This window comes from Chelonia mydas, chromosome 3 (genome assembly GCF_015237465.2).
Source record: "Chelonia mydas isolate rCheMyd1 chromosome 3, rCheMyd1.pri.v2, whole genome shotgun sequence".
Classification (NCBI taxonomy): domain Eukaryota; kingdom Metazoa; phylum Chordata; order Testudines; family Cheloniidae; genus Chelonia; species Chelonia mydas.
Window position 1 is genome coordinate 10,238,177 of NC_057851.1, and position 72,089 is coordinate 10,310,265.

General features: G+C 45.0%; 2 long non-coding RNA genes across 3 annotated transcripts; both read left to right on the plus strand.

Annotated features, from left to right (window-relative positions):
* Positions 1–5,631: 5,631 nt before the first annotated feature.
* On the plus strand, positions 5,632–8,353 carry LOC114021470. The gene is made up of 3 exons (XR_006289308.1): positions 5,632–5,737; positions 7,162–7,298; positions 8,189–8,353. It is a non-coding gene; the product is annotated as an uncharacterized LOC114021470 (long non-coding RNA).
* A 22,866-nt stretch (positions 8,354–31,219) lies between these two features.
* LOC122464896 lies at positions 31,220–57,346 on the plus strand. 2 transcript variants are annotated; one of them, XR_006289309.1, is made up of 3 exons: positions 31,220–31,324; positions 56,167–56,303; positions 57,192–57,346. It is a non-coding gene; the product is annotated as an uncharacterized LOC122464896 (long non-coding RNA). The 2 variants fall into 2 exon arrangements; XR_006289310.1 differs by lacking the exon at positions 31,220–31,324 and adding an exon at positions 54,358–54,461.
* The last annotated feature ends 14,743 nt before the right edge of the window (positions 57,347–72,089 follow it).

A 72,089-nucleotide genomic window follows, 5' to 3' on the forward strand; every position in this document is an offset into this window, starting at 1 on the left:
GGGAATTTGCTGTGTCAGAGACCGCTGGTTTTTTCAGTGGAATTTGGAGTGACATGGGAACAGAAAAAACTGCCATCAAAGGCTCAAAGGACAGCAGTGGGATTGCAGGACTGACAAAAAATAAGTCACCCCTTGTCAGATGCATCCTCACAAGACATGTCTGCAGTAAATGTGCAAAAATTATGAGAGAAAGAAGTGGTCTAACAAGAAGTAATGAAGACAAATTCCACAAACAAGTCCTTGCCTCTACGCTGAAGAGTATGTTACAGCTCTTACCAACCATGTCATAAACAACGTGACTAATCCATTTGACCCTCAACAACAACCAGAGGTACTTATCCACATATCTAGTGAATGTAATATCAAGGTACAAGAGTCTCTACTGAAAACAGCAGACCGTCCATGAGTCCTGCTATCTCCTCCATGGCCATAGCCCCCATACATGTGCAAGTTTCACAGGGGCAGAGCCCCCACAATATTGAAATCTCTCCCTTCTCCTTGCAGTTTTGTGGTGGTAGCAATCATCAGCCAAAACAATAGGAGTGGAAAGTGCACATGTAACCCACACACCTTCTGGGGGTGGTGTTCTGTCCCATCTAGTGGCACTGAGACCACTTAGAGAGAGATATAAAATGAGTCTGTTCTACAGCCTTAGCTAAGAGCCAGTTAGCTCTTAGCTCATGCTATAGAGACTCATACACAGAGGTCCCAGGTTCGATCCTGCCTGGCAACAACCAGGGTCCGTCAGCATTACACAGACACAAAATGTTGATTTGTCGGGTTTGTGAGAGCCAAAGGGCCCTGCAGATGCTAAGCACCTTTTCGGGATTTCTCTCATTCACACAGTTGAGAGAAAGGAGGATGAGACATGATTGGGCTACAGCTGCAGCCAGGAAAATTTAAGACAATTTCTAAGACTTCTTTCTAAAGGAGTTGGGCCTCTCAGTGCAACTGAGACCCTACGTGCTCACTGGGGCGGCAAGTGGAATCATTGAGGTAAAGCCCCAATGCCCCTTACAACAGCTAATTTTTCCCATAGGAAAGGAGAATAGCTGGTTTTGGCACCCTAGCTGGCACACTTACATTTACACAGCAAGAGGTACTGCTGTACACCTTCAGTGCTTCAGCTGTGCCACTGTAGCATTGTACTGTAAACACTTACTACAGTGACAAAAGGAGTTTTTCTGTTGCTGGAGTAAACCCATCCCCTCAAGTGGTAGTAGATAGGTTGATAGAAGACCTCTTCCATTGACTCATAGATTCATAGATTCATAGATATTAAGGTCAGAAGGGACCATTATGATCATCTAGTCTGATCTCCTGCACAAGGCAGGCCACAGAATCTCACCCACCCACTCCTGCGAAAAACCTCTCACCTAGCAGTGTCTACACTGGGGCTTAGGTTGGCTTAACTTTGTTTCTCAGGGGTGTGAGCTTTTCACACCCTTGAGTGATGTAGCTAGGTCAACCTATGTTGTACATGTAGACCTGGCCTTACATTGTGCCATGCCATGGTCCACATGGAGCTCCATTGGTTCCAATGTCACAGTTCACAGAGCAAGAACTACTCCCTGAAGTGAGCTGTAGCTCACAAAAGCTTATGCTCAAATAAATTTGTTAGTCTCTAAGGTGCCACGAGTCCTCCTTTTCTTTTTTCTCCCTGTGAAGGATGGTGGCAGAATCTGCCTCCATATCTAGTCATTGTGCCCCGTGCATTTCTTGCGCTGCTGTTGGTGCTGTGGAAGCAATCCTACCAAATCCCAGGCTCTCCCAAGCAGGGTGAGTGCTGGTGTTCATTTTCTCCATGCCACAGCTTAGTATTGCATATGCCTGCAGTGACACTGCCTGGTGCAGTAATATGGGCCAGTGGGCTCTTATACATTCTGATATCTTCAGTAAATAGACATTCTCATACAATGGGACCCGATCGATACAGACAACTCGGGGGGGGGGGGGGGGGACAGACGGGAAGAAGAGAGAGAGCGAGAGAGATAACCGGTAAGGTCTAGACATGACATCTACTAAGGAAGAGTTTAAAACTCTTTGTTGATTGTTTTTTTATAATTAACAAGTGTTTCATTCAAATGTTTTTTAAGCATTTAGAAGAAAAACTTTTAAAAAAAAGATTCAAGAACTCCACCATTTCAGCTCAGGGTTAATGAACCGCACAGATATTTCCCTGAGGACTCCAAAGATATCTCCAGCAATAGAGGGAAGACCAGACTTGATTTTTTTAAAAAAAATATTTCTAAGCTAAATAACATGTAGAGGGCAAAAAAAAAAAAAAAAAAAAAAAAAAAAAACCATAAACCCTTTAGATACTTAACACTTTATAAAGAGGCCAAAAAGAGCATGGACCCAATGGTATTTCCTTCTTTGTGCTTAGTTTGAAACAACCTGGGTTAAATATCACAGTGCATTTGAATATTAGGACATGCCTGACCTGGTGCACGAAGAAGAATTACCATCTCCTGCTAGAAAAGGATGAGGGAGGGCATCTCTTCCTCAGAAGATATTGGTAGCTTCTATCTGTGAGGGGGGATAGGAGAGGAGGAGTGGGCCACCAACCACCCTCTGGAAAGTTAATAGGGTGATGGGACATCTCCATAAGATGCTGAGGGGAAGAGGTCAGAGATGGATGGGTTTCTCCTCTGGAACAGAGGACCAGCAAAGGGAAAGGGTGGAGCTATTCAGAGGTAGGTTCCACTGTGAGGGGTCTACAGGAGAGGATGTTTGTTATTTGATGAGGCATAGGGAGAATATTGATCCCCCAAATCTCCCTGAGGGATGGAGATTTAGGTGCAGGGTGCATGGGCACTACTGAGAAAGTGAATCTTTCTCAAACTTCAGCAAAGTTTTGCTCCATTTTCCAGTTGGCTGTGAAAAGTAGCTAAGGTGGAGTTTGTAGGCAGTGGAAGGGCAAGAGGAGGAGCTGTTTGTTATTTTTTGTGCAGGGACTGAATGTTATTTTATCTAGAACAGTCTTGCCCATCCCTACCTCTGACACCCACATCCTGCAGCCTCTCCCAAAGCCAGGTGTGGTCACCGTGTGGCAGCCAGTGCCAATTAAGGGCAAATGTGTGGTTTCCAGTCAGCAGATGAAGGGGACCCAATGGAGCATCTGCCCCTGTGGGGAAAGTGTGGTGTACTGAAAACTGCATTAAAATTGTAAACTAAAACTTTAAACAAAAACTCAAGGTTTTGTCCTGGTCCGGGTTGCAGCCAAAGGGACTTTGCAGGGAAGCATGCCCTCTAGGCTCACCAGAGTCATTCAGCAGCCAGAGAGCCTAGAACAGGATGTGATTAATTGTGCCTCTCTGGTTTAGGAAGAAGCCTGCTCTCTCTCTCGCTCTCTCTCACTCTCTCTCTCTCATTACGTTTTGGGGGTTGTGTGTGTTATCGTTCTGAATTCTAAGAAATGAAGAAGTGTAATGTTGCAACTTTCCAGAAAGAGTATTTTTATTCTATATAACTTCTCTGTGTGTATGGCATGGAAATAACAGGGAAAGAAGGGGAGTGAACTGGCCAGACAAGCTGACGTGACCACTCCTTGTGACCCCTCTGGGCAGGGAAACATCTAGGATCCCTGTTCTGTGTCTGCAGAGAAAGTGGTAGGTGAGGAGACTAGCACCCTCCCCAGAGAGTGAACTGAAATAGAGGGCAATGACTGGGAGACTAAAGGGTCAGGTCTCTTGCAACTCCTCACCGCCCTGTGGATGTCACCCTCTTCCCCCACCGCTTGACTGCAGAACCCTACCTTCAACTTTTTATATCTGATGCTTCCTGCTGAGTGGAAATGGGGAAAAGAGAAAGCTGATGATGGGGAGGGAGATTTTCAACGGTGTTTTCATAGATTCATAGATATTTAGGTCAGAAGGGACCATTATGATCATCTAGTCTGACCTCCTGCACAACGCAGGCCACAGAATTTCACCCACCACTCCCACAAAAAAACCTCACACCTATATCTGTGCTATTGAAGTCCTCAAATTGTAGTTTAAAGACCTCAAGGAGCAGAGAATCCTCCAGCAAGTGATCCGTGCCCCATGCTACAGAGGAAGGCGAAAAACCTCCAGGGCCTTCCAATCTGCCCAGGAGGAAAATTCCTTCCCGACCCCAAATATGGCGATCAGCTAAACCCTGAGCATATGGGCAAGATTCATCAGCCAGATACTACAGAAAATTCTTTCCCGGGTAACTTGGATCTTACCCCATCTAAAACCCATCACAGGCCATTGGGCCTATTTACCATGAATATTTAATTACCAAAGCCATGTTATCCCATCATACCATCATACACTCCCATTGACTTCGCTGGGCGGTTGGAGTGGGGCTCTAAATGAGAGGTCGCATGAGAAATCGTCAGACCCATCTCTGGGCCTCGCCAGTGCTAACGCTAGGAGCAGACTCCCAGATTTCCATGGCAGCAGCTCCTCGTTCGCTGATCCTCTTGGTTTTTCATCTGCGGTTGAGCCTTCCCACTGCCTGAACTACTCTGACCAAGGCCTGGCAACGGCCTGTCTCTGTGATGGCAGTGGGGGAGACTGGACACGGTTAATTAGAAAAATAAGACACCTGGACCCTGCCAAGTCACCGTTAATGAAGTTAAGATTTAATATTCATTAGCTCTGCCGTGCTTGTTCATCATGAAGATGACTCCTTGATTTGTAACCTCACTTCAGGAGGGTGCTAAAACATGACCACGTAATCCTACTGCCGCCATAAACAAGTGTTGGGAAGATTCATAAGGGTTCATATATTGTCAGTTCTGGGCCCTGTGTAGAATGAATCCCCCAGAGAACGCTGAGGTGTCAAACTGCTCTAAAGATCCCTTAGAAATGGTCCTAAATATTTTGACTGCAGTTTAAGCCCAGTCATGTTTTGTTCCCTCCTCCCTAAACAATTTGACAAATCCTGAGAGGTGCTTAGCGCTGGGGAATACCATTGGCTTTCCACTTGTTGGATACATCAACACTTTATGTCTGTACTTTAGACTGTTAGCATTAAGGCTGATACTTGTTATGGGGGATTCAAAAGGAAAACTCATCTTTTTCCTGCACCACTAATTTTCAAATTCCTCAGTTTAGATTTACAAGGGAAAAAACCCATAACCATACATTCCTGGCACACAGTATTTTCAATGTGATCCACTTTATTTTCACTTAAAAGAGGATTTTAACACTTTTAATGGGTTTTGATAAATGAAATTAGGAAAATTCCAAAATTCCAAATAAAATATTGAGGAAAACTGTACAAAACAACTACAAAAACCCATCCAGTTGCTTGCCAGGACTGTGTTTTTGAATTGTATTGTACACTAGGACCCTCATCTGACATCAATGGAAGGCTTTGCACTGACTTCAAAGGGCTTTAGACCAGGCAGTAGGTATTTCCGAGGTGTAAATATTCATATTGTAACTTCCTGAAGGCAGGGACTTGTCAATTGTATTTCCCTGAAGTCCTCCAGGAAATGTTATGGTGCTGTACAGATATATATCTTCATAATTAACAGAGTGCAGTACACACCTTGTAAATGTCACTTGTATCAAAACAAGGTTTCAACAGATCAGCATATCACAATCCCCAGCACCCTATAAAAGGACAGAGTGTCCCTCTCCTGTCTATCTGAGAGTCTCTTCTCCCAAGTGACATTCAGCTCCCCGCCAAACTACAGCCATGAAGATACTTTACCTTCTATTTGCCCTCTTCTTCTTGGTGGCACAAAGTAGTGCACAAGGTAAGGTTTTAATGAAATGTCGAGAGACTAGAGAAGGATATTTGTGAGCATGTACTAAGTTTGCCTAAAACTTTATGTCATTTTTTTTCCAAATTGTTTTTGAAAGAGATTCAGGGCTTGCTTGGCTTACAGCAGACACGTGAAATTTGGCTGTGAAATAGTGCTGCGGTCAAAAAAGTGCCTTTGCTGGGTCCATGAAAATCCATTCAGAGTGCTGGAATTGTGACCTCGAAAAATATCCCCACATTCTATCTAGTGGGGTTCCTTCGGGTTTGGTTCTTGGTCCTACAGTATATATCATTTATATCAGTGACCTGGAAGAAAACATAAACTCTCCGCTAAAGTTTTCAGATGACATAGAAATTGGGGGAGTGGTAAATATTGAAGAAGACAGAGCACTGACACAGAGTGATGTGGGTCACTTGGTAAACGGGGTGCAAGCAAACCATATGCATTTTAATGAGGCTTAATATAAATGTCCACATCAAAGAACAAAGAGTGTAGGCTTTACTTGCAGCAGGAGGGCCTCTATCCTTGGAAGCTGTGACTCGGAAAAGGATTTTGGGGAAAATGCTGGATAATGAGTTGAACAGGAGTTCCCAGTTCGACACTTTGGCTAATGGGGCAAATGGGAACTTTGGTTGCATAAACAGGGGAATCCCAAGTAGGAGTAGAGAGGGTATTTTACCTCTGTATTAGGCACAGGGGTGATCACTGATGGGACACTGGGTCTCATTCTGGTGTCCACAAGTACAAAAGAAGGATGCATGTGGACACTATCTAAAGGATGTATTGGTTGCAATGATCTCAATCAAAATTAGCCCAGCCACGCATCCACCATTTTAGTTGCCTTCCACAAACTTCCCCTTTCATTCCCTCCCCACAACCAAGGTAGCCCTGAGGCCAAGCAGAACTGAACATCTGTGTGGGACACATTCAAGATGTGTCCTCTTCCTCTTGCCAAACCAGATGAAAATACTGCTTCTTTCACGGGATGAGGAACCAGGTTGGGAACCAAGAGACCATGAATTAGATTCTAACTTCTTCTGCTCACGAGTGTTAATGAGTCAGAGCTTTCATATCCCTTATTATTAATTGATGTCTCTCACTCCAGTGGGAGAGTACACAGTCTGGGACTTTTTTAATGCTCTGCAGTGTGCAGCCAAGAAGCCAGTGCATCTGGTTCATGAATTCACTCTGTTCTCTTCTTAGGGACAGCCACTGAATATGCAGAGAACGACAGCCATTTAAGTACTGTTACAGATCTGGTAAAATGGTGTACAGGAGGATAATTGGGCTGATGTGTCGAGGTCTCAGTGAATAAGAAATTCATAGAATGAAAAATGCTCTCCATAGCAATCACAATTCTTTTATCCTGCTGTGTGATTGAAAATCAAGACTCTTTCTTTATTATTTTTGTGCAGGTTCTGACCGTCGTGTCCTTAGCATTAGGAGATGTTTTCGTTTTGGGGGTGGAGTCTTCCTTGACCGATGTCCTCGCGGGTCCATGTACTTAGGACGCACCTCTAGGAGACTTCGTTGCTGTAGATGTCGTAGACGGGTAAGTTCAGGATTCGACTAGGGAGACATTACTGTGTAAACAGAACTATTTGTTTCTCTCCTTTATATATGTGAGCTGTCTAATGCTCTTGGAGGCTTTGCACCCAAGGCACAGCTCAGAGGCAGGGGACAAAGGAGGCTCCTCTGGCTACCCTGATTCTGGACTGTCTGGGGGCTGGATTGACCCTTGTTGACTTCTCTTACTTGCAGATGTTTTACTCTGCTTCCTGTGGCCAGTCCTGTAGCAGCCTCAGAATGCTCAATGCTATAGAGATTGCCCTTCTGCAAACCTGATAGCCCCTAGCACCATGTCCAGCACCCCACCAACACAGAGTTTGCAAGGAAGACAGCAAAGGACCACTTATCTCAGGCATGTCTTGCTCGAACATTGGGATAACTCTCCTCCAACTGCTTTTACGGCCTCAATATGTCACCAGAGCATCATATCACGGATGAGGGCTGCAGCCAGACTCATCACATATGCCTACATTATTGTTTTATTGAAGAAGAGAGAGTGGTCCCCTTCTGGCCTTGGACTATATAAATCTTGGGAAACTAAAGTGTACTACATTAGTTCATGAAACAGCTGTTTAAGCTACAGTTGCAACATGAAGGTTTCCACAGTAAAGTTAACTTGGGTGCAGGGCTGACCCTAGATCAAATGGTGCCCCAGGCAAGGAGCATCTTTGATGCTCCCCCGCCACCGAATTGTTGAAATTTTGAATACCTCATATTTTTTGCATTTGTAGCCCATTTCAAGACTTTGATCCAGGATTTGCATGCATGATTTATCCCTGTCATATAAGATAATAACTGTATCGTGATATATCTTGACTGGACGTAATATATCTTGACTTTAGTAAACATTCTTTCCATTTCCCTTTTTTGCAGTACTGATTCTGAGTGATGGCATCATAGATTGTCAATGCAGGACCTCTGGGAATCTGGCAGATGACGCCTTGCTTCTAAAATCCATGGGGGAGCCCTTGTATTCCCCATAATAGCTTGTTCTTGTCCTTTTAATAAAAGTAACTGGCTGTGGTGGTGTATTGCAAACACGCGTGAAAGTGTTTTGATTGGTGCCTCGGGGCTGTTTTGCTATTTCTTTTCCATAAAAATCCCTTTCATTTTCCTTTTTAAACTTAGAAATATATAAAAAAACAAGGCCCTTATCATGTATTAAATCCACTTCGGGGGGTTTCTAGACCAGGGAAAATATATATTTGTATGTTTCAGTGAGTGCCTATGAATAAATTCTTTCCTCTTCCTTGTACCATTCTGTTTGGCTTATGTTATTGTCAGAGGAGTTGGGGCCAGTCACAGTTTACCACACACCTTGGTACCCCCACAACACTTTGATCCTCCTTCTGTTCCCCTATGCTCTCAAACTGTCCCACCGCCAGGTCCTCTTTCCTTGTGCCATAGTTTCCAGACATGGCTAGGTGCAGCAGGATCTCTTGCAAGAATGGAAATGATTGCAGAAAGCCTCCATATATGTAAATGTGCAAGGGGAGCCCCGAGAGCTCTGAGGGATTCCCCAAAACAAGACCATATTGAGGAGAGCAGAGGAAAGGAGGCTAGGCTGCTTTAAAAGAGCTGAGGCCTTAAGTCTAAGGGGTACCTGATTCCTATCGATAATTAATTAGATGGGGAACAAATTGTTGTATCATCCAGGCAAGGTACTAACAAGCTTCAACAGGACTGGCTTTTATTTTCAAAGTGGAAACCTCTTTACCGAGCTGCTGCTGCACCCTCTGTAGCTTTCTCCCAGACTCTCAACTCCTCCCCGCTCCTTCCTGTTTCCTGTCCTTTCAGACTCCCAACAGCCAGTGCTCCCAATTCTAATAATTACAAGCAACATCTAAACACCCCATTCCCTCCTCTCTTAAGAAACTCTCCCAATTAAAATAAACATTATTGTTCTAACCACAGGAACAAATATGAAACAAGACACTATACTGTTGGCAGAAATATTGCACTGAAAACACTGTAGATACTACATAACATAGTCTCTAGTCCAGACAGGCGGTCGTCTGGGTCTGACAGGCCGTCTCTCAAGCCCCGGTTCCAGTGCAATGTCTTGTTGTGTTGGAACTACGGTGAAGTCATCCAATGCAGACTGGGTGTTGGCATCATCTCCTCTTGGTGCATAGGCAGGTGCAAGATAAGAAGCATTCCATACCCGCCCATCAGAAAGTCGATAGGTGTAAGGTCCCTTCTTCTCAATGATTTTCAGAGGAGCTGTGAATTTATGGTCCCCTTTGCATAAAATTCCAGGTTTTCCTATTCTAACGAAGGAACCACACTCAAACTTTGGTTCCTTAGCCCCCCGCTGCTTGTCTGTGAAAGCCTGAGACTTTGCTTGGTTCTGTTCAACTGTTTTTTTCACATCATTCTCATTGAAAGGTCGTGCCTTTCAAAATCCAGCAATGTTCAGTTTAGTATTCATCTGTTTCCCATACAGTAACTCTGCGGGTGATCTTTGCGTTGTGGCATGTCGTGTAGCCCGGTATGTTTGCAAGAAATCAGTAGTGAAGGGTATCCACAATCGTCCTTCCAGTTTAGCCGTTTGCAAACTCTCTTTCAAACTTCTATTAAAACGTTCGATTTCCCCATTGGCTTGAGGGTAATATAGGGATGACCTTGGGTGTAAAATGTTCCTCTGTGCTAGAAAATTTTCAAACCCCAGAGAAGTAAATTGACTACTATTTATATGAAACCCGTTCTTTGGGGTTACCTTCCCTGCTAAAAACTGAAGAGAGGAACTTAATGACTGTAGCAGAAGAGATTTGCCATGTAAACGCTACCTCAGGCCATTTACTGAAATAGTCTATTAAAATGATGGCATAACGGCAGTCAGTTGGAGCAGTATCAAAGGGTCCTACAATGTCAATCGACACTTTTTCCCATGCAGATTAAGGAAGAGGAACAGGCTGTAATGTAATGTCATTGTTGTCTTATCATGCATTTGGCAAATGACACAGGATTTTATGAGTGCTTCAGTTTAAGAGTCCATCCCTGGCCACCAATGCAGATCCCTTAGTCATTGTTTGTTTTGGACAATTCCTTGTTGAGTATTGTGTGCGAGGTGTATGAGTTTTGACGGCAATTCTTCCGGCACAAGAAGCCGGTGTGTACCTCATAGCACATAGCCATCAAACAAAGAAAGTTCATCCCGACTTCTAAAATAAGGCAGCAAAACTGGGTCAAGGTTTTTAGGTGACTGGGCCATCTCTTTGTCAGAAATTCCCGTAGTTTTTGTTGAATTGGACACACTGAACAAGCAGCTTGAAATTGTTCTCTTGTAACTGCAGTGAGAGTGCTTGTAATAAGCACAACCACTACATCCTCATCCTCCGGTCGACCAACTGGTGAAGGCAAATGCAGGTGAGAAAGGCAATCAGCAACCACATTTTGGTTTCCAGCCTTATATTCCAGTTCATAATTGAAAGAGTAGTCTTGCAGACCGTCGAGCAATACGGTATCCTGCTCTTCCCAGTCCTTTCGTGGTGAGCAACGTCATCAAAGAGCTGTGATCCGTGCATAACTTGAACGTGCGGCCCCACAGGTAAGTTCTCCATTTTTCAGTAGCTGGACACAAGCAAGTGCTTCTTTTTCGACTGTAGAATATTTTCTCTCAGCATTACTTAGTGTCCTTGAAGCAAATGCAACATTCCTCTCTGTGTTGTCCGCATGCAGTTGTGTGAGAACAACCCCAAGTCCATAATCAGAAGCATCAGTAGTTACAATTGTGGGCAATGCAGGACTGAATAGTGCAAGTACTGGACTATGGACAATCAAGTCTTTCACCGTTTCGGAACTAGCTTGTGCATCCCTTGTCCACACTAAGGTTGAACTTCTCCATAGTAATTCCCGTAACGGTTCAATGACAGAAGCATAATTGGGAAAGAATTTTGCATACCAGGAGGTAAGACCCAAGAAGGAACGTAAGGTTTGCAAATCTGTTGGAGGAGGAGCATTTGAAATTGCCAGGATATGATCTGGATCAAGTTTTAGTCCAGCCTGTGAAATTCTATGCCCCAGGAAGCAGAATTCGGTTTGTCTAAATTTGCATTTGGACTTATTGAGCTAGACCCTGCTATTCTGATGCAGTTTAGTACAGACTGAAGGTTATTGTCTTGCTCCTCCAAAGGTTTTCCAAACATGATAACATCATCCAAATAGCATTGAACTCCAGGTTGATTCTTCAGAATCAATGACATAATTTTTTGAAAGGCACTTGGGGCAGATGCGAGACCGTATGGAACACGTTTAAAACGAAATTAGTCCCTCGTGTAATAAATGCTGTGAGGTCTCTGCTCTCTTCACGCAACATAACCTGGTGGTTTCTGCTCTGCAAATCAAGAGTAGAAAACATCTTTACTGCACAGAGTTCTGCAAATACTTCTTCTATGTGAGGAAGAGGATGGCTGTCAATCGAAATAGCTTTATTTGACTCCCTTAAGTCCACAAAAAGGCGAATGCCTCCACCCTTCTTCTGTGTCACGACTACAGGTGAAACCCATTCCGAGGAATCGATCTCTTCAATAATGTCCTTTTGAACAAGTTTTCTGAGTTCCTCTGAAACAGCTTCCCTGACTGAAAATGGTAAGCGCCTTAAGTTCTGTCATACAGGCACCACATTATTCCGCATTTTAACTTTATGCAGAAACCCATAAGCACAGCCGAGTTTCTCCTCAGCCTGGTGCTGGGTCCCAGCTGAAACTGGTGTGTGTACCGCAAGAGTGCTTTGCTGGGGAAGATCAATTCGTCCTATAACTACCCTGAGATTTAAAGCAGCCAGTAAATCTCTGCCAAGGATAGGAGTGCCTTTGTGGACAATGTAGAACTCTGCAGTTACACAGCAATCACCAAAAATAACTCTTACTGGCAGGCAGCCATGTATTGGAATATGGTTCTTCAAATAGCACACCGAGTGAAGTTTGGGTTCCATAAGAGGCACATCTTTAAAGTAATGCAGATAGATGGAATCAGGTAGTATAGATACTGCTGAGCCAGCGTCCAACATTAGCTAAATAGAGTGTGGTTTGCCTGAGGGTATGGCGGAAACATTAACAGTGCACTTTATCTGTTCTGGAATATGTGCAGTAGTGATTTTGACCACGCTCAGCACAGTAACATCTGGTATTGTCACTGCATGCACCTGTTGATTGAACTGGCTACTGCAACACACTTTAGCAAAATCTCCAAATCTTTTTGCAATGATCGCACTGAGCTACTTTTGCCAGACATCCTATGTAGCTTGCAAGGTGTTGTGGGGATCCACAGCGAAAGCATGCTTTTACTGTATTTTGAATGTGCTGATTCGGTGGTTTTTCATTAGTTTTCCTCTTGCAGTTGTGTGCCTGCAGTGGTAGTGAACTTTTCTGCAAAGGAGTCACAGCCTGGACTGTGCCTCCTGTATCCATGCTGTCATAAATATAAAGGGAAGGGTAACCACCTTTTTGTATACAGTGCTATAAAATCCCTCCTGGCCGGAGGCAACATCCTTTCACCTGTAAAGGCTTAAGAAGATAAGGTAACCTCGCTGGCACCTGATCCAAAATGGCCAATGAGGGGACAAGATTCTTTCAAATCCGGAGAGGGGGGACAAAGGCTTTTGTTTGTCTGTGTGATACCTTTGCCGGGAACAGGTCAAGGATGCAAGCCTTCCTACTCCTGTAAAGTTAGCAAGTAATCTAGCTCGAAAATGCGTTACATTTTCTTTTGTTTTTTGGCTTGTACAATTCGCTGTGCTGGAGGGAATGTGTATTTCTGTTTTTGTGTCTTTTTGAAACTTAAGGTTTTGCCTAGAGGGATTCTCTATGTTTTGAATCTGATTACCCTGTAAAGTATTTACCATCCTGATTTTACAGAGGTGATTCATTTACCTTTTCTTTAAATAAAATTCTTCTTTTAAAACCCTGATTGATTTTTTCATTCTTCTTAAGATCCAAGGGTTTGGGTCTGTGTTCACCTGTACCAATTGGTGAGGATATTCTTATCAAGGATTCCGCAGGACAGGGGGTGTAGGGCTTGGGGGGGGGGGATATTTTGGGGGAAGACGTCTCCAAGTGGTCTCTTTCCCTGTTCTTTCTTTAAATCGCTTGGTGGTGGCAGCATACTGTTCAAGGACAAGGCAAGTTTGTACCCTTGGAGTAGTTTTTAACCTAAGCTGGTAAGAATAAGCTTAGGGGGGTCTCTCATGCAGGTCACCACATCTGTACCCTAGAGTTCAGAGTGGGGAAGGAACCTTGACATGGTGGCAGAGCAGTGGGATCATTTAGAACCAGAGATCATTTTGAACCAGAAGCAAAGCAGGATTTTGAACAAGAAGCACAATCCACAAGTGGGAGTGACTATGTCCACAGTATGACGAATTCAGTGATATTGCTGAATATTTACTCACCTTTGAGAGACTGTGCACACTCCATAAAATTCCTGACACTCACAAGATGACCACACTGGTCGCAAAATTGACTGGCAGAGCTCTGGACATATTCAAGAAGATGCCTATTGAGGAGGCTTCTGACTATAAAAAATTGAAAGGATTTGGTTTTAAAACAATTTCAAGTTACACCTGAAACTTACAGAGTAAAATGTAGAGCCCTTAAGAGAGGACCTGGACTAAGTAATGTGGTTTATATAAACCAGATGACAGATCTGTTTGATAAATGGCTTAAAGGACGGGATGTAACTAGCTTTGGAGGAATGCGGGATTTGATGATACAGGAGCAATTCCTGAATATGTCCAAGGATGATATGAAACAGTCTTTCTGGGATAAGAAAATGGACTCAGCAGGAAGTCTTGCTTCTTACTCTGATCGATACGAGCAGTCCCAGACCACCAGAGTGGAGAGGCAAACAGGAAGAAAACAGGTGGAGGGAGGAGAGAGAGAGGAACAACCCTGGTCGCAGTTGGAGCAGATACCAGAAGGGACACCCTCAGACCACACCCTACTACCGCGGGCAGCCCAGGGCCCCAACTACACCCCAAGAAACATTCCAGACAATTTATCGTCCCACCACACCGTTCTCCAGCAACCCACCTCGCCCCACTGACCAGTCAGCTGGGTGATGTTTTAAATGTAACGAGCCAGGGCATGTAAAGGCCAACTGCCCCAAGAACCCCAACAGATGACAGTTCATTGCACCGGGGTCCCACCAAAGGTCCTCAGGCCCAGATGCCTCCCAGATACCCTCAGAGTGGAGGGAAACTGTGAGAGTGGGTGGGAAGAAGGTTACAGCGTGGAGGGACACTGGAGCACAAGTGTCGGCTATCCACTCTTCCTTCGTGGACCCCAATTTAATCCACCCCGAGGTCCAAGTGACGATTCAACCCTTCAAGTCAAACTCTTTTGACTTACCTACAGCCAAGTTGCCAGTCCAGTACAAGGGCTGGTCAGGAACGTGGACTTTTGCAGTCTATGATGATTATCCCAACCCCATGATGTTGGGGGAAGACTTGGCCAATCATGTAAAGCTAGCCAAGAGTGTGGGAATGGTCACCCGCAGTCAGGCTAAGCAAGCTGTCACACCTAGCGCTGTTCCGGAGACTTCTACCAGGACCCGGTCAGAGGTGATGGAACCGGACCTCATGCCAATGTCTGCAACAGCAGTAGTGGATCCAGTCACAGAGATCCAGACAGAGCCAGTTCCAGAACCGGAACCGGCGGAACAACCAGCACGAGAACCATTGCCAGCACTGAATCCAGTACTTGCAACCACAACACCAGAGGGCCCCACCGAACCTGCACTGGCAGCAGCAGATAACCCTACACAAGAGGCTCAGCAGGAGACTGAACCCCAACATAGTGCATCAGCGGAGAGCGGTTCACAGTCAACGGAAACAGCCCCATCACCTGCATCGCTTCCAGAGGGACCAAGACCACGTCCACAATCCAATGAGGAACTGATGTCTCTAGAATCAAGGGAACGGTTCCAGACCAAACAGGAAGCAGATGAAAGCCTCCAGAGAGCTTGGACAGCAGCACGGAACAACCCACCGCCTCTCAGATCTTCTAATCAATCAAGGTTTGTTCTCAAAAGAGGACTTTTATACAAAGAAACTCTTTCTGGTGGACAAAACAAAAAGAAAACAAAAAGAAAGAAAATACATCTGGAACTTAGGCTATTGCTAGATTTTAAAAGAGCAAATATAATATTTAAGCATCAAGAATGGTTTTCGTGAGGTCCAGCTTAATGGCTACAAGCAAAACAAGAGCGTTTGGGGGTTAGCACAGAGGAGTCCACAAGCCAATAAGAAATAAAAGAAATAACCCTAATCATTTCTTCCTAGACGTTCCCTGATCGACTTACGTATCTGGGGTTTCAGATAAGTAATTCCTAGGTATGATTTGATGATTTTTCATACCTGGTTTACCTTCTTACAGCATTGCTGCTCTATGTCTCCTCTCTCTGCAGAACAACAAGAGACAGACAAAGGGGAAGTTTTTTTCTCAATTTTAAAAAGTTCTAGCCCTCCATTGGCTTTTTTGGTCAGGTGCCCACTCCCATCCTTTTACCTCTGGGCTTTTTTAACCCTTTACAGGTAAAGCAAGTAGAGAATAGCTACTAACTGGGATTTTGTAGCTAACTGGCTGGCTGGGTGTCCATAAAAGGGAACTACCCCACCTCCCCTTCTTTTATTACATCTGTATAGTATGTATGTGTGCAGATGACACTACCTTATATTTAAGCATAATGATCCTTTTATAGTCTGGTGTTGTAGTAGCTTAGAAATGTTATGCACATTGTAAATAATATACAGTGATACTATCACAATACAGTAATACAACAATAATACAATTGCTTTTACCCAGTAGCCAAATGCAAATTAAATTATCGTTTAACCTGGTCCCACTGGTGGTTTTTAGCTGATTCCCAACTTAATTCTCTATATACGGTAGAGTGAAGTGCAGTTGACCACTCTCTTGTTTATAAAACACTTCCGTTTTCTTTTCTTGATGCTTGGGGGTTTCTTCACTGTGTAGTGATATTTTCTTGTGTTTTGGGCTGTGATGTCTTCTGATTTCACGGTCTGTGGGACGCAATCTTATACAGCTTAACTTAGTTAAAAAAAATCAAGCTTTTTGTTTCTTTTACATTTATCTTTTCTGTAACACAAATTTAATACACAGATTAACTTAGTGTGTTTACAACATAATAGGGACTAAGTCCTTTATAATAAAAACTATACTTTTGCAATTGTTAGTTGTGACATTCCCTTCTGGTGTTATCCGCACCGGTGATCTGCTCGGCCACTCCAATCCTTGACTCTGGGAGCCAGCCTTACCCTGCTCTGCTGTGAGAACCCTACCCCTGGGCTGTTCATGCACAGCTTCTGGCATGTAAGCTGCTCCCAGCTACTTGCAACTGAATGACGCTAGCCAATATCTCCGGTCCCAGACACGACACTAGGAACCTCCATTTTGCAGCGTCCAGTTATGCCCGCAGGACGTTGCAAGCTTGTATGAGTCCATCAATTTAAGAAAGAAATTGATATGTACCAGGCTTGTTATCCCAAGGGGAATCTCTGACACACTTCAAACCAAATGCACTGCTTCAGGTAGAATAAACAAACATTTATTAACTATAAAGATAGATTTCAAGTGATTATATGTCAAAACATAACAAGTCAGATTTGGTCAAACGAAATAATAGCAAAACACATTCTAAGCTGATCTTACCACTTTCAATGTCCTTACAAACTTAGATGCTTCTCACCACAGGCTGCCTGTTTGCTCTTCAGACAGGCTCTCCCCTTTGATCAGCACTTCAGTCGCTTGCTTTGGTGTCTGTAGATGGAGGTGGAAGAGAGAGAGAGAGAGAGAAAGCGTGGGAAATATCTCTCCCTTTTATCACCTTCTTTCTTTCCTCTTGGCTTGCCGCCCCTCCCCCCCGCCCCCGCCCTTCACAGTTACCTCATCGCAGTTCGAAACTGACCAAAGGAAGGGGAGTAATTCTTTTGTTGCTGCCTAGGCCAGCGTCCTTTGTTCTTGTGAGGCTGGGCTGGGTTTGTCCCATACCTGCCCTGATAAGGTGTGAACTGCTGTCCCAGTTCTGCGCAGGCAGCTGGCATAGCAGACCTCGAGTGAACCGCCCAAAGACCACAAGCTCCGTTAAGGTATGAAGGGACTAAGTCAGGTTTATTGCCAACGAAGCACAATCCTAGCTCCCCGATCAATATCTACAGTTACACTAGCACATGTATGCCCGTGACAATGGAGCCGCTCAGTCACTGACGGGACTTTCCACGGTCCCCTAGGCTAGCCAAAGACACTCCCTTTGAGACTCCATTTTACACACCAATACAAACAAGTTACATATTGCCCCTCTGATGTGGTTAGTTGCTTCACCATGATGTGGTTTTTTACCGCCCATTACCTTGTGCATGTTGGTTCGACCAAAACACCTCAATCCATCATATTGTCATAGAATCATAGAATCATAGAATATCAGGGTTGGAAGGGACCTCAGGAGGTCATCTAGTCCAACCCCCTGCTCAAAGCAGGACCAATCCCCAATCAAATCATCCCAGCCAGGGCTTTGTCAAGCCTGACCTTAAAAACTTCTAAGGAAGGAGATTCTACCACCTCCCTAGGTAACGCATTCCAGTGTTTCACCACCCTCCTAGTGAAAAAGTTTTTCCTAATATCCAACCTAAATCTCTCCCACTGCAACTTGAGACCATTACTCCTTGTCCTGTCATCTTCTACCACTGAGAATAGTCTAGAACCATCCTCTCTGGAACCACCTCTCAGGTAGTTGCAAGCAGCTATCAAATCCCCCCTCATTCTTCTCTTCTGCAGACTAAACAATCCCAGTTCCCTCAGCCTCTCCTCATAAGTCATGTGTTCCAGACCCCTAATCATTTTTGTTGCCCTTCGCTGGACTCTCTCCAATTTCTCCACATCCTTCTTGTAGTGTGGGGCCCAAAACTGGACACAGTACTCCAGATGAGGCCTCACCAGTGTCGAATAGAGGGGAACGATCACGTCCCTCTATCTGCTGGCAATGCCCCTACTTATAAATCCCAAAATGCCATTGGCCTTCTTGGCAACAAGGGCACACTGCTGACTCATATCCAGCTTCTCGTCCACTGTCACCCCTAGGTCCTTTTCCGCAGAACTGCTGCCTAGCCATTCGGTCCCTAGTCTGTAGCTGTGCATTGGGTTCTTCCGTCCTAAGTGCAGGACCCTGCACTTATCCTTATTGAACCTCATCAGATTTCTTTTGGCCCAATCCTCCAATTTGTCTAGGGCCCTCTGTATCCTATCCCTGCCCTCCAGCGTATCTACCACTCCTCCCAGTTTAGTATCATCCGCAAATTTGCTGAGAGTGCAATCCACACCATCCTCCAGATCATTTATGAAGATATTGAACAAAACCGGCCCCAGGACCGACCCCTGGGGCACTCCACTTGACACCGGCTGCCAACTAGACATGGAGCTATTGATCACTACCCGTTGAGCCCGACAATCTAGCCAACTTTCTACCCACCTTGTAGTGCATTCATTCAGCCCATACTTCTTTAACTTGCTGACAAGAATACTGTGGGAGACTGTGTCAAAAGCTTTGCTAAAGTCAAGAAACAATACATCCACTGCTTTCCCTTCATCCACAGAACCAGTAATCTCATCATAGAAGGCGATTAGATTAGTCAGGCATGACCTACCCTTGGTGAATCCATGCTGACTGTTCCTGATCACTTTCCTCTCGTGTAAGTGCTTCAGGATTGATTCATTGAGGACCTGCTCCATGATTTTTCTGGGGACTGAGGTGAGGCTGACTGGCCTGTAGTTCCCAGGATCCTCCTTCTTCCCTTTTTTAAAGATTGGCACTACATTAGCCTTTTTCCAGTCATCTGGGACTTCCCCCGTTCGCCACGAGTTTTGAAAGATAATGGCCAATGGCTCTGCCATCACATCCGCCAATTCCTTTAGCACTCTCGGATGCAACTCGTCCGGCCCCATGGACTTGTGCACGTCCAGCTTTTCTAAATAGTCCCTAACCACCTCTTTCTCCACAGAGGGCTGGCCATCTACTCCCCATATTGTGATGCCCAGCGCAGCAGTCTGGGAGCTGTCCTTGTTAGTGAAGACAGAGGCAAAAAAAGCATTGAGCACATTAGCTTTTTCCACATCCTCTGTCACTAGGTTGCCTCCCTCATTCAGTAAGGGGCCCACACTTTCCTTGGCTTTCTTCTTGTTGCCAACATACCTGAAGAAACCCTTCTTGTTACTCTTGACATCTCTTGCTAGCTGCAGCTCCAGGTGCGATTTGGCCCTCCTGATTTCATTCCTACATGCCCGAGCAATATTTTTATACTCTTCCCTGGTCATATGTCCAACCTTCCACTTCTTGTAAGCTTCTTTTTTATGTTTAAGATCCGCTAGGATTTCACCGTTAAGCCAAGTTGGTTGCCTGCCATATTTACTATTCTTTCGACTCATCGGGATGGTTTGTCCCTGTAACCTCAACAGGGATTCCTTGAAATACAGCCAGCTCTCCTGGACTCCTTTCCCCTTCATGTTAGTCCCCCAGGGGATCCTATCCATCCGCTCCCTGAGGGAGTCGAAGTCTGCTTTCCTGAAGTCCAGGGTCCGTATCCTGCTACTTACCTTTCTTCCCTGTGTCAGGATCCTGAACTCAACCAACTCATGGTCACTGCCTCCCAGATTTCTGTCCACTTTTGCTTCCCCCACTAATTCTTCCCTGTTTGTGAGCAGCAGGTCAAGAAAAGCTCCCCCCCAGTTGGCTCGTCTAGCACTTGCACCAGGAAATTGTCCCCTACACTTTCCAAAAACTTCCTGGATTGTCTATGCACCGCTGTATTGTTCTCCCAGCAAATATCAGGAAAATTAAAGTCACCCATGAGAACCAGGGCTGTGCGATCTAGTAGCTTCTGCGAGTTGCCGGAAGAAAGCCTCATCCACCTCATCCCCCTGGTCCAGTGGTCTATAGCAGACTCCCACCATTACATCACTCTTGTTGCTCACACTTCTAAACTTAATCCAGAGACACTCAGGTTTTTCTGCAGTTTCGTACCGGAGCTCTGAGCAGTCATACTGCTCCCTTACATACAGTGCTACTCCCCCACCTTTTCTGCCCTGCCTGTCCTTCCTGAACAGTTTATAACCATCCATGACAGTACTCTAGTCATGTGAGTTATCCCACCAAGTCTCTGTTATTCCAATCACGTCATAATTCCTTGACATCACCAGGACCTCCAGTTCTCCCTGCTTGTTTCCAAGGCTTTGTGCATTCGTATATAAGCACTTGAGATAACCTGCTGATCGCCCCTCATTCTCAGTATGAGGCAGGAGCCCTCCCCTCACAGACGTTCCTGCCTGTGCTTCCTCCCGGTATCCCGTTTTCCCACTTACCTCAGGGCTTTGGTCTCCTTCCCCCGGTGAACCTAGTTTAAAGCCCTCCTCACTAGGTTAGCCAGCCTGCTGACAAAGATGCTCTTCCCTCTCTTCATAAGATGGAGCCCGTCTCTGCCCAGCACTCCTCCTTCATGGAACACCATCCCATGGTCAAAGAATCCAAAGCCTTCTCTCCGACACCACCTGCGTAGCCATTCGTTGACTTCCACGATTCGACGGTCCCTGCCCTGGCCTTTTCCTTCCACGGGGAGGATGGACGAGAACACCACTTGCACCTCAAACTCCTTTATCCTTCTTCCCAGAGCCACGTAGTCCGCAGTGATCAGCTCAAGGTCATTCTTGGCAGTATCATTGGTGCCCACATGGAGAAGCAGGAAGGGGTAGAGATCCGAGGGCTTGATGAGTCTCGGCAGTCTCTCCGTCACATCGCGAATCTTAGCCCCTGGCAAGCAGCAGACTTCTCAGTTTTCCCGGTCAGGGCGGCAGATAGATGACTCAGGCCCCCGGAGGAGAGAGTCCCCGACCACCACCACCCCCCTCCTTCTCTTGGGAGTGGTGGTCGTGGAACCCCTCATCTCAGGACAGTGCATCTCATGCCTTCCAACCAGCAGAGTCTCCTTCTGCTCCCCTCCCTCAGACGTATCATCTGGTCCACTCTCTGCATTAGTACCTGTGGAGAGAACATGAAAGCGGTTAGTTACCTGTGTCTGCGTTGCTGAAACCCGGACATTCCCCCTTCTTCTTCTGGAGGTCACATGTTGCCAAGCTTCTTCACTGGCCTCTGGCTCCGCTGTGCAACCTGCTCTAAATCTTTAGAGCTTTGTGCCCGTAGAAGCATATCCTGACTTTTGTCCAGAAAATCCTCAGTTTCTCGTATGCAACGCAGGGTCATTATCTGTTGCTCCAGACCTTCAGTCTTCTCTTCCAGTATGGAGACCAGCTTGCACTTAGTACAGACAAAGTCGCTTCTGTCCTGTGGAAGAAAGACAAACATGGCACATCCAGTGCAGGTCACAACAGCTGAACCCCCCCCCTTCCATATCACCTTCCTACTATGAGCTTCCTCAGAGAAGTTGGCAAGATGTAAGCCTCACTGGGCTCACTCCAGGCGAACTCCCAGGAAAACTCCTGCTGTGTGCTGCTCTGCTGTTCCCCGCTGCTCAGCTGGTTCGCGAAGCTCTGACTATTTTTAAACAGCCAGGCTTCCCTGAAACAAACAAACAGACAGCCCCAATGCCCGACCCCTGCAGGCTACCAGCCAATCAGGCACTCGCTCAGGCTCTCACACTGCCCTCCCAGCAAACACACTCTCGGATACTTACTCAGCAAACACGCACTCGGATACTCACCAGTCCCAGGCAAACTCCTGCTGTGTGCTGCTCTGCTGTTCCCCACTGCTCAGCTGGTTCGCCGCCACTCAGCTGGTTCGCGAAGCTGTCATCCTGCCCTTATCATTAAGAGGGGTCAGCGTGTTCTCGACATCATGGAGGGGGGGGGCGGACGGCAGAGGGTTATACCACCTTTCAGCAATATGTTTGCATGAGTGTCCTGTGATTAACACTTCTTAGGAATGTGGGGTTTTTGCAATACCAGCCCCATTCTCGCCCAGTTATGTGATCTTAAATGCAGGCAGGGCCTGATATCTGTTAACTTTGCTTCTTTGCTTTATATCTGCAAAGTTTAACCACTACCTTAGTTCAGGCCTCAGGTCTTGCACTGGGCTTCTGATACAGGGACTTACGTCTCACGCTTTCTTTCTTCTACAAATGGTAAGACTCCATTGACTTTATTAGGCTTTGGATGAGGGCCCTGTTGCAGAAAGAAATTCCCGGAATCAGATCTACGTGGGGAGAAGCTTGGCTGCAAGGTGTGTGTTTGCTTTGAATAAACGGGAGCAAAATGTTATGTATATTCCTGCTGTTTTCCTCTTTTTAGGCATCCAAACCAGGGGGAGGAGGGAACTCATTGAAAATAGGGGTGTGGAGGTTAAGGGAGTATGGAGGGGAACTACTGAGACTAGGGGAGAGTCAGCTAGCTCGAGGGTGGAAAATGGGGTCTTGGTGGTTCCTACCTGCTCCCTGGCTTGATCCCAGGCATTCCCACGGCCACTCCACCCCTCCAACTCCTGCCATTATCTCCATGGTACCCAACCTTCTGCACATGTGTGAGTTTCCACGGGGACAGAGCCTACACAGGATTTCTATTGTGGGGGAGTTAACTCCCCTGCCATCCCCCAAAGTACCGCCACCTGTGTGCAAAGCCAGTACAGAATGGCGTCAGAGCCTTAGACATGGAAAATAATTATACTGAAAATCCTGTTAAGAGTGTAGTTTTTTTGTTTTCTGTCAAGAAAGAGAGAGAGAGAGAGAGAGAGAGAAAGAGAGAGAGAGATGGTTAGGACACCACGGGTATTGAGGAAGAATTTAAAACTCTTTGTTTTTCTTTTTTTTTTTATTATTAACATTTTGTTCAAATGATTTCTAGGCAGTTCAGAGAAAAACTTTACTTGTTAAAGATTCAACAGTCCCTCACCCATCGGTACAGGGTTGAGAAACCTCACAGACATTTCTCTGGGGCCTCCAAAGAGCCTTCCAGTAAGAGAGGGAGGACAAGACTTGACTTTCCTCATATTTCTAAGGCATAGAGCAGAAGGAAAAACAACAACCACGCACACACACACACACAAAAAAAACCCCACTAAAAAATACTCCACTTCTGGTCTTCTCCTAACTGTAAAGAGACAGACAAGACCACAGGCCCAATGCTATGTTCTCTTCTACAGTTAACCTGCACTAACCTGAGTTAAATATCTACAGTGTGTTAGAAAATGTCTGACCTTGTGCGTAAAGAAGAAATGACATGTCCTACTACTAAAGAAACTGGATTCCTTTTTTCAGAAGATATAGGAGGCTTTAGTCTCTAAGCGGGACTGGCCAGACTTCTAAGAGAAAGGGAGGAGAAGTGGGCCACCAGCCACCCTCTGGAAAGTCAGCCGAGCAATGGGCCATCTCCTCAAGATGCTGGGGGGTAAGGGTAGGAAGTGGACGGGCCTTCCAAGAGCAGAGCACGAAACAAGGAGGTGCATTTCTTATTTTATCTGGAGCAGTTCATCCATTCCCACCTTGTTGAAACAAATCTTTAATGGCCCACAGCTGCGCAGATAATTACCAGCACCAGTGAAGATCTGGGTGCAATATCCTTAATGCACAATCATTTATTGAGTAAGAAACACACAAGCAGTGAAAGTTACATAATACACAGCTCCTTAATAAGCCTTACTTGCCCAAGCATAAACCTTCAGGAACTATGTTAGCTTTACACACTATCCTGATCGGCAACCAAAGCAGGTATAGCTACCAGTTCTAGATGGGGACTTCTTTTCTTCTCTTATTTCCCCTCTAAGGTACTTGGTCTGTTAAATGTTCCCTAAAGAAGCGTCTAGATTACCCTGAGGCCCTCTGGTTCAAAAGTCCCACAATAGTCCCTCGTGGCAGGGTATTGGTTACCCCAAGGCCTTCTGTCTCACAGCATCATGGACGTCTTCAGTTCCTTGGGGAACTAACTGGCAATCTTCACACTAACATATAGATCTAATTTAGGTCAAATTTAGCACAGGTCTTTATCTTCGTACAAAATGGAATATAGTGGCAGTGGTAGTCATGGTAACAACATCCTACCATCTTGTGATGTCCTACCAGTATCGAACTAGGTTCATATTGTTCACACTCAGTTTGGACTGGTTTCCTCCACACGCTTGCAAGGGAGACGAGCACCTACACAGCAGTTTCTTATGCACCTATTGTAGGTGTCAAACCGCACAAGGCCACAGTCTATACTACAACAGTTCACTGAGCATTCCTTGTGTTGCTCTTGGTGCTGTGGAAGTAATCCTACCAAATCCCAGCCTCTCCCAAACAGAGTGGGTGCTAGTAGCCACCAAATTCATATTCCTCATATCCCAGCTTATTACTGCATAGGGCAGCTTAACTTCTGTCCCCAGAAAGATAATGGAGCAAATCATTGAGCAATGAATTTGCAAACATCTAGAAGATAATAAGGATGATAAGGAACAGTCAGCATAGATTTGTCAAGAACAAATCCTGTCAAACCAACCTGACAGCTTTCTGTGATAGAGTAAACAAGCTTTATGGATAGGGGGGGAAGCGGTAGATGTGGCATATCTTGACTTTAGGAAAGGCTTTTGATACTGTCTCGTATGACCTTCTCAGAAAGAAATTAGGGAAATGCAACCTAGATAGAGCTACTATAAGGTGGGTGCACAACTATTTGGAAAACATTCCCAGAGAGTAGTTATCAGTGGTTCACAGTCATGCTGGGAAGGCATAATGAGCGGGTCCCGCAGGGATCGGAATCTGGGTCCGGTTCTGTTCAAGATCTGTATCAATGATTTAGAGAATGGCATAGAGAGTACACTTAAAAAGTTTGCGGACGATACCAAGCTGGGAAGGACTGGAAGTGCTTTGGAGGATAGGATTATAATTCATTATGATCTGGACAAACTGGAGAAATTATCTGAAGTAAATAGGATGAAATTCAATAAGGACAATGCAAATATTCCACTTAGGAAGGAACAATCAACTGCACACATAAAAAATGGGAAATGGCTGCCCAGCAGGAGTACTGCAGAAAGGGATCTGGGGGAACATAGTGGATCACAAGCTAAATATGAGTCAACAGTGCAACACTGTTCCAAAAAAAGCAATCGTCATTCTGGGCTGTACTAGCAGGAGTGTTGTAAACAAGACACGAGAAGTAATTCTTCGCTCTACTCTGCGCTGATTAGGCCTCAGTTGGAATATTGTGTCCAGTTCTGGGCACCACATTTCAGGAAAGATGTGGACAAATTGGAGACAGTCCAGAGAAAAGCTATAAAAATTATATGATATGATGTGATATGATATAACAATTTTCAAGTACATAATTGTTATTAGAAGGAGGAGGGAGAAGAATTGTTCTTCTTAACCTCTGAGGCTAGGACAAGAAGCAATGGGCTTAAATTGCAGCAAGGGAGACTTCGGCTGGACATTAGGAAAGCTTCCTAACTCTCAGGGTGGTTAGGCACTGGAATAAATTGCCTAGGCAGGTTGTGGAATCTCCCTCATTGGAGATTTTTAAGAGCAGGTTACACAAGCACCTATCAGGGATGGTCTAGATAATATTTAGTCCTGCCATGAGTGCAGGGGACTGGATTAGATGACCTCTCAAGGTCCCTTCCAGTCCTAGGATTCTGTGTCTGCAGTGACACTGCTTGGTGCAATAATATGGGCCTTATCCATGGGCTCTTATCCATTCTGATATGGGACCACATAGATACAGACATACTGGTATGGGGTAGAGGACCGGGGGGCAGAAGGGAGGGAGAACTTGTAAGATCTAGACAGGACATCTACTAAGGAAGAGTTTAAAACTAGTTGTTTATTTTTTTTATATATAATTAACAAGTGTTTTATTCAAATGCTTTTTAAGCGCTTGGTAGAAAAACTGTGTTTTAAAGATTCAAGAACCCAACCTCTTCAGCTCAGAATTAATGAACTTCACAGACATACCCCTGAGGACTACAAAGATAGCTCCAGCAAAAGAGGGACGACCAGACTTGATTTCCTTGATATTTCTAAGCTTAATAACAAGCAGAGGGGAAAAGAACAGCAATTACTCTTCAGATACTTAACACTTTATAAGGAGGCAAAAAAGAGTACGGACCCAGTGTTATTTTCTTCTTTGTACTTAATTTGAAATAATCTGGGTTAAATGACATCAGTGCGTTCGAGTATTAGGACATGCCTGACATGGTGCATGAAGAAGAATGACCATGTCCTGCCACTGAAAATGAGGGCATCTGTTCCTCAGAAGATACTGCTAGTTTCAATCTGTGAGAGGGGTGGCCAGACCTCTAGAATGATGGGAGAGGAGGAGTGGGCCACCAACCACCCTCCGAAAAGTCATCAGGGTGATGGGCCATCTCCACAAGATGCTGATGGGGAGAGATCAGAGATGGATGGGCCTCCCCTCTGTAACAGAGCACCGGTAAGGGGAAAGGGTGAAGCTATTCAGACGAAGGTTGCATTCTGAGGGGTCTTCAGAAGAGGACATTTGATGGGCCACAAAGAGAATATTGATCACCCCAAACTCTCCTGAAGTATGGAGATTTGGATGCAGGGTGCGTAGGCGCCACTGAGTACATGAATCTTCCTCAAACTTCAGCAAAGTTTTGTTCCAGTTTCCAGTTGATTGTGAAAAGAGGCCAAGGTGGAGTTTGTTGGCAGGGGAAGGGGAAGAGGAGGAGGTGTTTGTTATTTATTGTGCGGGGAGTGATCATTATTTTATGTTGACTAATTTTGCCCATCCCTACCTCTGACAGCCACATCCCGCAGCCTCTCTCAAAGCCAGGTGTGGTCATCAGTGTGGCAGCCAGTGCCAATTAAGGGCAGATGCTTGGGTTCCCGTCAGCAGCTGGATGGGATCCATCTGGAACATGTCTACTTGCGGGGAAAGTGAGGTGTACCGAAAATTGTATGAAAATTGCAAACTAAAACTTCAAACAAAAATTCGAGGTTTGCAGCCTAGGGGACTTTGCAGGGAACCATGAGCTCTAGGCTTACCAGAGACAGTCAGCAGCCAGATATCCTAGAAGAAGATGTGGTGAATTGTGCCTCTCTGTTTTAGGGAGCAGCCTGCTCTCTCTCTCTCGCATTACGTTTTGGGGGGTTTTTGTGCTATCGTTCTGAATTCTAAGAAATAAGTGAGTGTCATGTTGCAACTTTCTAGAAAGATTCTTTTTGTTCTATCTAACTTCTCTGTGTGTGTGGCATGGACATAAGAGGGAAAGAAGGGGAATGAGGTGGCCAGAGAAGCTCATGCACCAATATCTTCAATGCTACCAATATCTTCTGAGGAAGAGATGCCCTCCCTCATCCTTTTCTAGCAGGAGATGGTAATTCTTCTTCGTGCACCAGGTCAGGCATGTCCTAATATTCAAATGTACTGTGATATTTAACCCAGGTTGTTTCAAACTAAGCACAAAGAAGGAAATACCATTGGGTCCATGCTCTTTTTGGCCTCTTTATAAAGTGTTAAGTATCTAAAGGGTTTATGGTGTTTTTTTTTGCCCTCTACATGTTATTTAGCTTAGAAATATTTTTTTAAAAAAAATCAAGTCTGGTCTTCCCTCTATTGCTGGAGATATCTTTGGAGTCCTCAGGGAAATATCTGTGCGGTTCATTAACCCTGAGCTGAAATGGTGGAGTTCTTGAATCTTTTTTTTAAAAGTTTTTCTTCTAAATGCTTAAAAAACATTTGAATGAAACACTTGTTAATTATAAAAAAACAATCAACAAAGAGTTTTAAACTCTTCCTTAGTAGATGTCATGTCTAGACCTTACCGGTTATCTCTCTCGCTCTCTCTCTTCTTCCTGTCTGTCCCCCCCCCCCCCCCGAGTTGTCTGTATCGATCTGGTCCCATTGTATGAGAATGTCTATTTACTGAAGATATCAGAATGTATAAGAGCCCACTGGCCCATATTACTGCACCAGGCAGTGTCACTGCAGGCATATGCAATACTAAGCTGTGGCATGGAGAAAATGAACACCAGCACTCACTCTGCTTGGGAGAGCCTGGGATTTGGTAGGATTGCTTCCACAGCACCAACAGCAGCGCAAGAAATGCACGGGGCACAATGACTAGATATGGAGGCAGATTCTGCCACCATCCTTCACAGGGAGAAAAAAGAAAAGGAGGACTCGTGGCACCTTAGAGACTAACAAATTTATTTGAGCATAAGCTTTTGTGAGCTACAGCTCACTTCAGGGAGTAGTTCTTGCTCTGTGAACTGTGACATTGAAACCAATGGAGCTCCATGTGGACCATGGCATGGCACAATGTAAGGTCAGGTCTACATGTACAATATAGGTTGTCCTAGCTACATCACTCAAGGGTGTGAAAAGCTCACACCCCTGAGAAACAAAGTTAAGCCAACCTAAGCCCCAGTGTAGACACTGCTAGGTGAGAGGTTTTTCGCAGGAGTGGGTGGATGAGATTCTGTGGCCTGCCTTGTGCAGGAGATCAGACTAGATGATCATAATGGTCCCTTCTGACCTTAATATCTATGAATCTATGAATCTAGGTCAATGGAAGAGGTCTTCTATCAACCTATCTACTACCACTTGAGGGGATGGGTTTACTCCAGCAACAGAAAAACTCATTTTGTCACTGTAGTAAGTGTTTACAGTACAATGCTACAGTGGCACAGCTGAAGCACTGAAGGTGTACAGCAGTAGCTCTTGCTGTGTAAATGTAAGCGTGCCAGCTAGGGTGCCAAAACCAGCTAGTCTCCTTTCCTATGGGAAAAATTAGCTGTTGTCAGGGGCATTGGGGCTTTACCTCAATGATTCCACTTGCCGCCCCAGTGAGCACGTAGGGTCTCAGTTGCACTGAGAGGCCCAACTCCTTTAGAAAGAAGTCTTAGAAATTGTCTTAAATTTTCCTGGCTGCAGCTGTAGCCCAATCATGTCTCATCCTCCTTTCTCTCAACTGTGTGAATGAGAGAAATCCCAAAAAGGTGCTTAGCATCTGCAGGGCCCTTTGGCTCTCACAAACCCGACAAATCAACATTTTGTGTCTGTGTAATGCTGACGGACCCTGGTTGTTGCCAGGCAGGATCGAACCTGGGACCTCTGTGTATGAGTCTCTATAGCATGAGCTAAGAGCTAACTGGCTCTTAGCTAAGGCTGTAGAACAGACTCATTTTATATCTCTCTCTAAGTGGTCTCAGTGCCACTAGATGGGACAGAACATCACACCCAGAAGGTGTGTGGGTTACATGTGCACTTTCCACTCCTATTGTTTTGGCTGATGATTGCTACCACCACAAAACTGCAAGGAGAAGGGAGAGATTTCAATATTGTGGGGGCTCTGCCCCTGTGAAACTTGCACATGTATGGGGGCTATGGCCATGGAGGAGATAGCAGGACTCATGGAGGGTCTGCTATTTTCAGTAGAGACTCTTGTACCTTGATATTACATTCACTAGATATGTGGATAAGTACCTCTGGTTGTTGTTGAGGGTCAAATGGGTTAGTCACGTTGTTTATGACATGGTTGGTAACAGCTGTAACTCGCTCTCTCTCACTCTCTCTCTCTCATTACGTTTTGGGGGTTGTGTGTGTTATCGTTCTGAATTCTAAGAAATGAAGAAGTGTAATGTTGCAACTTTCCAGAAAGAGTATTTTTATTCTATATAACTTCTCTGTGTGTATGGCATGGAAATAACAGGGAAAGAAGGGGAGTGAGCTGGCCAGACAAGCTGACGTGACCACTCCTTGTGACCCCTCTGGGCAGGGAAACATCTAGGATCCCTGTTCTGTGTCTGCAGAGAAAGTGGTAGGTGAGGAGACTAGCACCCTCCCCAGAGAGTGAACTGAAATAGAGGGCAATGACTGGGAGACTAAAGAGTCAGGTCTCTTGCAACTCCTCACCGCCCTGTGGATGTCACCCTCTTCCCCCACCGCTTGACTGCAGAACCCTACCTTCAACTTTTTATATCTGATGCTTCCTGCTGAGTGGAAATGGGGAAAAGAGAAAGCTGATGATGGGGAGGGAGATTTTCAACGGTGTTGGGAAGATTCATAAGGGTTCATATATTGTCAGTTCTGGGCCCTGTGTAGAATGAATCCCCCAGAGAACGCTGAGGTGTCAAACTGCTCTAAAGATCCCTTAGAAATGGTCCTAAATATTTTGACTGCAGTTTAAGCCCAATCATGTTTTGTTCCCTCCTCCCTAAACAATTTGACAAATCCTGAGAGGTGCTTAGCGCTGGGGAATACCATTGGCTTTCCACTTGTTGGATACATCAACACTTTATGTCTGTACTTTAGACTGTTAGCATTAAGGCTGATACTTGTTATGGGGGATTCAAAAGGAAAACTCATCTTTTTCCTGCACCACTAATTTTCAAATTCCTCAGTTTAGATTTACAAGGGAAAAAACCCATAACCATACATTCCTGGCACACAGTATTTTCAATGTGATCCACTTTATTTTTCACTTAAAAGAGGATTTTAACACTTTTTAATGGGTTTTGATAAATGAAATTAGGAAAATTCCAAAATTCCAAATAAAATATTGAGGAAAACTGTACAAAACAACTACAAAAACCCATCCAGTTGCTTGCCAGGACTGTGTTTTTGAATTGTATTATACACTAGGACCCTCATCTGACATCAATGGGAGGCTTTGCACTGACTTCAAAGGGCTTTAGACCAGGCAGTAGGTATTTCCGAGGTGTAAATATTCATATTGTAACTTCCTGAAGGCAGGGACTTGTCAATTGTATTTCCCTGAAGTCCTCCAGGAAATGTTATGGTGCTGTACAGATATATATCTTCATAATTAACAGAGTGCAGTACACACCTTGTAAATGTCACTTGTATCAAAACAAGGTTTCAACAGATCAGCATATCACAATCCCCAGCACCTATAAAAGGACAGAGTGTCCCTCTCCTGTCTATCTGAGAGTCTCTTCTCCCAAGTGACATTCAGCTCCCCGCCAAACTACAGCCATGAAGATACTTTACCTTCTATTTGCTCTCTTCTTCTTGGTGGCACAAAGTAGTGCACAAGGTAAGGTTTTAATGAAATGTCGAGAGACTAGAGAAGGATATTTGTGAGCATGTACTAAGTTTGCCTAAAACTTTATGTCATTTTTTTTCCAAATTGTTTTTGAAAGAGATTCAGGGCTTGCTTGGCTTACAGCAGACACGTGAAATTTGGCTGTGAAATAGTGCTGCGGTCAAAAAAGTGCCTTTGCTGGGTCCATGAAAATCCATTCAGAGTGCTGGAACTGTGACCTCGAAAAATATCCCCACATTCTATCTAGTGGGGTTCCTTCGGGTTTGGTTCTTGGTCCTACAGTATATATCATTTGTATCAGTGACCTGGAAGAAAACATAAACTCTCAGCTAAAGTTTTCAGATGACATAGAAATTGGGGGAGTGGTAAATATTGAAGAAGACAGAGCACTGACACCGAGTGATGTGGGTCGCTTGGTAAACGGGGTGCAAGCAAACCATATGCATTTTAATGAGGCTTAATATAAATGTCCACATCAAAGAACAAAGAGTGTAGGCTTTACTTGCAGCAGGAGGGCCTCTATCCTTGGAAGCTGTGACTCGGAAAAGGATTTTGGGGAAAATGCTGGATAATGAGTTGAACAGGAGTTCCCAGTTCGACGCTTTGGCTAATGGGGCAAATGGGAACTTTGGTTGCATAAACAGGGGAATCTCAAGTAGGAGTAGAGAGGGTATTTTACCTCTGTATTAGGCACATGGGTGATCACTGATGGGACACTGGGTCTCATTCTGGTGTCCACAAGTACAAAAGAAGGATGCATGTGGACACTATCTAAAGGATATATTGGTTGCAATGCTCTCAATCAAAATTAGCCCAGCCACGCATCCACCATTTTAATTGCCTTCCACAAACTTCCCCTTTCATTCCCTCCCCCAACCAAGGTAGCCCTGAGGCCAAGAAGAACTGAACATCTGTGTGGGACACATTCAAGATGTGTCCTCTTCCTCTTGCCAAACCAGATGAAAATACTGCTTCTTTCACGGGATGAGGAACCAGGTTGGGAATCAGGAGACCATGAATTAGATTCTAACTTCTTCTGCTCACGAGTGTTAATGAGTCAGAGCTTTCATATCCCTTATTATTAATTGATGTCTCTCACTCCAGTGGGAGAGTACACAGTCTGGGACTTTTTTAATGCTCTGCAGCATGCAGCCAAGAAGCCAGTGCATCTGGTTCATGAATTCACTCTGTTCTCTTCTTAGGGACAGCCACTGAATATGCAGAGAACGACAGCCATTTAAGTACTGTTACAGATCTAGTAAAATGGTGTACAGGAGGATAATTGGGCTGATGTGTCGAGGTCTCAGTGAATGAGAAATTCATTGAATGAAAAATGCTCTCCATAGCAATCACAATTCTTTTATCCTGCTGTGTGATTGAAAATCAAGACTCTTTCTTTATTATTTTTGTGCAGGTTCTGACCGTCGTGTCCTTACCTTTAGGAGATGTTTTCGTTTTGGGGGTGGAGTCTTCCTTAACCGATGTCCTCGCGGGTCCATGTACTTAGGACGCTTACCTAGGAGATTTCGTTGCTGTAGATGTCGTAGACCGGTAAGTTCAGGATTCGACTAGGGAGACATTACTGTTTAAACAGAACTATTTCTTTCTCTCCTTTATGTATGTGAGCTGTCTAATGCTCTTGGAGGCTTTGCACCCAAGGCACAGCTCAGAGGCAGGGGACAAAGGAGGCTCCTCTGGCTACCCTGATTCTGGACTGTCTGGGGGCTGGATTGACCCTTGTTGACTTCTCTTACTTGCAGATGTTTTACTCTGCTGCCTGTGGCCAGTCCTGTAGTAGCCTCAGAATGCTCAATGCTATAGAGATTGCCCTTCTGCAAACCTGATAGCCCCTAGCACCATGTCCAGCACCCCACCAAGACAGAGTTTGCAAGGAGGACAGCAAAGGACCACTTATCTCAGCCATGTCTTGCTCGAACATTGGGATAACTCTCCTCCAACTGCTTTTACGGCCTCAATATGTCACCAGAGCATCATATCACGGATGAGGGCTGCAGCCAGACTCATCACATATGCCTACATTATTGTTTTATTGAAGAAGAGAGAGTGGTCCCCTTCTGGCCTTGGAATATATAAATCTTGGGAAACTAAAGCGTACTACATTAGTTCATGAAACAGCTGTTTAAGCTACAGTTGCAACATGAAGGTTTCCACAGTAAAGTTAACTTGGGTGCAGGGCTGGCCCTAAATCAAATGGTGCCCCAGTCAAGGAGCATCTTTGATGCTCCCCCGCCACCAAATTGTTGAAATTTTGAATACCTCATATTTTTTGCATTTGTAGCCCATTTCAAGACTTTGATCCAGGATTTGCATGCATGATTTATCCCTGTCATATAAGATAATAACTGTATCGTGATATAGCTAGACGGGACGTAATATATCTTGACTTTAGCAAACATTCTTTCCATTTCCCTTTTTTGCAGTAAGGATCCAGAGTGGTGGCATCATAGATTGTCAATGCAGGACCTCTGGGAATCTGGCAGATGACTCCTTGCTTCTAAAATCCATGGGGGAGCCCTTGTATTCCCCATAATAGCTTGTTCTTGTCCTTTTAATAAAAGTAACTGGCTGTGGTGGTGTATTGCAAACACGCGTGAAAGTGTTTTGATTGGTGCCTGGGGGCTGTTTTGCTATTTCTTTTCCATAAAAATCCCTTTCATTTTCCTTTTTAAAATTAGAAATATATAAAAAAGAAGGCCCTTATCATGTATTAAATCCACTTCGGGGGGTTTCTAGACCAGGGAAAATATATATTTGTATGTTTCAGCGAGTGCCTATGAATAAATTCTTTCCTCTTCCTTGTACCATTCTGTTTGGCTTATGTTATTGTCAGAGGAGTTGGGGCCAGTCACAGTTTACCACACACCTTGGTACCCCCACAACACTTTGATCCTCCTTCTGTTCCCCTCTGCTCTCAAACTGTCCCACCGCCAGGTCCTCTTTCCTTGTGCCAGAGCTTCCAGACATGGCTAGGTGCAGCAGGTTCTCTTGCAAGAATGGAAATGGTTACAGAAAGCCTCCATATATGTAAATGTGCAAGGGGGGCCCCGAGAGCTCTGAGGGATTCCCCAAAACAAGACCATATTGAGGAGAGCAGAGGAAAGGAGGCTAGGCTGCTTTAAAAGAGCTGAGGCCTTAAGTCTAAGGGGTACCTGATTCCTATCGATAATTAATTAGATACAATTAGATACAAATTGTTTTATCATCCAGGCAAGGTACTAACAAGCTTCAACAGGACTGGCCTTTATTTTCAAAGTGGAAACCTCTTTACCGAGCTGCTGCTGCACCCTCTGCACCCTTCTCCCAGCCTCTCAACTCCGCCCCCTCCATCCTGTTTCCTGTCCTTTCAGACTCCCAACAGCCAGTGCTCCCAATTCTAATAATTACAAGCAACATCTAAACACCCCATTCCCTCCTCTCTTAAGAAACTCTCCCAATTAAAATAAACATTATTGTTCTAACCACAGGAACAAATATGAAACAAGACACTATACTGTTGGCAGAAATATTGCACTGAAAACACTGTAGATACTACATAACATAGTCTCTAATCCAGACAGGTGGTCGTCCAGGTCTGACAGGGTCTGGGTCTGACAGGCCGTCTCTCAAGCCCCAGTTCCAGTGCAATGTCTTGTTGTGTTGGAACTACGGTGAAGTCATCCAATGCAGACTGGGTGTTGGCATCATCTTCTCTTGGTGCACAGGCAGGTGCAAGATAAGAAGCATTCCATACCTGCCCATCAGAAAGTCGATAGGTGTAAGGTCCCTTCTTCTCGATGATTTTCAGAGGAGCTGTGAATTTATGGTCCCCTTTGCGTAAAATTCCAGGTTTTCATATTCTAACGAAGGAACCACACTCAAACTTTGGCTCCTTAGCCCCCCCACCGCTTGTCTGTGAAAGCCTTAGACTTTGCTTGGTTCTGTTCAACTGTTTTTCTCACATCATCCTCATTTGGGGCATCAGGTCGTGCCTTTCAAAACCCAGCAATGTTCAGTTTAGTATTCATCTGTTTCCCATGCAGTAACTCTGCGGGTGATCTTTGCGTTGTGGCATGTCATGTAGCCCGGTATGTTTGCAAGAAATCAGTAGTGAAGGGTATCCACAATCGTCCTTCCAGTTTAGCCGTTTGCAAACTCTCTTTCAAACTTCTATTAAAACGTTCGATTTCCCCATTGGCTTGAGGGTAATATAGGGATGACCTTGGGTGTAAAATGTTCCTCTGTGCTAGAAAAGTTTCAAACCCCAGAGAAGTAAATTGACTACTATTTATATGAAACCCGTTCTTTGGGGTTACCTTCCCCTGCTAAAAACTGAAGAGAGGAACTTAATGACTGTAGCAGAAGAGATTTGCCATGTAAATGCTACCTCAGGCCATTTACTGAAATAGTCTATTAAAGTGATGGCATAAGGGCAGTCAGTTGGAGCAGTATCAAAGGGTCCTACAATGTCAATCGCCACTTTTTCCCATGCAGATTCAGGAAGAGGAACAGGCTGTAATGTAATGTCATTGTTGTCTTACCATGCATTTGGCAAATGACACAGGATTTTATGAGTGCTTCAGTTTAAGAGTCCATCCCTGGCCACCAATGCAGATCCCTTAGTCATTGTTTGTTTTGGACAATTCCTTGTTGAGTATTGTGTGCGAGGTGTACGAGTTTTGACTGCAATTCTTCTGGCACAAGAAGCCGGTGTGTACCTCGTAGCACATAGCCATCAAACAAAGAAAGTTCATCCCGACTTCTAAAATAAGGCAGCAAAACTGGGTCAAGGTTTTTAGGGTGACTGGGCCATCTCTTTGTCAGAAATTCCCGTAGTTTTTGTTGAATTGGACATGTTGAACAAGCAGCTTGAAATTGTTCTCTTGTAACTGCAGTGAGAGTGCTTGTAAGAAGCGCAATCACTACATCCTCATCCTCCGGTCGACCAACTGGTGAAGGCAAATGCAGGTGACAAAGGCAATCAGCAACCACATTTTGGTTTCCAGCCTTATATTACAGTTCATAATTGAAAGAGTAGTCTTGCAGACCGTCGAGCAATACGGTATCCTGCTCTTCCCAGTCCTTTCGTGGTGAGCAACGTCGTCAAAGAGCTGTGATCCATGCATAACTTGAACGTGCGGCCCCACAGGTAAGTTCTCCATTTTTCAGTAGCTGGACACAAGCAAGTGCTTCTTTTTCGACTGTCGAATATTTTCTCTCAGCATTACTTAGTGTCCTTGAAGCAAATGCAACATTCCTCTCTGTGTTGTCCGCATGCAGTTGTGTGAGAACAACCCCAAGTCCATAATCAGAAGCATCAGTAGTTACAATTGTGGGCAATGCAGGACTGAATAGTGCAAGTACTGGACTATGGACAATCAAGTCTTTCACCGTTTCGGAACTAGCTTGTGCATCCCTTGTCCACACTAAGGTTGAACTTCTCCATAGTAATTCCCGTAACGGTTCAATGACAGAAGCATAATTGGGAAAGAATTTTGCATACCAGGAGGTAAGACCCAAGAAGGAAGGTAAGGTTTGCAAATCTGTTGGAGGAGGAGCATTTGAAATTGCCAGGATATGATCTGGATCAAGTTTTAGTCCAGCCTGTGAAATTCTATGCCCCAGGAAGGAGAATTCGGTTTGTCTAAATTTGCATTTGGACCTATTGAGCTAGACCCTGCTGTTCTGATGCAGTTTAGTACAGACTGAAGGTTATTGTCTTGCTCCTCCAAAGGTTTTCCAAACACAATAACATCATCCAAATAGCATTGAACTCCAGGCTGATTCTTCAGAATCAATGACATAATTTTTTGAAAGGCACTTGGGGCAGATGCGAGACCGTATGGAACACGTTTAAAACGAAATTAGTCCCTCGTGTAATAAATGCTGTGAGGTCTCTGCTCTCTTCACGCAACATAACCTGGTGGTTTCTGCTCTGCAAATCAAGAGTAGAAAACATCTTTACTGCACAGAGTTCTGCAAATACTTCTTCTATGTGAGGAAGAGGATGGCTGTCAATTGAAATAGCTTTATTTGACTCCCTTAAGTCCACACAAAGGCGAATGCCTCCACCCTTCTTCTGCATCACGACGACAGGTGAAACCCATTCCGAGGAATCGATCTCTTCAATAATGTCCTTTTGAACAAGTTTTCTGAGTTCCTCTGAAACAGCTTCCCTGACTGAAAATGGTAAGCACCTGTCATACAGGCACCACATTATTCCGCATTTTAACTTTATGCAGAAACCCATAAGCACAGCCGAGTTTCTCCTCAGCCTGGTGCTGGGTCCCAGCTGAAACTGGTGTGTGTACCGCAAGAGTGCTTTGCTGGGGAAGATCAATTCGTCCTGTAACTACCCTGAGATTTAAAGCAGACAGTAAATCTCTGCCAAGGATAGGAGTGCCTTTGTGGACAATGTAGAACTCTGCAGTTACACAGCAATCACCAAAAGTAACTCTTACTGGCAGGCAGCCATGTACTGGAATATGGTTCTTCAAATAGCACACCGAGTGAAGTTTGGGTTCCATAAGAGGCACATCTTTAAAGTAATGCAGATAGATGGAATCAGGTAGTATAGATACTGCTGAGCCAGCATCCAACATTAGCTAAATAGAGTGTGGTTTGCCTGAGGGTATGGCGGAAACATTAACAGTGCACTTTATCTGTTCTGGAATATGTGCAGTAGTGATTTTGTCCACGCTCAGCATAGTAACATCTGGTATTGTCACTGCATGCACCTGTTGATTGAACTGGCTACTGCGACATACTTTAGCAAAATCTCCAAATCTTTTTGCAATGATCGCACTGAGCTACTTTTGCCAGACATCCTATGTAGCTTGCAAGGTGTTGTGGGGATCCACAGCAAAAGCATGCTTTTACTGTATTTTGAATGTGCTGATTCGGTGGTTTTTCATTAGTTTTCCTCTTGCAGTTGTGTGCCTGCAGTGGTAGTGAACTTTTCTGCAAAGGAGTCACAGCCTGGACTGTGCCTCCTGTATCCATGCTGTCATAAATATAAAGGGAAGGGTAACCACCTTTTTGTATACAGTGCTATAAAATCCCTCCTGGCCAGAGGCAACATCCTTTCACCTGTAAAGGCTTAAGAAGATAAGGTAACCTCGCTGGCACCTGATCCAAAATGGCCAATGAGGGGACAAGATTCTTTCAAATCCGGAGGGGGGGGACAAAGGCTTTTGTTTGTCTGTGTGATACCTTTGCCGGGAACAGGTCAAGGATGCAAGCCTTCCTACTCCTGTAAAGTTAGCAAGTAATCTAGCTCGAAAATGCGTTACATTTTCTTTTGTTTTTTGGCTTGTATAATTCGCTGTGCTGGAGGGAATGTGTATTCCTGTTTTTGTGTCTTTTTAAACTTAAGGTTTTGCCTAGAGGGATTCTCTATGTTTTGAATCTGATTACCCTGTAAAGTATTTACCATCCTGATTTTACAGAGGTGATTCATTTACCTTTTCTTTAAATAAAATTCTTCTTTTAAAACCCTGATTGATTTTTTCATTCTTCTTAAGATCCAAGGGTTTGGGTCTGTGTTCACCTGTACCAATTGGTGAGGATATTCTTATCAAGGCTTCCGCAGGAAAGGGGGTGTAGGGCTTGTGGGGGGGGATATTTTGGGGGAAGACGTCTCCAAGTGGTCTCTTTCCCTGTTCTTTCTTTAAATCGCTTGGTGGTGGCAGCATACTGTTCAAGGACAAGGCAAAGTTTGTACCTTGGAGTAGTTTTTAACCTAAGCTGGTAAGAATAAGCTTAGGGGGGTCTCTCATGCAGGTCCCCACATCTGTACCCTACAGTTCAGAGTGGGGAAGGAACCTTGACATGGTGGCGGAGCAGTGGGATCATTTAGAGCCAGAGATCATTTTGAACCAGAAGCAAAGCAGGATTTTGAACAAGAAGCACAATCCACAAGTGGGAGCGACTATGTCCACAGTATGATGAATTCAGTGATATTGCTGAATATTTACTCACCTTTGAGAGACTGTGCACACTCCATAAAATTCCTGACACTCACAAGATGACCACACTGGTCGCAACATTGACTGGCAGAGCTCTGGACATATTCAATAAGATGCCTCTTGAGGAGGCTTCTGACTATAAAAAATTGAAAGGATTTGGTTTTAAAACAATTTCAAGTTACACCTGAAACTTACAGAGTAAAATGTAGAGCCCTTAAGAGAGGACCTGGACTAAGTAATGTGGTTTATATAAACCAGATGACAGATCTGTTTGATAAATGGCTTAAAGGACGGGATGTAACTAGCTTTGGAGGAATGCGGGATTTGATGATACAGGAGCAATTCCTGAATATGTCCAAGGATGATATGAAACAGTCTTTCTGGGATAAGAAAATGGACTCAGCAGGAAGTCTTGCTTCTTACTCTGATCGATACGAGCAGTCCCAGACCACCAGAGAGGAGGGGCAAACAGGAAGAAAACAGGTGGAGGGAGGAGAGAGAGAGGAACAACCCTGGTCGCAGTTGGAGCAGATACCAGAAGGGACACCCTCAGACCACACCCTACTACCGGGGGCAGCCCAGGGCCCCAACTACACCCCAAGAAACATTCCAGACACTTTATCGTCCCACCACACCATTCTCCAGCAACCCACCTCGCCCCACTGACCAGTCAGCTGGGTGATGTTTTAAATGTAACGAGCTGGGGCATGTAAAGGCCAACTGCCCCAAGAACCCCAACAGATGACAGTTCATTGCACCGGGGTCCCACCAAAGGTCCTCAGGCCCAGATGCCTCCCAGATACCCTCAGAGTGGAGGGAAACTGTGAGAGTGGGTGGGAAGAAGGTTACAGCGTGGAGGGACACTGGAGCACAAGTGTCGGCTATCCACCCTTCCTTCGTGGACCCCAATTTAATCCACCCCGAGGTCCAAGTGACGATTCAACCCTTCAAGTCAAACTCTTTTGACTTACCTACAGCCAAGTTGCCAGTCCAGTACGAGGGCTGGTCAGGAACGTGGACTTTTGCAGTCTATGATGATTATCCCAACCCCATGATGTTGGGGGAAGACTTGGCCAATCATGTAAAGCTAGCCAAGAGTGTGGGAATGGTCACCGGCAGCCAGGCTAAGCAAAATGTCACACCTAGCGCTGTTCCGGAGACTTCTACCAGGACCCGGTCAGAGGTGATGGAACCGGACCTCATGCCAACGTCTGCAACAGCAGTAGTGGATCCAGTCACAGAGATCCAGACAGAGCCAGTTCCAGAACCGGAACCGGCGGAACAACCAGCACGAGAACCATTGCCAGCACTGAATCCACTACTTGCAACCCCAACACCAGAGGGCCCCACCGAACCTGCACTGCAGCAGCAGATAACCCTACACAAGAGGCTCAGCAGGAGACTGAACCCCAACATAGTGCATCAGCGGAGAGCGGTTCACAGTCAACGGAAACAGCCCCATCACCTGCATCGCTTCCAGAGGGACCAAGACCACGTCCACAATCCAATGAGGAACTGATGTCTCCAGAATCAAGGAAACGGTTCCAGACCAAACAGGAAACAGATGAAAGCCTCCAGAGAGCTTGGACAGCGGCACAGAACAACCCACCGCCTCTCAGCTCTTCTAATCAATCCAGGTTTGTTCTCAAAAGAGGACTTTTATACAAAGAAACTCTTTCTGGTGGACAAAACAAAAAGAAAACAAAAAGAAAGAAAATACATCTGGAACTTAGGCTATTGCTAGATTTTAAAAGAGCAAATATAATATTTAAGCATCAAGAATGGTTTTCGTGAGGTCCAGCTTAATGGCTACAAGCAAAACAAGAGCGTTTGGGGGTTAGCACAGAGGAGTCCACAAGCCAATAAGAAATAAAAGAAATAACCCTAATCGTTTCTTCCTAGACGTTCCCTGATCGACTTACGTATCTGGGGTTTCAGATAAGTAATTCCTAGGTATGATTTGATGATTTTTCATACCTGGTTTACCTTCTTACAGCATTGCTGCTCTATGTCTCCTCTCTCTGCAGAACAACAAGAGACAGACAAAGGGGAAGTTTTTTTCTCAATTTTAAAAAGTTCTAGCCCTCCATTGGCTTTTTTGGTCAGGTGCCCACTCCCTTCCTTTTACCTCTGGGCTTTTTTAACCCTTTACAGGTAAAGCAAGTAGAGAATAGCTACTAACTGGGATTTTGTAGCTAACTGGCTGGCTGGGTGTCCATAAAAGGGAACTACCCCACCTCCCCTTCATTTATTACATCTGTATAGTATGTATGTGTGCAGATGACACTACCTTATATTTAAGCATAACGATCCTTTTATAGTCTGGTGTTGTAGTAGCTTAGAAAAGTTATGCACATTGTAAATAATATACAGTGATACTATCACAATACAGTAATACAACAATAATACAATTGCTTTTACCCAGTAGCCAAACGCAAATTAAATGATCGTTTAACCTGGTCCCACTGGTGGTTTTTAGCTGATTCCCAACTTAATTCTCCATATACGGTAGAGTGAAGTGCAGTTGACCACTCTCTTATTTATAAAACACTTCCGTTTTCTTTTCTTGATGCTTGGGGGTTTCTTCACCGTGTACCGATATTTTCTTGTGTTTTGGGCTGTGATGTCTTCTGATTTCAGGTCTGTGGGACGCAATCTTATACAGCTTAACTTAGTTAAAAAAAATCAAGCTTTTTGTTTCTTTTACATTTATCTTTTCTGTAACACAAATTTAATACACAGATTAACTTAGTGTGTTTACAACATAATAGGGACTAAGTCCTTTATAATAAAAACTATACTTTTGCAATTGTTAGTTGTGACATTCCCTTCTGGTGTTATCCGCACCGGTGATCTGCTCGGCCACTCCAATCCTTGACTCTGGGAGCCAGCCTTACCCTGCTCTGCTGTGAGAACCCTACCCCTGGGTTGTTCATGCACAGCTTCTGGCATGTAAGCTGCTCCCAGCTACTTGCAACTGAATGACGCTAGCCAATATCTCCGGTCCCAGACACGACACTAGGAACCTCCATTTTGCAGCGTCCAGTTATGCCCGCGGGACGTTGCAAGCTTGTATGAGTCCATCAATTTAAGAAAGAAATTGATATGTACCAGGCTTGTTATCCCAAGGGGAATCTCTGACACACTTCAAACCAAATGCACTGCTTCAGGTAGAATAAACAAACATTTATTAACTATAAAGATAGATTTCAAGTGATTATATGTCAAAACATAACAAGTCAGATTTGGTCAAACGAAATAATAGCAAAACACATTCTAAGCTGATCTTACCACTTTCAATGTCCTTACAAACTTAGATGCTTCTCACCACAGGCTGCCTGTTTGCTCTTCAGACAGGCTCTCCCCTTTGATCAGCACTTCAGTCGCTTGCTTTGGTGTCTGTAGATGGAGGTGGAAGAGAGAGAGAGAGAGAGAGAAAGCGTGGGAAATATCTCTCCCTTTTATCACCTTCTTTCTTTCCTCTTGGCTTTGCCGCCCCCCCCCCCCCCGCCCCCGCCCTTCACAGTTACCTCATCGCAGTTCGAAACTGACCAAAGGAAGGGGAGTAATTCTTTTGTTGCTGCCTAGGCCAGCGTCCTTTGTTCTTGTGAGGCTGGGCTGGGTTTGTCCCATACCTGCCCTGATAAGGTGTGAACTGCTGTCCCAGTTCTGCGCAGGCAGCTGGCATAGCAGACCTCGAGTGAACCGCCCAAAGACCACAAGCTCCGTTAACGTATGAAGGGACTAAGTCAGGTTTATTGCCAACGAAGCACAATCCTAGCTCCCCGATCAATATCTACAGTTACACTAGCACATGTATGCCCGTGACAATGGAGCCGCTCAGTCACTGACGGGACTTTCCACGGTCCCCTAGGCTAGCCAAAGACACTCCCTTTGAGACTCCATTTTACACACCAATACAAACAAGTTACATATTGCCCCTCTGATGTGGTTAGTTGCTTCACCATGATGTGGTTTTTTACCGCCCATTACCTTGTGCATGTTGGTTCGACCAAAACACCTCAATCCATCATATTGTCATAGAATCATAAAATCATAGAATATCAGGGTTGGAAGGGACCTCAGGAGGTCATCTAGTCCAACCCCCTGCTCAAAGCAGGACCAATCCCCAATCAAATCATCCCAGCCAGGGCTTTGTCAAGCCTGACCTTAAAAACTTCTAAGGAAGGAGATTCTACCACCTCCCTAGGTAACGCATTCCAGTGTTTCACCACCCTCCTAGTGAAAAAGTTTTTCCTAATATCCAACCTAAATCTCTCCCACTGCAACTTGAGACCATTACTCCTTGTCCTGTCATCTTCTACCACTGAGAATAGTCTAGAACCATCCTCTCTGGAACCACCTCTCAGGTAGTTGAAAGCAGCTATCAAATCCCCCCTCATTCTTCTCTTCTGCAGACTAAACAATCCCAGTTCCCTCAGCCTCTCCTCATAAGTCATGTGTTCCAGACCCCTAATCATTTTTGTTGCCCTTCGCTGGACTCTCTCCAATTTCTCCACATCCTTCTTGTAGTGTGGGGCCCAAAACTGGACACAGTACTCCAGATGAGGCCTCACCAATGTCGAATAGAGGGGAACGATCACGTCCCTCTATCTGCTGGCAATGCCCCTACTTATAAATCCCAAAATGCCATTGGCCTTCTTGGCAACAAGGGCACACTGCTGACTCATATCCAGCTTCTCGTCCACTGTCACCCCTAGGTCCTTTTCCGCAGAACTGCTGCCTAGCCATTCGGTCCCTAGTCTGTAGCTGTGCATTGGGTTCTTCCGTCCTAAGTGCAGGACCCTGCACTTATCCTTATTGAACCTCATCAGATTTCTTTTGGCCCAATCCTCCAATTTGTCTAGGGCCCTCTGTATCCTATCCCTGCCCTCCAGCGTATCTACCACTCCTCCCAGTTTAGTATCATCCGCAAATTTGCTGAGAGTGCAATCCACACCATCCTCCAGATCATTTATGAAGATATTGAACAAAACCGGCCCCAGGACCGACCCCTGGGGCACTCCACTTGACACCGGCTGCCAACTAGACATGGAGCTATTGATCACTACCCGTTGAGCCCGACAATCTAGCCAACTTTCTACCCACCTTGTAGTGCATTCATTCAGCCCATACTTCTTTAACTTGCTGACAAGAATACTGTGGGAGACTGTGTCAAAAGCTTTGCTAAAGTCAAGAAACAATACATCCACTGCTTTCCCTTCATCCACAGAACCAGTAATCTCATCATAGAAGGCGATTAGATTAGTCAGGCATGACCTACCCTTGGTGAATCCATGCTGACTGTTCCTGATCACTTTCCTCTCGTGTAAGTGCTTCAGGATTGATTCATTGAGGACCTGCTCCATGATTTTTCTGGGGACTGAGGTGAGGCTGACTGGCCTGTAGTTCCCAGGATCCTCCTTCTTCCCTTTTTTAAAGATTGGCACTACATTAGCCTTTTTCCAGTCATCTGGGACTTCCCCCGTTCGCCACGAGTTTTCAAAGATAATGGCCAATGGCTCTGCCATCACATCCGCCAATTCCTTTAGCACTCTCGGATACAACTCGTCCGGCCCCATGGACTTGTGCACGTCCAGCTTTTCTAAATAGTCCCTAACCACCTCTTTCTCCACAGAGGGCTGGCCATCTACTCCCCATATTGTGATGCCCAGCGCAGCAGTCTGGGAGCTGTCCTTGTTAGTGAAGACAGAGGCAAAAAAAGCATTGAGCACATTAGCTTTTTCCACATCCTCTGTCACTAGGTTGCCTCCCTCATTCAGTAAGGGGCCCACACTTTCCTTGGCTTTCTTCTTGTTGCCAACATACCTGAAGAAACCCTTCTTGTTACTCTTGACATCTCTTGCTAGCTGCAGCTCCAGGTGCGATTTGGCCCTCCTGATTTCATTCCTACATGCCCGAGCAATATTTTTATACTCTTCCCTGGTCATATGTCCAACCTTCCACTTCTTGTAAGCTTCTTTTTTATGTTTAAGATCCGCTAGGATTTCACCGTTAAGCCAAGTTGGTTGCCTGCCATATTTACTATTCTTTCGACTCATCGGGATGGTTTGTCCCTGTAACCTCAACAGGGATTCCTTGAAATACAGCCAGCTCTCCTGGACTCCTTTCCCCTTCATGTTAGTCCCCCAGGGGATCCTATCCATCTGCTCCCTGAGGGAGTCGAAGTCTGCTTTCCTGAAGTCCAGGGTCCGTATCCTGCTACTTACCTTTCTTCCCTGTGTCAGGATCCTGAACTCAACCAACTCATGGTCACTGCCTCCCAGATTTCCGTCCACTTTTGCTTCCCCCACTAATTCTTCCCTGTTTGTGAGCAGCAGGTCAAGAAAAGCTCCCCCCCTAGTTGGCTCGTCTAGCACTTGCACCAGGAAATTGTCCCCTACACTTTCCAAAAACTTCCTGGATTGTCTATGCACCGCTGTATTCCTCTCCCAGCAGATATCAGGAAAATTAAAGTCACCCATGAGAACCAGGGCTGTGCGATCTAGTAGCTTCTGCGAGTTGCCGGAAGAAAGCCTCATCCACCTCATCCCCCTGGTCTGGTGGTCTATAGCAGACTCCCACCACTACATCACTCTTGTTGCTCACACTTCTAAACTTAATCCAGAGACACTCAGGTTCTTCTGCAGTTTCGTACCGGAGCTCTGAGCAGTCATACTGCTCCCTTACATACAGTGCTACTCCCCCACCTTTTCTGCCCTGCCTGTCCTTCCTGAACAGTTTATAACCATCCATGACAGTACTCTAGTCATGTGAGTTATCCCACCAAGTCTCTGTTATTCCAATCACGTCATAATTCCTTGACATCACCAGGACCTCCAGTTCTCCCTGCTTGTTTCCAAGGCTTTGTGCATTCGTATATAAGCACTTGAGATAACCTGCTGATCGCCCCTCATTCTCAGTATGAGGCAGGAGCCCTCCCCTCACAGACGTTCCTGCCTGTGCTTCCTCCCGGTATCCCGTTTTCCCACTTACCTCAGGGCTTTGGTCTCCTTCCCCCGGTGAACCTAGTTTAAAGCCCTCCTCACTAGGTTAGCCAGCCTGCTGGCAAAGATGCTCTTCCCTCTCTTCATAAGATGGAGCCCGTCTCTGCCCAGCACTCCTCCTTCATGGAACACCATCCCATGGTCAAAGAATCCAAAGCCTTCTCTCCGACACCACCTGCGTAGCCATTCGTTGACTTCCACGATTCGACGGTCCCTGCCCTGGCCTTTTCCTTCCACGGGGAGGATGGACGAGAACACTACTTGCACCTCAAACTCCTTTATCCTTCTTCCCAGAGCCACGTAGTCCGCAGTGATCAGCTCAAGGTCATTCTTGGCAGTATCATTGGTGCCCACATGGAGAAGCAGGAAGGGGTAGAGATCCGAAGGCTTGATGAGTCTCGGCAGTCTCTCCGTCACATCGCGAATCTTAGCCCCTGGCAAGCAGCAGACTTCTCAGTTTTCCCGGTCAGGGTGGCAGATAGATGACTCAGTCCCCCGGAGGAGAGAGTCCCCGACCACCACCACCCGCCTCCTTCTCTTGGGAGTGGTGGTCGTGGAACCCCTCATCTCAGGACAGTGCATCTCATGCCTTCCAACCAGCAGAGTCTCCTTCTGCTCCCCTCCCTCAGACGTATCATCTGGTCCACTCTCTGCATTAGTACCTGTGGAGAGAACATGAAAGCGGTTAGTTACCTGTGTCCGCGTTGCTGAAACCCGGACATTCCCCCTTCTTCTTCTGGAGGTCACATGTTGCCAAGCTTCTTCACTGGCCTCTTGGCTCCGCTGTGCAACCTGCTCTAAATCTTTAGAGCTTTGTGCCCGTAGAAGCATATCCTGACTTTTGTCCAGAAAATCCTCAGTTTCTCGTATGCAACGCAGGGTCATTATCTGTTGCTCCAGACCTTCAGTCTTCTCTTCCAGTATGGAGACCAGCTTGCACTTAGTACAGACAAAGTCGCTTCTGTCCTGTGGAAGAAAGACAAACATGGCACATCCAGTGCAGGTCACAACAGCTGAACCCCCCCCCTTCCATATCACCTTCCTACTATGAGCTTCCTCAGAGAAGTTGGCAAGATGTAAGCCTCACTGGGCTCACTCCAGGCGAACTCCCAGGAAAACTCCTGCTGTGTGCTGCTCTGCTGTTCCCCGCTGCTCAGCTGGTTCGCGAAGCTCTGACTATTTTTAAACAGCCAGGCTTCCCTGAAACAAACAAACAGACAGCCCCAATGCCCGCCCCCTGCAGGCTACCAGCCAATCAGGCACTCGCTCAGGCTCTCACACTGCCCTCCCAGCAAACACACTCTCGGATACTTACTCAGCAAACACGCACTCGGATACTCACCAATCCCAGGCAAACTCCTGCTGTGTGCTGCTCTGCTGTTCCCCGCTGCTCAGCTGGTTCGCCGCCACTCAGCTGGTTCGCGAAGCTGTCATCCTGCCCTTATCATTAAGAGGGGTCAGCGTGTTCTCGATATCATGGCGGGGGGGGGGCGGACGGCGGAGGGTTATACCACCTTTCAGCAATATGTTTGCATGAGTGTCCTGTGATGAACACTTCTTAGGAATGTGGGGTTTTTGCAATACCAGCCCCATTCTCGCCCAGTTATGTGATCTTAAATGCAGGCAGGGCCTGATATCTGTTAACTTTGCTTCTTTGCTTTATATCTGCAAAGTTTAACCACTACCTTAGTTCAGGCCTCAGGTCTTGCACTGGGCTTCTGATACAGGGACTTACGTCTCACGCTTTCTTTCTTCTACAAATGGTAAGACTCCATTGACTTTATTAGGCTTTGGATGAGGGCCCTGTTGCAGAAAGAAATTCCCGGAATCAGATCTACGTGGGGAGAAGCTTGGCTGCAAGGTGTGTGTTTGCTTTGAATAAACGGGAGCAAAATGTTATGTATATTCCTGCTGTTTTCCTCTTTTTAGGCATCCAAACCAGGGGGAGGAGGGAACTCATTGAAAATAGGGGTGTGGAGGTTAAGGGAGTATGGAGGGGAACTACTGAGACTAGGGGAGAGTCAGCTAGCTCGAGGGTGGAAAATGGGGTCTTGGTGGTTCCTACCTGCTCCCTGGCTTGATCCCAGGCATTCCCATGGCCACTCCACCCCTCCAACTCCTGCCATTATCTCCATGGTACCCAACCTTCTGCACATGTGTGAGTTTCCACGGGGACAGAGCCTACACAGGATTTCTATTGTGGGGGAGTTAACTCCCCTGCCATCCCCCAAAGTACCGCCACCTGTGTGCAAAGCCAGTACAGAATGGCGTCAGAGCCTTAGACATGGAAAATAATTATACTGAAAATCCTGTTAAGAGTGTAGTTTTTTTGTTTTCTGTCAAGAAAGAGAGAGAGAGAGAGAGATGGTTAGGACACCACGGGTATTGAGGAAGAATTTAAAACTCTTTGTTTTTCGTTTTTTTTTTATTATTAACATTTTGTTCAAATGATTTCTAGGCAGTTCAGAGAAAAACTTTACTTGTTAAAGATTCAACAGTCCCTCACCCATCGGTCCAGGGTTGAGAAACCTCACAGACATTTCTCTGGGGCCTCCAAAGAGCCTTCCAGTAAGAGAGGGAGGACAAGACTTGACTTTCCTCATATTTCTAAGGCATAGAGCAGAAGGAAAAACAACAACCACGCACACACACACACACACACAAAAACCACTAAAAATACTCCACTTCTGGTCTTCTCCTAACTGTAAAGAGACAGACAAGACCACAGGCCCAATGCTATTTTCTCTTCTACAGTTAACCTGCACTAACCTGAGTTAAATATCTACAGTGTGTTAGAAAATGTCTGACCTTGTGCGTAAAGAAGAAATGACATGTCCTACTACTAAAGAAACTGGATTCCTTTTTTCAGAAGATATAGGAGGCTTTAGTCTCTAAGCGGGACTGGCCAGACTTCTAAGAGAAAGGGAGGAGAAGTGGGCCACCAGCCACCCTCTGGAAAGTCAGCCGAGCAATGGGCCATCTCCTCAAGATGCTGGGGGGTAAGGGTAGGAAGTGGACGGGCCTTCCAAGAGCAGAGCACGAAACAAGGAGGTGCATTTCTTATTTTATCTGGAGCAGTTCATCCATTCCCACCTTGTTGAAACAAATCTTTAATGGCCCACAGCTGTGCAGATAATTACCAGCACCAGTGAAGATCTGGGTGCAATATCCTTAATGCACAATCATTTATTGAGTAAGAAACACACAAGCAGTGAAAGTTACATAATACACAGCTCCTTAATAAGCCTTACTTGCCCAAGCATAAACCTTCAGGAACTATGTTAGCTTTATACACTATCCTGATCGGCAATCAAAGCAGGTATAGCTACCAATTCTAGATGGGGACTTCTTTTCTTCTCTTATTTCCCCTCTAAGGTACTTGGTCTGTTAAATGTTCCCCAAAGAAGCGTCTAGATTACCCTGAGGCCCTCTGGTTCAAAAGTCCCACAATAGTCCCTCGTGGCAGGGTATTGGTTACCCCAAGGCCTTCTGTCTCACAGCATCATGGACGTCTTCAGTTCCTTGGGGAACTAACTGGCAATCTTCACACTAACATATAGATCTAATTTAGGTCAAATTTAGCACAAGTCTTTATCTTCGTACAAAATGGAATATAGTGGCAGTGATAGTCATGGTAACAACATCCTACCATCTTGTGATGTCCTACCAGTATCGAACTAGGTTCATATTGTTCACACCCAGTTTGGACTGGTTTCCTCCACACGCTTGCAAGGGAGACGAGCACCTACACAGCAGTTTCTTATGCACCTATTGTAGGTGTCAAACCGCACAAGGCCACAGTCTATACTACAACAGTTCACTGAGCATTCCTTGTGTTGCTCTTGGTGCTGTGGAAGTAATCCTACCAAATCCCAGCCTCTCCCAAACAGAGTGGGTGCTAGTAGCCACCAAATTCATATTCCTCATATCCCAGCTTATTACTGCATAGGGCAGCTTAACTTCTGTCCCCAGAAAGATAATGGAGCAAATCATTGAGCAATGAATTTGCAAACATCTAGAAGATAATAAGGTGATAAGGAACAGTCAGCACAGATTTGTCAAGAACAAATCCTGTCAAACCAACCTGACAGCTTTCTGTGATAGAGTAACAAGCTTTATGGATAGGGGGGAAGCGGTAGATGTGGCATATCTTGACTTTAGGAAAGCTTTTGATACTGTCTCGTATGACCTTCTCAGAAAGAAATTAGGGAAATGCAACCTAGATAGAGCTACTATAAGGTGGGTGCACAACTATTTGGAAAACCATTCCCAGAGAGTAGTTATCAGTGGTTCACAGTCATGCTGGAAGGCATAATGAGCGGGGTCCCGCAGGGATCGGTTCTGGGTCTGGTTCTGTTCAAGATCTGTATCAATGATTTAGAGAATGGCATAGAGAGTACACTTAAAAAGTTTGCGGACGATACCAAGCTGGGAAGGACTGGAAGTGCTTTGGAGGATAGGATTATAATTCATTATGATCTGGACAAACTGGAGAAATTATCTGAAGTAAATAGGATGAAATTCAATAAGGACAAATGCAAATATTCCACTTAGGAAGGAACAATCAACTGCACACATAAAAAATGGGAAATGGCTGCCCAGCAGGAGTACTGCAGAAAGGGATCTGGGGGAACATAGTGGATCACAAGCTAAATATGAGTCAACAGTGCAACACTGTTCCAAAAAAAGCAATCGTCATTCTGGGCTGTATTAGCAGGAGTGTTGTAAACAAGACACGAGAAGTAATTCTTCGGCTCTACTCTGCGCTGATTAGGCCTCAGTTGGAATATTGTGTCCAGTTCTGGGCACCACATTTCAGGAAAGATGTGGACAAATTGGAGACAGTCCAGAGAAAAGCTATAAAAGTTATATGATATGATGTGATATGATATAACAATTTTCAAGTACATAATTGTTATTAGAAGGAAGAGGGAGAAGAATTGTTCTTCTTAACCTCTGAGGCTAGGACAAGAAGCAATGGGCTTAAATTGCAGCAAGGGAGACTTTGGCTGGACATTAGGAAAGCTTCCTAACTCTCAGGGTGGTTAGGCACTGGAATAAATTGCCTAGGCAGGTTGTGGAATCTCCCTCATTGGAGATTTTTAAGAGCAGGTTACACAAGCACCTATCAGGGATGGTCTAGATAATATTTAGTCCTGCCATGAGTGCAGGGGACTGGATTAGATGACCTCTCAAGGTCCCTTCCAGTCCTAGGATTCTGTGTCTGCAGTGACACTGCTTGGTGCAATAATATGGGCCTTATCCATGGGCTCTTATCCATTCTGATATGGGACCACATAGATACAGACATACTGGTATGGGGTAGAGGACCGGGGGGCAGAAGGGAGGGAGAACTTGTAAGATCTAGACAGGACATCTACTAAGGAAGCGTTTAAAACTAGTTGTTTATTCTTTTATATATATAATTAACAAGTGTTTTATTCAAATGCTTTTTAAGCGCTTGGTAGAAAAACTGTGTTTTAAAGATTCAAGAACCCAACCTCTTCAGCTCAGAATTAATGAACTTCACAGACATACCCCTGAGGACTACAAAGATAGCTCCAGCAAAAGAGGGACGACCAGACTTGATTTCCTTGATATTTCTAAGCTAAATAACAAGCAGAGGGGAAAAGAACAGCAATTACTCTTCAGATACTTAACACTTTATAAGGAGGCAAAAAAGAGTACGGACCCAGTGTTATTTTCTTCTTTGTACTTAATTTGAAATAATCTGGGTTAAATGACATCAGTGCGTTCGAGTATTAGGACATGCCTGACATGGTGCATGAAGAAGAATGACCATGTCCTGCCACTGAAAATGAGGGCATCTGTTCCTCAGAAGATACTGCTAGTTTCAATCTGTGAGAGGGGTGGCCAGACCTCTAGAATGATGGGAGAGGAGGAGTGGGCCACCAACCACCCTCCGAAAAGTCATCAGGGTGATGGGCCATCTCCACAAGATGCTGATGGGGAGAGATCAGAGATGGATGGGCCTCCCCTCTGTAACAGAGCACCAGTAAGGGGAAAGGGTGAAGCTATTCAGACGAAGGTTGCATTCTGAGGGGTCTTCAGAAGAGGACATTTGATGGGCCACAAAGAGAATATTGATCACCCCAAACTCTCCTGAAGTATGGAGATTTGGATGCAGGGTGCGTAGGCGCCACTGAGTACATGAATCTTCCTCAAACTTCAGCAAAGTTTTGTTCCAGTTTCCAGTTGATTGTGAAAAGAGGCCAAGGTGGAGTTTGTTGGCAGGGGAAGGGGAAGAGGAGGAGGTGTTTGTTATTTATTGTGCGGGGAGTGATCATTATTTTATGTTGACTAATTTTGCCCATCCCTACCTCTGACAGCCACATCCCACAGCCTCTCTCAAAGCCAGGTGTGGTCATCAGTGTGGCAGCCAGTGCCAATTAAGGGCAAATGCTTGGGTTCCCGTCAGCAGCTGGATGGGATCCATCTGGAACATGTCTACTTGCGGGGAAAGTGAGGTGTACCGAAAATTGTATGAAAATTGCAAACTAAAACTTTAAACAAAAACTCGAGGTTTGCAGCCTAGGGGACTTTGCAGGGAACCATGAGCTCTAGGCTTACCAGAGACAGTCAGCAGCCAGATATCCTAGAAGAAGATGTGGTGAATTGTGCCTCTCTGTTTTAGGGAGCAGCCTGCTCTCTCTCTCTCGCATTACGTTTTGGGGGGTTTTTGTGCTATCGTTCTGAATTCTAAGAAATAAGTGAGTGTCATGTTGCAACTTTCCAGAAAGATTCTTTTTGTTCTATCTAACTTCTCTGTGTGTGTGGCATGGACATAAGAGGGAAAGAAGGGGAATGAGGTGGCCAGAGAAGCTCATGCACCTGCTCCTTGTGTCCCTTCTGAGCAGGAAACCATCTAGAGTCTCTGTCCTGTGTCTGTGGAGAAAGTGGTAGATGGGAAGACCAGCACCCTCCCCAGAGAGTGAACTGAAATAGAGGGCATGACCGGGAGACAAAAGAGTCAGGTCTCTTGCAACTCCTCGCTGCCCTATGGATGTCACCCTCTTCCCCCACTTCTTGACAGCAGAACCCTACCTTCAACTTTTTATATCTGGGCTTCCTGCTGGGTGGAAATGGGGGAAAGAGAAAGGTGATGGTGGGGAGGGAGTTTTTGAAGAGTGTTGGGAAGATTCACGGGGGTTCATATTTTGTCAGTTCTGGGCCCTGGTTAGAGTGAATCCCCCAGAGAACCCTGAGGTGTCAAACTCCTCAATAGAGCCCTTAGAAATGGCCCTAATAGTTTGACTGCAGTTTAACCCCTATCATGTTTTGTTCCCTCATCCCTGAAAAATGAGACAAATCCTGGGAGATGCTTAGCACCGGTGAATACCCTTGGCTTTCACAGGTTGGATACGTCAACACTTTATGTCTGTACAGTAGACTGTTATGATTAAGGCTGATACTGTTATGGGGAATCAAAAAGGAAAACTCATGGTTTTCGTGCAACACTAACTTTAAAATTCTTCAGTTTAGATTTACAGGGGAAAAAACCCATAACCACACATTCTTGGCACACAGTATTTTCAACGTGAGCCACTTTATTTTTCACTTAAAAGAGGATTGTAACCCTCTTTTTAATGCGTTTTGATGCATTAAATTAGGAACATTCCAAAATTACACATAAAATATTGATGGAAATTGTACAAAACAACTGCTAAAACCTACCCAGTTGCTTGCCAGAGCTGTGTTCTGGAATTGTGTTATACACTAGGACCCTCATCTGACATCAAGGGGAGGCTTTGCACTGACTTCAAAGGGCTTTAGACCAGGCAGTAGGTATTTCCGAGGTGTAAATATTCATATTGTAACTTCCTGAAGGCAGGGACTTGTCAACAGTATTTCCCTGAAATCCTCCAGGAATTGTTATGGTGCTGTACAGATAAATATCTTCATAATTAACAGAGTGCAGCACACACCTTGTAAATGTCACTTGTATCAAAACAAGGTTTCAACAGATCAGCATATCACGATCCCCAGCACCCTATAAATGGACAGAGTGTACCTCTCCTGTCTATCTGAGAGTCTCTTCTCCCAAGTGACATTCAGCTCCCCGCCAGACTACAGCCATGAAGATACTTTACCTTCTATTTGCCCTCTTCTTCTTGGTGGCACAAAGTACTGCACAAGGTAAGGTTTTAATGAAATGTCGAGAGACTAGAGAAGGATATTTGTGAGCATGTACTAAGTTTGCCTAAAACTTTGTGTCATTTTTTTTCCAAAATGTTTTCGAAAGAGATTCAGGGCTTGCCTGGCTTACAGCAGACACTTGAAATTTGGCTGTGAAATAGTGCTGCGGTCAAAAAAGTGCCTTTGCTGGGTCCATGAAAATCCATTCAGAGTGCTGGAACTGTGACCTGGAAAAATATCCCCACATTCTATCTAGTGGGGTTCCTTCGGGTTTGGTTCTTGGTCCTACAGTATATATCATTTGTATCAGTGACCTGGAAGAAAACATAAACTCTCGGCTAAAGTTTTCAGATGACAAAGAAATTGGGGGAGTGGTAAATATTGAAGAAGATAGAGCACTGACACCGAGTGATGTGGGTCGCTTGGTAAACAGGGTGCAAGCAAACCATATGCATTTTAATGAGGCTTAATATAAATGTCCACATCAAAGAACAAAGAGTGTAGGCTTTACTTGCAGCAGGAGGGCCTCTATCCTTGGAAGCTGTGACTCGGAAAAGGATTTTGGAGAAAATGCTGGATAATGATTTGAACAGGAGTTCCTAGTTCAATGCTCTGGCTAACGGGACAAATGGGAACTTTGGTTGCATAAACAGGGGAATCTCAAGTAGGAGTAGAGAGGGTATTTTACCTCTGTATTAGGCACAGGGGTGATCACTGATGGAACACTGGGTCTCATTCTGGTGTCCACAAGTAAAGAAGGACGCATGTGGACACTATCTAAAGGATGTATTGGTTGCAATGCTCTCAATCAAAATTAGCCCAGCCACGCATCCACCAATTTAGTTGCCTTCCACAAACTTCCCCTTTCATTCCCTCCCCACAACCAAGCAGAACTGAACATCTGTGTGGGACACATTCAAGATGTGTCCTCTTCCTCTTGCCAAACTAGATGAAAATACCCCTTGTTTCACGGGATGAGGAACCAGGTTGGAAACCAGGAGACCATGAATTAGATTCTAACTTCTTCTGCTCACTAGTGTTAATGAGTCAGAGCTTTCATATCCCTTAATTTTTATTGATGTCTCTCAATCCAATGGGAGAGTACACAGTCTGGGACTAACACCCTCATCTTTAGGGTGGCAGGTCATTATCTCAATGCCTTAGCTACACTGTCCCCCAGACCTAAGCTGTCATATTTTTTGTGCTTGGCTTCAATAGTGGAGATGCCACTATATCAGCTTAAAGCAGGTTCTGCAGAAATGAAAATGCGTCTGTATTATTTATTTATTTAATGATTGAGTTACCACCTAGGAGCCCCCGTCATGGACTGGTATCCCATTGTGCAAGGCTCTATGCTAATGATCAGCAGAGACACACTCCCTGCACCAAAGAATTTACTGTGAAGGACACCCATGCTCCATTTTAATGCTCTGCAGTGTGCAGCCGAGAAGCCAGTGCATCTGGTTCATGAATTCACTCTGTTCTCTTCTTAGGGGCAGCCACTGAATGTGCAGAGAACGACAGCCATTTAAGTACTGTTACAGATCTGGTAAAATGCTGTACAGGAGGATAATTGGGCTGATGTGTCGAGGTCTCAGAGAATGAGAAATTCATTGAATGGAAAACGCTCATCATAGCAATCACAATTCTTTTATCCTGCTGTGTGAATGAAAATCAAGACTCTTTATTTATTATTTTTGTGCAGGTTCTGACCGTCGTGTCTCTAGCCCTGCGGCATGTTTTCGTCTTGGGGGTGGATGCTTCCTTTCCCGATGTCCTTACGGATCCAGGACCTTGGGACGTTGCAATAGGCGTTTTGTTTGCTGTAGATGTTGTAGATGGGTAAGTTCAGGATTCGACTAGGGAGACATTACTGTGTAAACAGAACTATTTGTTTCTCTCCTTTATATATGTGAGCTGTCTAATGCTCTTGGAGGCTTTGCACCCAAGGCACAGCTCAGAGGCAGGGGACAAAGGAGGCCTCTGGCTACCCTGATTCTGGACAGTCTGGGGGCTGGATTGACCCTTGTTGACTTCTCTTACTTGCAGATGCTTTACTCTGCTGCCTGTGGCCAGTCCTGTAGTAGCCTCAGAATGCTCAGTGCTATAGAGATTGCCCTTCTGCAAACCTGATAGCCCCTAGCACCATGTCCAGCACCCCACCAAGACAGAGTTTGCAAGGAGGACAGCAAAGGACCACTTATCTCAGCCATGTCTTGCTCGAACATTGGGATAACTCTCCTTCAGCTGCTTTTACAGCCTCAATATGTCACCAGAGCATCATAATACGGACGAGGGCTGCGGCCAGACACATCATATATGACTACATTATTGTTTTATTGAAGAAGAGAGAGTGGTCCCCTTCTGGCCTTGGACTATATAAATCTTGGGAAACTAAAGTGTACTACATTAGTTCATGAAACAGCTGTTTAAGCTACAGTTGCAACATGAAGGTTTCCACAGTAAAGTTAACTTGGGCGCAGGGCTGGCCCTAGATCAAATGGTGCCCCAGGCAAGGAGCATCTTTGATGCTCCCCCGCCACTCATTTGTTGAAATTTTGAATACCTAATATTTTTTGCATTTGTAGCCCATTTCAAGACTTTGATCCATGGTTTGCATGCATGATTTATCCCTGTCATATAAGATAATAACTGTGTTGTGATATATCTTGACTGGACATGCTATATCTTGACTTTAGCAAACATTCTTTCCATTTCCCTGTTTTGCAGCACTGCTACTGAATGATGGCTTCATAGATTGTCAATGCAGGACCTCTGGGAATCTGGCAGACAACGCTTTGCTTCTAAAATCCACGGGGGAGCATTTGTATTCCCCATAATAGCTTGTTCTTGTCCTTTTAATAAAAATAACTGGTTGCGGTGGTGTATTGCAAACACGCGTGAGAGTGTTTTGATTGGTGCCCGGGGGCTGTTTTGCTGTTTCTTTTCCATAAAAATCCCTTTCATTTTCCTTTTTAAACTTAGAAATATATAAAAAACAAGGCCTTTATCATGTATTAAATCCACTTCGGGGTGTTCCTAGACCAGGGAAAATATATATTTGTATGTTTCAGTGAGTGCCTATAGATAAATTCTTTCCTGTTCCTTAAACCATTCTGTTTGGCTTATGTTATTGTCAGAGGAGTTGGGTCCAGTCACAGTTTACCACCCACCTTGGTACCCCCACAACACTTTGATCCTCCTTCTGTTCCCCTCTGCTCTCAAACTGTCCCACCGCCAGGTCCTCTTTCCTTGTGCCAGAACTTCGAGACATGGCTATGTGCAGCAGGTTCTCTTGCAAGAATGGAAATAATTGCAGAAAGCCTCCATATATGTAAATGTGCAAGGGGGGCCCCAAGAGCGCTGAGGGATTCCCCAAAACAAGACCATATTGAGGAGAGCAGAGGAAAGGAGGCTAAGCTGCTTTAAAAGAGATGAGACCTTAAGTCTAAGGGGTACCTGATTCCTATCGATAATTAATTAGATGGGGAACAAATTGTTGTATCATCCAGGCAAGGTACTAACAAGCTTCAACAGGACTGGCCTTTATTTTCAAAATGGAAACCTCTTAACCGAGCTGCTGCTGTACCCTCTGTAGCTTTCTCCCAGACTCTCAACTCCTCCCCGCTCCTTCCTGTTTCCTGTCCTTTCAGACTCCCAACAGCCAGTTCTCCCAATTCTAATAATTACAAGAAACATCTAAGCACCCCATTCCCTCCTCTCTTAAGAAACTCTCCCAATTAAAATAAACATTATTGTTCTAATCACAGGAACAAATATGAAACAAGACACTATACTGTTGGCAGAAATATTGCACTGAAAACACTGTAGATACTACATAACATAGTCTCTAGTCCAGACAGGCGGTCGGGGTCTGACAGGGTCTGGGTCTGACAGGCCGTCTCTCAAGCCCCAGTTCCAGTGCAATGTCTTGTTGTGTTGGAACTACGGTGAAGTCATCCAGTGCAGACTGGGTGTTGGCATCATCTTCTCTTGGTGCACAGGCAGGTGCAAGATAAGAAGCATTCCATACCTGCCCATCAGAAAGTCGATAGGTGTAAGGTCCCTTCTTCTCGATGATTTTCAGAGGAGCTGTGAATTTATGGTCCCCTTTGCGTAAAATTCCAGGTTTTCATATTCTAACGAAGGAACCACACTCAAACTTTGGCTCCTTAGCCCCCCCACCGCTTGTCTGTGAAAGCCTTAGACTTTGCTTGGTTCTGTTCAACTGTTTTTCTCACATCATCCTCATTTGGGGCATCAGGTCGTGCCTTTCAAAACCCAGCAATGTTCAGTTTAGTATTCATCTGTTTCCCATGCAGTAACTCTGCGGGTGATCTTTGCATTGTGGCATGTCGTGTAGCCTGGTATGTTTGCAAGAAATCAGTAGTGAAGGGTATCCACAATCGTCCTTCCAGTTTAGCCGTTTGCAAACTTTCTTTCAAACTTCTATTAAACCGTTCGATTTCCCCATTGGCTTGAGGGTAATATAGGGATGACCTTGGGTGTAAAATGTTCCTCTGTGCTAGAAAATTTTCAAACCCCAGAGAAGTAAATTGACTACTATTTATCTGAAACCAGTTCTTTGGGGTTACCTTCCCTGCTAAAAACTGAAGAGAGGAACTTAATGACTGTAGCAGAAGAGATTTGCCATGTAAACGCTACCTCAGGCCATTTACTGAAATAGTCTATTAAAATGATGGCATAACGGCAGTTAGTTGGAGCAGTATATAAGGGTCCTACAATGTCAATCGCCACTTTTTCCCATGCAGATTCAGGAAGAGGCCTAGGCCAGCATCCTTTGTTCTTGTGAGGCTGGGCTGGGTTTGTCCCATACCTGTCCTGATAAGGTGTGAACTGCTGTCCCAGTTCTGCGCAGGCAGCTGGCACAGCAGACCTCGAGTGAACCGCCCAAAGACCACATGCTCCGTTAAGGTACGAAGGCACTAGTTCAGGTTTATTGCCCACAAAGCACGATCCTAGCTTCCCGGATCAATATCTACAGTTACACTAGCACATGTATGCCCGTGACAATGGAGCAGCTCAGTGACTGGCGGGACTTTCCCGGTCCCTAGGCTGGCCAAAGACACTCCTTTTGAGATGCCATTTTATAAACCAACACAAACAAGTTACATATTGCCCCTCTGACGTGGTTAGTGGCTTCACCATGATGTGGTTTGTTACCGCCCATTACTTCGTAGATGTTGGTTTGACCAAAACACCTCAATCCATCATATTGTCATCCTGCCCTTATCATTAAGAGGGGTCAGTGTGTTCTTGATATCGTGGCGGGGCGAGGGAGAGTTATACCACGTTTCTGCGATGTGTTTGTGTGAGTGTCCTGTGACTAACACTTCTTAGGAATGTGGGTTTTTTGCAACACCAGCCCCATTCTCGCCCAGTTATGTGGTCTTAAATGCAGGCAGAGCCTGATTTCTGCTAACTTTGCTTCTTTGCTTTATATCAGCAAAGTTTGACCACTACTTTAGTTCAGGCCTCAGGCCTCGCACTGGGCTTCTGATACAGGGACTTACATCTCATGCTTTCTTTCTTCTACAAATGGTAAGACTCCATTGACTTTATTAGGCATTGGATCAGGGCCCTATTGCAGAAAGGAATTCCAGGAATCAGGTCTATGTGGGGAGAAGCTTGGCTACAAGGTGTGTGCTTGCTTTGAATAAACGGGAGCAAAATGTTATGTATATTCCTGCTGTTTTCCTCTTTTTTGCATCCAAACCAGGGGAAGGAGGGAACTCACTGGAAATAGGGGTGTGGAGGTTAAGGGAGTATGGAGGGGAACTACTGAGACTAGGAGAGAGTTAGCTAGTTTGAGGGTGGAAAATGGGGTCTTGCTGGTTCCTACCTCCTCTCTGGCTTGATCCCAGGCATTCCCACGGCCACTCCACCCCTCCAAGTCCTGCCATTATCTCCATGGTACCCAACCTTCTGCACATGTGTGAGTTTACACGGGGAAAGATCCTACACAGGATTTCTATTGTGGGGGAGTTAACTCCCCTGCCATCCCCCAAAGTACCGTCACCTGTGTGCAAACCCAGTACAGAATGGCGTCAGAGCCTTAGACATGGAAAATAATTATATTGAAAATCCTGTTAAGAGTGTAGTTTGTTTGTTTTCTGTAAAGAAAGAGAGAGAGAGAGAAAGAGAGAGAGATGGTTGGGACACCACGGGTATGAAGGAAGAATTTAAAACTCTTGTTTATTGGTTTTTTTTTATTATTAACATTTTGTTCAAATGATTTGTAAGCATTTCAGAGAAAAACTTTACATGTTAAAGATTCAACAGTCCCTCACACATCGGTACAGGGTTGAGAAACCTCACAGACATTTTCTCTGAAAAAATTGTTTTGTTTAGTCCAGAAAAGAGAAGACTGAGAGGGGACATGAGAACAGTTTCAAGTTCATAAAAGGTTGTTACAAGGAGGAGCGAGACTAATTATTTTTCTTAACCTCCGAGGACAGGACAAGAAGCAATGGGCTTAAATTGCAGCAAGGGAGGTTTAGGTTGGACATTTGGAAAAAAACTTCTTAACTGTCAGGATGATTGAGCACTGGACTAAAATGCATAGGGAGGTTGTGGAATCTACCTCATTGGAGACTTTTAAGAGCAAGTTAGACAAACACCTGTCAGGGATGGTCTAGATAATACTTATTCCTGCCATGAGTGCAGGGGACTGGACTAGATGAACTCTCAAGGTCCCTTCCAGTCTTATGATTCTATGATTTTATGTCTCCCTGATCGGAAGAGGATGGCGTGGGAGAAAGAAAGAGAGAACTGGTAAGATTTACAAAGGATACCTATAAAGGAAGAGTTTAAATCTATTTGTTTATTTTTTTTATAATTAAAAAGTGTTTCATTCAAATGCTTTTTAAGCACTTAGTAGGAAAACTGTGTTTTAAAGATTCAAGAACCCAGCCTCTTCAGCTCAGGGTTAATGAACTTCACAGATATACCCCTGAGGACTACAAAGATATCTCCAGCAAAAGAGAGAAGACCAGACTTGATTTTCTTGATATTTCTAAGCTAAATAACAAGCAGAGGGGAAAACAACAACAATAACCCTTCAGATACTTAATACTTTATAAGGAAGCAAAACAGAGCACAGACCCAATGCTATTTCTTCTTTGTACTTAATTTGAAATAACCTGTGCTAAATATCATCAGTGCTTTCGAGTATTAGGACATGCCTGACATGGTGCATAAAGAAGAATTACCATGTCCTGCTACAAAAGGATGAGGGATGACATCTCTTCCTCAGAAGATATTGGTAACTTCAATCTGTGAGGGGGGATAGGAGAGGAGGAGTGGGCCACCAACTACCCTCTGGAAAATCAGTAGGGTGATGGGCCATCTCCACAAGATGCTGAGGGGAAGAGGTCAAAGATGCATGGGCCTCCCCTCTGGAATGGAGCATCAGCAAGGGGAAAGGGTGGAGGTATTCAAAGGTAGGTTCCACCTTGAGGGTCTACAGGGGAGGATGTGTAATGGGGCACAAGGAGAATATTGATCCCCCAAATCCTCCTGAGGGATGGAGATTTGGGTGCAGGGTGCGTGGGCACCATTGAGAAAGTGAATCTTCCTCAAACTTCAGCAAAGTTTTGCTCCAGTTTCCAGTTGGCTGTGAAAAGAGGCCGAGGTGGAGTTTGTTGGCAGGGGAAGGGCAAGAGGAGGAGGTGTTTGTTATTTTTTGTGCAGGGACTGAATATTATTTTATCTAGAACAATCTTGCCCATCCCTACCTCTGACACCCACATCCTGCAGCCTCTCCCAAAGCCAGGTGTGATCATCCATGTGGCAGCCAGTGCCAGTTACGGGCAGATGCGTGGTTTCCAGTCAGCAGATGAAGGGGACCCATCTGGAGCATCTGCCCCTGCGGGGAAAGTGTGGTGTATTGAAAACTGCATTACAATTGTAAACTTAAACGCAAGGTTTTGTCCAGGTCCTGGTTGCAGCCAAAGGGACTTTGCAGGGAAGCCTGCCCTCTAGGCACACCAGAGTCATTCAGAGTAGCAGCCGTGTTAGTCTGTATCCGTAAAAAGAAAATGAGTACTTGCGGCACCTTAGAGACTAACAAATTTATTTGAGCATAAGCTTTCGTGAGCTACTACAGCTCACTTCATCGGATGCATACAGTGGAAAATATAATGGGGAGATTTTATATACACAGAGAACATGAAACAACAGGTGTTATCATACAGACTGTAACAAGAGTGATCAGGAAAGGTGAGCTATTACCAGCAGGAGAGCAGGTGGGAAACCTTTTGTAGTGAGAAACAAGGTGGGCCATTTCCAGCAGTTTACAAGGACAGTAGGAGGGGAAATAAACAAAGGGAAATAGTTTTACTTTGTGTAATGACACATCCACTCCCAGTCTTTATTCAAGCCTAAGTTAATTGTATCCAGTTTGCAAATTAATTCCAATTCAGCAGTCTCTCGTTGGAGTCTGTTTTTGAAGTTTTTTTGTTGAAGAATTGCCACTTTTAGGTCTGTAATTGAGTGACCAAAGAGATTGAAGTGTTCTCCGACTGGTTTTTGAATGTTATAATTCTTGACATCTGATTTGTATCCATTTATTCTTTTACGTAGAGACTGTCCAGTTTGGCCAATGTACATGGCAGAGGGGCATTGCTGGCACATGATGGCATATATCACACTGGAAGATGTGCAGGTGAACGAGCCTCTGACAGTGTGGCTGATGTGATTAGTCCCTATGATGGTGTCCCCTGAATAGATATGTGAACACAGTTGGCAACAGGTTTTGTTGCAAGGATAGGTTCCTGGGTTAGTGGTTCTGTTGTGTGGTATGTGGTTGCTGGTGAGTATTTGCTTCAGGTTGGGGGGCTGTCTGTAAGCAAGGACTAGCCTGTCTCCCAAGATCTGTGAGAGTGACGGGTTGTCCTTCGGGATAGGTTGTAGATCCTTGATGATGCATTGGAGAGGTTTTATTTGGGGGCTGAAGGTGATGGCTAGAGACGTTCTGTTATTTTCTTTGTTGGGCCTGTCCTGTAGCAGGTAACTTCTGGGTACTCTTCTGGCTCTGTCAATCTGTTTCTTCACAGGTAGGTATTGTAGTTGTGAGAACGCTTGATAGAGATCTTGTAGGCGTTTGTCTCTGTCTGAGGGGTTGGAGCAAATGCGGTTGTATCGTAGGGCTTGGCTGTAGACAATGGATCGTGTGGTGTGGTCTGGATGAAAGCTGGAGGCATGTAGGTAGGCATAGCGGTCAGTAGGTTTCCGGTATAGGATGGTGTTTATGTGACCATTGCTTATTAGCACCGTAGTGTCCAGGAAGTGGATCTCTTGTGTGGACTGGTGCAGGCTGAGGTTGATGGTGGGATGGAAATTGTTGAAATCCTGGTGGAATTCCTCAAGGGCTTTTTTTCCTTGGGTCCAGATGATGAAGATGTCATCAATGTAGCGCAAGTAGAGTAGGGGCATTAGGGCATTAGGATTGTCTGGCTATGTAGACTCCCTCCTCAGGCCATACGCTACCAGCACTCCCAGCTATCTTCGAGACCCACTGACTTCCTGAGGAAACTACAATCCATCGGTGATCTTCCTGAAAATACCATCCTAGCCCCTATGGATGTAGAAGCCCTCTACATGGATCTCTGTGCTTGCTCAGTGAACAAATAGCTGTGTGTCTACAAAACACAGTCAGTTTGTCTCCAAATTACTGCAGACTGACACAGAGCAGGCACACACAGGTATGCACTGTCTTCTGGACACTTCATTTGTTCTTTCCTGTTGTTTTCCCCATTCAGAAATTAAACAATACTCTGGCAGCATAGAGGGGCTGGGGAGAGTTATTCCAATGCATAACTCTAGTGAACAGGGGACCACAAACAGGGGAGTTTGATATGGGGAGAAGGAGATCCCCCTGCTGAACGAACAAGCTGCGAGTACTAACTTTGGGCTGAGTTTGTTTGGCTGTTTGTGTTTTTCCTTCTCTTTCAGGTTATTTCAGTTATTTCAGTTCCTGGGTCAGTTGGGATTGTGTGTCTGGGGACTGTTTGAGCCTTTGTTTCCTTGATCATCTTTGATGAGCCTCAATCAGCCTTGTGATCACTGTCCCCCATGTGATTAAGGAGGGGGTACAGCTGACCTAGGAGAGAAGGCCTTTAAAAGCCAGACGCTAAGTGACCAAGGCAAGCTAGCAAACAGAGGACCACAAACAGGGAGTTTGAGAGGGAGTTTGTAAGAGGGAGTCATAATATAATCGCTATGGTTAGGAAGGGCCGCATCGCCAGTGCCAATGCTGCTCGTGTCTCCTCCACTTGCGCCTGTATCTAGACAGGCAACCTAGACATCGATGCCTCTACCCAGATCCCGGTGTGGACTTGCAGAGACTGTGGCCTGCATTTCCCACTCACAGAAAGCCAGGCTGGGGGGACCATCCAGTGTGAGAGGTGCCTGCTGGTGGAGTCTCTCAAGAAGCAGTTGGGAGAGCTACAGGAGGAGGTGGCTAGGCTGAGGAGCATCAGTACACATGAGGAATTCCTTGAGAGTATTCATATGAACACATCTAAGGTTGAGGATGCTATCCAGCTACAGAGGACTGCTGTCACACCACAGCGGGAGGAGGATAAGGCTCTCGTACAGGGAGGACACTGGCTGCTGGTTACTTCTGGCAGCAGGCAGTGCTCCACCCCTACTCCCAACCGACCCACCACAGTGATGGAAAACCGATATGCTGCCCTGGCAACAAGCGATGAGGAATAACCCCCAAAGGTGGAGGAGGAGAAGCCATATATCCCCAAGGCTGGGAGAATTGCAGCCACCACTACGTCTCCAAGAGGAAACGTAGGGTAGTGGTGGTTGGTGACTCTCTTCTGAGGGAGACAGCGGCACCCATGTGTCGCCCTGACATGGCATCCCGGGATGTATGCTGCCTGCCAGAGGCCCGTATCTGAGACGTTACAGATGGATTGTCAAGGATCATCTGGCCTTCTGACTACTACCCCATGCAGGTCAGAAGTAACTACAGGGCTCTGGGAGTAAGGGTGAGGGAGTTAGGAGTGCAGGTGGTGTTCTCTTCAGTCCTTCTGGTCAAGGGTAGGGGTCCAGGCAGAGATAGATTCATCCCAGAGGTGAATGCCTGGCTGCAAAGATGGTGTCACCAGGAGGGCTTCAGCTTCCTTGACCACGGGATGCTGTTCCACGAAGAAGGACTGCTAAGCAGAGATGGGGTCCACCTATCGAGGAAGTAGAAGTGCATATTTGGCTACAGACTGGCTAACCTAGTGAGGAGGGCACCTCGGGGGAGTCACCAGCGCACAAGGTGAACGGAAAAGACATCGCTCAGGTAAATGAATGATTAAGAAGCGACGGTCAAGGGTGGGGAGTGTAATGGGGCTAGGAACCAGGGATTGTGTAAATTAAAAACAAGCAATGGGAACTTACACTTGTTTCTTGTCTGAAAATCTCTTGACAGCTTGATGATGCCTTTCTAGAGGACCTGGAGGCTCTGGACTGCCTTGCATCAATCAGCAAAGATGAACTGGGCCCACCTTGTTTTTGCTCAACGCCGAAACAAATTGTTGAAGAGGACTCTGAGGATGACGGCTATGAGGCGTTTAGGAGGAGGCTTGGCACTGACTGAGCCAGTGCTGCATCATGAGTGTAAAAAAGATATGCGGACTATTGTATGTGTTGCTGTTTATGCTGTCCTTAACCACTGTCTTAGGGAAAAGCTTTCTGAAGATTGTGAGGGCTGTGTCATAGATGCACCAGGCCAGTGGCACCATGACTGTGTGACTTGGACTTCAGTGGATATAAACTGCCAGCTCCGGGACCTGTGTGCTGAGCTGTGTTTGGAAAGCTTATTAAACACTGCGATTGCCATAGGTGATGCTATGCAATGTCTGTGCTGAACCCAAGAACATTTAGCGCAAGGGGTGACCTTGAGAAATGCTGTGCAATTCAGTGGAGACCCTGACTGTGTTTTAAAGAAAACGACCAAACCGGAAGATGCCTGCTTAGAGCGTTATATTGACTGTCTGGTCCGCACAGAAAGTTACAGAACCCTGCTTAAGAAAAAGGCTATTTGTAAAAAATCTGAAAAGGGCTTTGTGACTATCTGTGTTTCTGTTAGAAGGTCTCTGGCCCTTAAAGGAGCTAAAAGTTTTTTAATGGAGCATCTTGGTTTGTTTTCAAGGAGCTGTATGTCTTTTAAATAAAAAATAAATTGTTTGTGAGAACCTGGCTCTTGTGTCTTTTGTGTAAGAGAGACCCATTGACAGCAAAAAGCTGAAATGTATGTTGTGGGAGGGGAAAAAATATCCTGAAAATGAGTTTACAATAAAACAAACAGGAATGGTTCAGACATGTGGTTGAGTACAATAGAACTGACTTATTCTGTTGAACTGAGTGGGTTTAGCCACCCCCCCCGCCCTCACTGAATAGCCAGGGTGACTGTGATTACTCACCCTTCTTGCAATCGGGTTAAATTTGATGGGGGTGCACCCATAGTAAGGGAGGTGGGTTGGTGAGGATGGTGAGTTCTGATTAATATGAAATGAAATAAAACCTCAGGAGTTTGCAGATGCTATTGGACAGTTTAAATATAACCCCTGGGGTTGGCAGAACTCTATTGGACAGTTTACATACGACACCAGGAGTTGGTGGAATGCTACTGGGCAGTTTAAATATGATCCAGGAGTTGGTTGAAGGCTATGGGTCACTATTTGTAGAAATCACCCCCACCCCAACTTTAAGCATGAAAAAACATTTTTTTAAAACAAAAACAAAAATAAAAAACAAGCCCCAAGACATTCATTGGTATCTGCAAAGGGCCTCCACTTGAAATGGGTACTGTAAGAAGGCCCTACAGAAAAATGTATTTGAACTAAAAGGAAGAAAAAAAAAAGCAGCCCAGTTGTGCAGACAACTTATTTCGCCACCCCAGATCACAAAAGGGAATGCTAGGGAGGGGTGATCCAATCGTAGAATCATAGAATATCAGGGTTGGAAGGGACCTCAGGAGGTCATCTAGTCCAACCCCCTGCTCAAAGCAGGACCAATCCCCAACTAAATCATCCCAGCCAGGGCTTTGTCAAGCCTGACCTTAAAAACTTCTAAGGAAGGAGATTCCACCACCTCCTGAGGTAACGCATTCCAGTGTTTCACCACCCCCCTACTGAAAAAGTTTTTCCTAATATCCAACCTAAATCTCCCCCACTGCAACTTGAGACCATTACTCCTTGTTCTGTCAACTGCTACCACTGAGAACAGTCTAGATCCATCCTCTTTGGAACCCCCTTTCAGGTAGTTGAAAGCAGCTATCAAATCCCCCCTCATTCTTCTCTTCCGCAGACTAAACATCCCCAGTTCCCTCAGCCTCTCCTCATAAGTCATGTGTTCCAGTCACCTAATCATTTTTGTTGCCCTCCGCTGGACTCTTTCCAATTTTTCCACATCCTTCTTGTAGTGTGGAGCCCAAAACTGGACATAGTACTCCAGATGAGGCCTCACCAATGTTGAATACAAGGGAATGATCACGTCCCTCGCTCTGCTGGCAATGTCCCTACTTATACATCCCAAAATGCCATTAGCCTTCTTGGCAACAAGGGCACACTGTTGACTCATATCCAACTTCTCGTCCACTGTAACCCCTAGGTCCTTTTCTGCAGAACTGCTGCTGAGCCATTCGGTCCCTAGTCTGTAGCCGTGCATGGGATTCTTCCATCCTAAGTGCAGGACTCTGCACTTGTCCTTGTTGAACCTCATCAGATTTCTTTTGGCCCAATCCTCCAATTTGTCTAGGGTCCTCTGTATCCTATCCCTACCCTCCAGCGTATCTACCTCTTCTCCCCATTTAGTGTCATCTGCAAACTTGCTGAGGGTGCAATCCACACCATCCTCCACATCATTAATGAAGATATTGAACAAAACCAACCCGAGGACCGACCCTTGGGGCACTCCACCTGATATCGGCTGCCAACTAGACATGGAACCATTGATCACTACCTGTTGAGCCCGACAATCTAGCCAGCTTTCTAGCCACCTTATAGTCCATTCATCCAGCCCATACTTCTTTAACTTGCTCTCAAGAATACTGTGGGAGACCGTGTCGAAAGCTTTGCTAAAGTCAAGGAATAACACGTCCACTGCTTTCCCCTCATCCACAGAGCCAGTTATCTCGTCATAGAAGGCAATTATATTAGTCAGGCATGACTTGGCCTTGGTGAATCCATGCTGACTGTTCCTGATCACTTTCCTCTCCTCTAAGTTCTTCAGAATTGATTCCTTGAGGACCTGCTCCATGATTTTTCCGGGGACTGAGGTGAGGCTGACTGGCCTATAGTTCCCAGGATCCTCCTTCTTCCCTTTTTTAAAGATGGGCACTACATTAGCCTTTTTCCAGTCTTCTGGGACTTCCCCCGATCGCCATGAGTTTTCAAAGATAATGGCCAATGGCTCTGCAATCACATCCGCCAACTCCTTTAGCACTCTTGGATGCAACGCATCCAGCCCCGTGGACTTGTGCACGTCCAGCTTTTCTAAATAGCCCCGAACCACTTCTTTCTCCACAGAGGGCTGGTCACCTCCTCCCCATGCTGTGCTGCCCAGTGCAGTAGTCTGGGAGCTGACCTTGTTTGTGAAGACAGAGGCAAAAAAAGCATTGAGTACAGTAGCTTTTTCCACATCCTCTCTCATTAGGTTGCCTCCCTCATTCAGTAAGGGGCGCACACTTTCCTTGACTTTCTTCTTGTTGCTAACATACCTGAAGAAACCCTTCTTGTTACTCTTAACATCTCTTGCTAGCTGCAACTCCAAGTGTGATTTGGCCCTCCTGATTTCACTCCTCCATGCCCGAGCAATATTTTTATACTCCTCTCTGGCCATTTGTCCAATCTTCCACTTCTTATAGCTTCTTTTTTGTGTTTAAGATCAACAAGGATTTCACTGTTAAGCCAAGCTGGTCGCCTGCCATATTTACTATTCTTTTTACACATCGGGATGGTTTGTCCCTGTAACCTCAATAAGGATTCTTTAAAATACAGCCAGCTCTCCTGGACTCCTTTCCCCCTCATGTTTGGGTGTGGTTTGGCTGGTTTTTCATATCTGGGACCTGATGTTTTGGAGGCAATCCTGCTGGGGCCTTCCGTGGCAGGGCCTGGTCAATGACTGGCTTGGGGTCACCCATAACAAAATGGAAGTTTTCCCAATTTGGTTAAGGGGTCCTAGACAAAGCAAAAGGATAAAGGGAGGCAGATTACATGTTCCTGGATGGCTGTTAGGACTACCTCTTTAAGTGGTAGGGACTCTGTGTGGGTCCCTCAGCTGGTCTGAGCTGAGAGTTGTATTTGCCTTAGATGAACAGAGTTCAGCAGTGTTTTCCATCATTCTGCCAGCAACAAGAGAGGACCGAACCGAGCAGCATTTCTGGTCATTTGGTCAGCAGCAGGTGGATCAAAGCTGCAGCTGGGTCTACCAAAAGTTTCCAGCAGGAGAGCAGCAAACTGAGAATAGCTATGTGGACTATGGTTGGAGCAGAGGAGCTGGCACCATCAGTCTACATTGGCTTAAATGACTCTGGTGAGGCTTCAGTATTGTCCGTAGGGTGACCAGATGACCTGATAGTATCGGGACCATCCCAATATTAGGGGCTGTGTCTTATACAGATACTATCCCCCTCGCCCTGAAAAAAGTGTCCCAATTTTTCACACTTGCTCTCTGGTCACCTTAATCACAGCTGGTAAATCATTATAGCAGGACAGGTTTTAGAGCCCCAGAACTGCTTGAGAAACAGGGACCCTGATTTTCCTGGGACTCCAGGATCCACAAATTGGGTACCCATGAACTGTGAGTGAGGGCCTGGGATGCAACAAACAGCATCAGATATTCAAGGGCTGTGCAATATGAAACTGGTATCATATAGAACCTTTCCCCTGTACGATATTAATAAACCTGACTGACATTAGCGATTTGGTCTCTCGGGTGTATTTAATAACAAAATAACGAGCCACAGTGTGGTCAAACAATTGTAATAATTGTTACAGTCAGCCAGAAGCTATCTAGCCAAAATGTCAGCGAAACAGAGCAGTCTGGAGTCACGACCTGACTGCTTGGAGGGGGAATCATGCTCAGTATGTGGTAGGATGGTAGTGGTTTTGTATCTTTGGTACACCTATGCAGCCAGCCAGGCCAAAGGGTACTATAGGCACTCAGCCATTTCCTGTATTCACAGGAAATGCTACTATGATTTTTAATAAGTGCTACTATGGCAAAATGCCTTTTTAAAAGTAACCAATTTTATAAATAGTGCATGATAAAGTGCTTTTGGCAAAACACCAATACACTAGAACTTCCTGGGTGAAAAGCCAAATTTTAATTGTGTATATACAAAGATTAAAGCTCTTTTCTTGACTAAATGTCATACACCGAGTAAAAAAGAGAGGGAAAATATTCTTTTTTGCCAAATGCTATATAACAAACTTAAAGCCATGGCAAATAAAAGTGAGAAACTGGAGATATCAGAATCCTTTGTTGTATAATTTGTGAATAGTCATGTTGGTCCATCATTCAGGCTCGATACTGCAAATAATCTTAACCCTTGGGGTCATGTGTATAGCTTGTTTAAACTGGAAATGGAGGGGAAAACAGTTTTAAAAAAACGGTAAAGATGAGGAGCAAAACAGTATTGCAATGCATTTCCTCATTTGTTTAGTATTAAAAAATAAAGTAAGAAAGCTAACTAAGAACTTAAAACAAGAATAAAATCGAAATAGGAAAGTAAAACAACAAGTGGAAGGTATAAGCAAAGACAATATCCCTGATACTTACAGTATACAAGAAATGAAGGGAAGACTAGAGATTGACGGGAGAGATTCAGTTAGAAGGGGGGGTGGATTTTTTTTTGGTAACCACAGTATAACAATCTTAAAAATATGTATGGAGTTGCCCAGAAACAGGAACTCCTGCAATCCCATTTACCATACAGACAAAAGCAACTGGTCTAGGGGAACAAATGCAGGTTTCGCGGGAAGATGTAGCAACTTGCACTCTCCTTTCTCAGCCAGGATATTTTTATTCTGGTTTCTAGTCCCCCTGCTCTAACCCACAGAACCCCACTCCCCTCTCAGAGCTAATCATATAACCTTCTTTTTCAGATATTTTTTCCGTACCGGTCAAGTTTTTCCTTATGTCCTTTCTCATTTGTTGCTGCTGCCTGTACTTTAAAATGACCTCATAGAGTTAATTGGTCTCGCTTGGCTCACGTCTCCTCTCATTCCTTCATTGCTGTCTCCTCACTTCTGCCATTTTCTTTGTTTTAAACATTAAAAGTTAAGAGTTATTACAAAAAACCCCATCACAGAAAGAGATGAAGCACCTGGAAAAAAAAAGAAATCATCAACATGCTTAAGGTAAAAACTTGGCTTTAAATAAGTCCAGTAAGTTAATGATTTTAAACCTTCAGAAATGCAACTGCTGAAGACACGCTTAGCTTTCTTGAAAATATGGTTGCTAAGCAACCGAAATGCTAACTTTGCTTCTTACTTTAGTCACTAACGAATATGTGAAACATGGCTTTTCCTTATTTCCATATAGTAGTATTCTTAAGATAAAAGTATTATAAAGTAATGGAAACTGTCCTAAGTTAACTAA